At 32.8% G+C, this 72,089-nt stretch overlaps 4 protein-coding genes across 4 annotated transcripts; all 4 read left to right on the forward strand.

The window, feature by feature from the left end:
- The first annotated feature begins 7,413 nt into the window (after positions 1 to 7,413).
- LOC132731751 (uncharacterized) lies at positions 7,414 to 15,953 on the forward strand. The gene is made up of 5 exons (XM_060718001.1): positions 7,414 to 7,475; positions 11,511 to 11,538; positions 12,846 to 12,859; positions 13,945 to 14,051; positions 15,053 to 15,953. The coding sequence occupies exons 1-5, from the start codon at positions 7,414 to 7,416 to the stop codon at positions 15,562 to 15,564; spliced, it is 723 nt and encodes a 240-aa protein (XP_060573984.1). The 3' UTR covers positions 15,565 to 15,953.
- A 15,290-nt stretch (positions 15,954 to 31,243) lies between these two features.
- On the forward strand, positions 31,244 to 43,117 carry LOC132731752 (uncharacterized). The gene is made up of 5 exons (XM_060718002.1): positions 31,244 to 31,407; positions 34,991 to 35,103; positions 37,682 to 38,178; positions 40,429 to 40,558; positions 42,362 to 43,117. The coding sequence occupies exons 1-5, from the start codon at positions 31,313 to 31,315 to the stop codon at positions 42,859 to 42,861; spliced, it is 1,335 nt and encodes a 444-aa protein (XP_060573985.1). The 5' UTR covers positions 31,244 to 31,312; the 3' UTR covers positions 42,862 to 43,117.
- A 1,715-nt stretch (positions 43,118 to 44,832) lies between these two features.
- LOC132731743 (meiosis expressed gene 1 protein homolog) lies at positions 44,833 to 60,151 on the forward strand. The gene is made up of 3 exons (XM_060717994.1): positions 44,833 to 44,983; positions 57,212 to 57,360; positions 58,268 to 60,151. Exons 2-3 carry the CDS (start codon positions 57,214 to 57,216, stop codon positions 58,397 to 58,399), a joined length of 279 nt encoding a protein of 92 aa, XP_060573977.1. The 5' UTR covers positions 44,833 to 44,983; positions 57,212 to 57,213; the 3' UTR covers positions 58,400 to 60,151.
- LOC132731750 (uncharacterized) lies at positions 50,885 to 53,563 on the forward strand. The gene is made up of 5 exons (XM_060718000.1): positions 50,885 to 51,036; positions 51,319 to 51,599; positions 52,069 to 52,292; positions 52,811 to 52,970; positions 53,288 to 53,563. The coding sequence occupies exons 1-5, from the start codon at positions 50,960 to 50,962 to the stop codon at positions 53,482 to 53,484; spliced, it is 939 nt and encodes a 312-aa protein (XP_060573983.1). The 5' UTR covers positions 50,885 to 50,959; the 3' UTR covers positions 53,485 to 53,563.
- Positions 60,152 to 72,089: the final 11,938 nt, after the last annotated feature.

Genomic DNA, 72,089 nt, shown 5'->3' on the forward strand with positions numbered 1-72,089 from the left:
ATGTATGTCACACAATCTTATGTCTCGTGTCCGAGCTATTATGCTTTATATCAGTGTTGGAGTTTCTTATAATTACTTAATACATGTATGTCACACAATCTTCCGTCTTATGTCCGAGCTACTATGCTTTATGTCAGTGTTGAAGTTTCTTAGAATTACTTAATACATGTATGTCACACAATCTTCGGTCTCGGGTCCGAGCTACTATGCTTTATGTCAGTGTTGGAGTTTCTGAGAATAACTTAATACATGTATGTCACACAATTTTCGGTCTCGTGTCCGAGCTTCTATGCTTTATGTCAGTGTTGAAGTTTCTTAGAATTACTTCATACATGTATGTCACACAATCTTCCGTCTTGTGTCCGAGCTACTATGCTTTATGTCAGTGTTGGAGTTTCTTAGAATTACTTAATACATGTATGTCACACAATCTTCGGTCTCGTGTCCGAGCTATTATGCTTTATGTCAGTGTTGGAGTTTCTTAGAATTACTTAATACATGTATGTCACACAATCTTCGGACTCGGGTCCGAGCTACTATGCTTTATGTCAGTGTTGAAGTTTCTTAGAATTACTTTATACATGTATGTTACACAATCTTTCGTCTTGTGTCTGAGCAAGTGTGCTTTATTTCAGTGTTGGAGTTTCTTAGAATTACTTAATACATGTATGTCACACAATCTTCGGATTCGGGTCCGAGCTACTATGCTTTATGTCAGTGTTGGAGTTTCTTAGAATTACTTAATACATGTATGTCACACAATCTTCCGTCTTTCGCCCGAGCTATTATGCTTTATGTTAGTGTTGGAGTTTCTAAGAATAACTTAATACATGTATGTCACACAATCTTCGGTCTCGTGAGCTACTATGCTTTATGTCAGTGTTGGAGTTTCTTAGATTTACTTTAAACATGTATGTCACACAATCTTCGGTCTCGGGTCCGAGCTACTATGCTTTATGTCAGTGTTGGAGTTTCTTAGAATTACTTAATACATGTATGTCACACAATCTTCGGTCTCGGGTATGGGCTTCTATGCTTCATGTAAGTGTTGGTGTTTCTTAGAATTATTGAATACATGTATGTCACACAATCTTCGGTCTCGTGAGCTACTATGCTTTATGTCAGTTTTGGAGTTTTTTAGAACTACTTAACTCAAAAGCCATTTATATTTTGTCGAGCTTTATATCACAAATATGCATTTGATATCTATTCAATACATTGTGTTGCATTATTGTTCTTCAATTGATCTGGGTGGTTGAATATAAAATGCACTATCTCAAGCTTACCATATAATACCAGTCTTACAAATTATTTAAAACTTTAACAGTTTTAGTTTAACGATAGTTAAAGAAATAAATGTATCGAAACATATGATATACACACAATACCAAAATTAGTAAAATAATAGTCATCCTGCAAGTCTTTGATTACTTGCTAAGGCCGTGATTATTAGATAAACCTGATATTTTAGAGTTGCAATATTCAACTTTAAAATAAATTTATACGACAAAAAAATCATCTCTTTTGCACAGTAATTTTACAAAGTAAAGATATTGCCAATTTCGAAGTTCATAAAAATGTTTGCTGATTTTATTACTTATCTTACCTCTTTTCAAGAGCATTAAAGTAAATTAACTACAGGATTGGATGCACAGTTCCGCACTTAGCAATAATAAGTAAATGTATTATGAGTAAGACTGAATGGTATTGATGGATTTAATACCAAAACAAAGTGCGTTTGTTTTGCTAAAACATTGAAGTAAAGGAACAAAATATATATTCAATATTTGTACAGGGAGACCACGTGCAAAAAATGTATACATAATAAAACCAAATTTTGTGATAGAGTTTCTTTTTTGATATGCCAAATTATTGAAACTTATCATATCAATCTTTAAAAAAATGTATGCTTCAATAATGTTTCCTAGGGAGGAGAACGTTCTTTGTACAGATATGTTCATATGTTCTGTTTGAAGCCTTTGGTACATGTAGAATATTTAATCTGCTAAATGAGTTCAATCAAATTTACCGTAATACCATTAATACAATTTTAACCAATTCTGAGAAGATATCATGGTAATAACCATAAAGAAATTATTTGTCTGAGTAATTAATCGTGTAGACTGTATTAAAATAATTTATTTTACAACAACAATAATAACTATTTTAAAAGCATAACAATGAAAATTATGTACATTACCTTGAAAAGAAGAGAATTTTGAATTGACATGTTGTAGCATGTCTTCAACGGCTGTTAAGAAACTTGTCTTGAAGTCATAGATCTCTCTTATGTGTGTAAAGATTGAATCTGAATCAATTCTGCCCGTTGCCGTTCTTTTGATAACACTTTCGATTTCAACGTTCCCATTTATTCCCGATGCAAGTTGTCGTAAAGCCTGCTCAAGTAGCTGTCGATTGCTTGAATAATCGGATGCATTCATAGACAATATCGGAGGATGTCCTTGGAAATCATTTCGATAGGTCTTCAAAGTTGACAAAGAAGCTCTTTCTGAAAGGGAAAGGCCTGACAAAAAAAGTTTCTTCAGCACAACAAAGAGTAGCGACATATCCCATGTATTGGTGTCTGCGTTTACTGTCGTAGGAGTAGGAAAAAGACAATGTTGTTGTTCCTGTAAAACTCCTTTGAACTGAGCTCGTCCTTTCTGCAGAAGATTATCAAGAGTGCGACCGCTCTTAGTTGTTTCTCTCGATACAACACCCCGTAATACAAACAAACCTCCGTCGCCTAGCAGCCATAGGTGTCTCAAATATCTCTCTTCATTTAACGATGCCATTCTGCAAGTTTAATTAAAAATGCTTATGTTTGACATTATGTATGATTTTTGTATTAACGAAATATTAGTGATGCCTAAGATTTAACGGGATTTCACGATCTGGCAGTCTTCATTGTCGAAAACATCGAATAGTTCTTTGGAACTTTTTGCAAATGTGCCACAATGTTATTGAAATAAATATATATTAAACTGAAAATTGTACCGTTTACTTTTATTGAAATAAGATTTATGCAAAAATACACAACACTTACTTATTTATATATTTTTTGAAAATGCGCATTTCTACTATCATTTATATCGAAATGTGATAGAGTTAACACATTAGCAGTGTAAAAGGCCCAAATAGGACTTTGTTACTCCTACTTAATAAGTTAATTAAGAGTTTAAATTAAAACTTTTAAATCATCTTCTATTTAGAATTTTAACAAAGTCATTGATAGGATCTTATTAATCCTAGCTCTTATTTAGGAGTAAAAATGTTGATATAAGGTTTTTACTATAACTGCCAATTGGAAGATACAAAGCCCTAAAAGGCTTTTAATTTTTCTTATAAGGTTTATTCACCTAATGTAACATTTATAAACTCCTATTTAGATTTTTAAAATTCCTAATTATGATTTTCGTGTCCTAATCAGTGTTTTCAAATGTTTAATTATGGGATGTATAGTCTTGATAAAACTTTTATAATTCCTAATTAGGAGTTATTTTTATATAAAGAGTTAGCACCAGGCCGGGTCCGTCGTTAACTGACACAATGCATAAGTGATTAGTCATAAACGGAAATACTATTAAGATATCTCACAAGTCAAAACTTCAGTGCATTTATGCTTTGATTTTATTGATATGTGAAATTCTTTGACGAAGTTCAATTTTGCATATACATTTAAAGGCAAAATGAGGTCAAGGATATCTTTCTCTTCACAAATGTATAACTGCTGTTAATATATTATAATAGACTAAGAGCCAAGGGCAATTCAATCGAAATTTTTACTAAATCTGAAACTTAAACAAAAGTAAGTATAAAGTGTCTCCTTTACAAATATCCAAAGCTTAAAGAAATTTGCTATCACAACGCTTCAGAATCCAAGATGGCGTCCAATATGGCTGCCGATTTTATGGAAAAACAGGTATATTCTTATTATTTTAAATTTTACTGCAAAAATTATGCCGTTTTCGATAAAAAAAAGGTGTTCAAACATTCCAGAAATAACATAGTTATGATAAAATAACAGTGAATGATATAGCGTTTTATGTTTTTGTCAAAATATCAAATAAAAATGCCTATTTTTTGCACGTTTTACTATAATGATTGTCTTAAAATAACAAAAATAATCCGAGTGGCTACTTTGTTTGTCATAAAAACTACGTGCAATTAAGCTGTTGTAATAAAAAATGCAAGGAATTGCAATTTGTTTAATTTTTATACGTTGTTAAAGTTGGTGGGGGTAATTTCACCCAAAAAAATCCGAAAAAAAAATCGCCGAAACATGTTTATTTTATTTCTCTGCTTTTTTATTTTAACCCTCGGCTAGTTTTTTGTAACTTCAATACTGTATTCTCCTGTAAAATGTATGACACAAGAACTGTACTGTTTACGTCAATAAAATGTTATGTCTGTCTATCCCACAATGTATATCTTAGCATGAAAAAGGTCGTTGAATTCGGTAACATTCTTTTATTATCGTGGCTTTAATTATCAGCCCAGTGTATCAGATTTAAACGCCCTTGGATATTTAAGAGTTTGATGTCATAGTAATCATACTTACGTTTTAAACGCAAAAGGGTAATACATCTATATGTATTAAGAAATGTGTTAAACCAAATAATGCATTTAGTTGCACTATTCGTACACCAACTCAGTGTTGATTAATGTTTGGTCTGGGTTTCTGTTAAAATTAATATAGCTTACTGTTTTTTAATTTAGAAAATAAACCAAAACTACTCTCTAAGTACTTCAGAATTGTATTTATTTTCTGTATAGTTTTAAAAGTTAGAGTTTGGTTTTACAACTTGAAAAGGCTTTTATTATTTCATTTCTTAAAGTCATATCCGTGTATTTGTATGCTATACATATAAATGGGTTTAAGTAATTTAATATCCAAATTTTTACGCTTAAATATATTCATATGCATGCCATTTTAATTTAAAACTTAACAAATCGATTAAACCCTATAAATTACAGTAAATAGGATTTAGACATTATTTTATATCTTTCAGTCTTCAGGTGAAATATAAGTATATATAAATGTATATAGATAAAGAACAAAAATGAAATTTTAAGGAAAGTACTCACGGAATCAAAACAATTTAATTATTCCGTCGTCTGTCTTTTTTTATCTATATTCACCATTTTATGCCTTGTACGTCGTATGTGAAACAGCGCATGCGCGCATACCTAAACAATCGTTAAAACTTTCCGTAACAAGATAGTTATTTTGTATTGTTTAAAAAAATAGATTAACTTTAAGTGTAGTAAATACAAGTCTCAGACAATCGATATTTGATCGTATCATGCATCGTATTTGTTGAAAATATCAATTTCGTTTTGACTATTTTCACATTGGCTAGCATGCATGAATTGTAATATAATTTTATGGAAAAAAAATCAACTAAATGAAACATTGAAATTAATTGATGGTATATATGTTACGAACTGGTCGTCATATATATATATATAAGTCTATAAATGAAAGTAGCAACTTTGACATTGGAAAAACAATATTCAAATTGTCGGCGAAGATTATAATACTTAAATACTAGTATAACATTATTGCATTTGCATATTGTAAATCAAGTTTAACGCAATACGTATCGTTTTGGAAGAGCACCAAAACGTTGAAATCCGTAATACATTAAAACTTTTAATGTACGCTGATCTTATATGAAGTGATATTTTAAATAAATCAGTAACAACAGAAATGCAATACCAACCTATAAAGACTGTATCATCCCGGTCCAACAGCACCATCCATCTTATAGAATACATTAATAAGTCTTGCTGTCTGTTATTATTGTTCGTTCTTCGCTATCTTGTAATTTCATTTTTTATTTTAAATGATGCATTCTCATTTACACCTGAGTTTATCTTATATTCCCACATCATATCCCATTTTTATGATTTTGTTTTCAAAGCTGTTTTGATCCAAGGGTTATATACAGAATCGTCATGGAGAGATGGAGAGAAACTCCAATGTTAAGTCAATCCAAGTTCTTGAAGTGAAATCCTTCACTACCCAGTAAGGGAAATGTGCTCCACAGAAATGCCGATACCGTTTTTCTATTATCATGCTCTTTTAATATTTTTTGTGCTTGTACTCAAGAAAATACAGTAAAAACACTCAATTTAGACCACCATTGGGATTTAGTGAAAGCGGTCGTAATTGCGGGGGTGGTCTTAATTTTAAATATTCTCATCATTGTTTACACACTTTATGACCATGGCCTATTTTAGTTATTTTGTTAGAACTAACAATATGTATCATAACATGCAAATACAATATTAAAGTACTATGTTATAATAAAAATCCGATAAGAGGAATGCATATTTTCTGAAGAAATTTAACATTAAATTCTCTTTGGTCTGATTTTTATTTTATTATGCCATTTTATTATATGATGTACATTATTCATCTATCAAAATAGAAATTTAATTTTTACCAAAAAAAATGTGCTGACAGCAACATTACCCCACACTTAGATTTACTTTTTCACCCTTTTTCACCCTTTTTCATACAATAACCTAATAATTAACAGTTCTTGACACCTTGGGGTATTAAGTGTCATACCTTAGAGCATTCAAGCATTCAAGCATATAATAACAACAAATTAAAGATCTAGGTCGGTGTTGACTTTAATATCAGCGGTCTCAATAGTGGGGTCAAATAAGAATAAAAGAAGGAATTGGGACTGAATCTGGTTGTCTTAAAAGTGGATAAGCGGGGTAGTCTTTATTCTGAATCATGTAATCAATGACATAAATAATAGAAAATTCCGTTCTTTTAAACAATGATCTTAATAGCGGGTATGTCTTAAATCGGGGATGGCCTTAAGTAGGGATTCTGCTGTAAATAGATAAAATCCGTTATTATTTCGAATAAACAAATATTTATTAGTATCCTTATATATCTCTCTCTCTCTCTCTCTCTCTCTCTCTCTCTCTCTCTCTCTCTCTCTCTCTCTCTCTCTCTCTCTCTCTCTCTCTCTCTCTCTCTCTCTCTCTCTCTCTCTCTCTCTCTCTCTCTCTCTCTCTCTCTCTCTCTCTCTCTCTCTCTCTCTCTCTCTCTCTCTCTCTTCTCTCTCTCTCTCTCTCTCTCTCTCTCTCTCTCTCTCTCTCTCTCTCTCTCTCTCTCTCTCTATCTTTGGTTTCCTTTAAGGCATGAAATAACACCCAGATGTTTCGAATCATCAGTATTAATTTTAACATAAATATATACAATCACGCATAATTTACAATGTACAATATTATTAATTTGTCTCCAATTAATAAATGGCAGAGTGGTTAACGCGTTGAATTATTACTCTATGGATTGCTGACCGCGTTGATTCATCCCCATTAGGACGGCCTACAACAGTTCTATAAACTTAGACTGCAGTTGTCAAAACACCCTTATTTTCATATATGGTAGTTTCTAAATTCAAATATGAAATTTTCTCTCTTCAAAGAAATCTCAGTGATATTTAGCTAACTGCATAATAAAAACATTAATTCACATTTTTTATATCTTTCATTTTAAAAATTGTGACAAGATAATTTATCGAAAAGAGATGTGTGATAATCAAATATGTCTTATTTTACCAAAATGATTTACAAACCTTTTTACCTTTTGTAGCGTAAGACGATAAAATGGATCTTTTCTATAAGGAAAAAACCACCCCCTTGCAAACAAATTTGATTAGATAGGAATTATATTCTAAATGGCTTGAGATATTTGAATGACTAATACTAATCCAATGTTTGCATAAATCGAGGTAATTCTTGTAGAAAGGGGATTTTGTTCTTAGAAGTTTCAATCACAATCCTAAGCCATATAATTATATTAGTCACTGTCATGCCAATTCAAAGGTTTCACTTTCTGAGTATTCCAGACTGGCATACCTATACCAGCAAACAAATTGACAGACACTTCTTTGCATGTCACCTTACCTGGCAGTGCAAAAATGATCTAGTGCTCATAAGAGCAAACCAGGCTATGAACGTAAATGACTTTTTTGTTTTCATTTTCTACTTTAATAGTAAATTTAGAATTCTGCAAAAAATCGTTAAATTTGGTTCATTAATAAAAAGGTTATAAGTTATATTCGTTGCGCTTTTTATTAAAATCATATCCGTGAAAGACAGAAGGTACCGAATATGACTTACATTTGATAAAGAAAGTGTTTGTTGTTGGTTTTTCTTTGTCTAAATGAGATATTTCGTTACAATGAAATGAAAAAAAAACATGCACAAAATCGTTAAATTTGGTCCATAAATAAGAAAGTTATAAGTTATATTCGTTGCGTTCTTCATAAAAGTCATATCCGTGAAGGACGGAAGATACCGAATATGACATATTTTATAAATTAAGTATTCTTTTTGTAGTTTTTTTGTCTGGATATGATATTTAATTACAATGAAGTGAAATAACATGCACAAATTCGTTAAAATTGGTCCATAAATAAAAAAGTTATAAGTTATGTTTGTTGCGTTTTTAAAACGGGTACCACTTTAGAATATGAAACGTACTTATATAACTTGTAACTGTTTCATTTACGGCCATAATTAAACACATTTGTGCATGTGTTATTATTTTAACTTTATAAATGACCAATAAATTACAAAAAAGGAACAAGTTTGAAAATAATGAGTCATATTCGGTATCTTCAATAAGCCACTGATATGACTTTTATACAGAGCATGCAACATAAGGAACTTAAAAAGTCATAATCGTTATCTTCTTTCCGCAACGGATATGACTTTTACTTAGAACATGCAATAAATATAACTTGTTACTCTTTTATCGATCAAATTTAACCATTTTGGCATGTAAATTTATTTTATTATTATAAAATATCGTGTGAAGTAAGAAAACTGTAAAAAATATAATTCATATTCGGTATATATTGTCATTTAATTTCATTATTATCATACATCACATCCAGACAAAAAGCAACACTAACTTTATAAAATATAAGTCATATTCGATATATTTTGTCCTTCACGGGTGCGATTTTTATAAAAACAAACAAAGCCGAATCTACAAAGACAAAAAGAGTCACATGATCAAAATTGCGGGAAAGCAAGGGAAACAACTCAACAACCAAAAATGTAGCAAGACACCTGAATAATCGACTCTGTTACATACATAACACGCATATAAATGGGTTTAAGTAATTCGATATCTGAATTTCTACGCATGAATGATTTTAAATGAACGCCATTTAAAGTTATATCTTAACAAATCGAATAAACTCTATGATTTAGAGTAAATTTAAATCTATATTTCTATTCTTTCAGACTTCAGGCAGAATATAATTATATATATTAAATGTCTATAGATAACGAACCAAAATGAGATGTGAAGGAAAGTACTCATGGAAACAAAACAATTCATTTATTCCGTCGTCAGTCTTTTTATCTATATTCATATTCTATGTCCATTACGTCGTATGTGAAATAGCACATGCACGCATACCTAAGCAAATATGTAATCTTTAAACATTTCCGTTGGCATTTTTGTTACAAGATAGTTATTTGGTATTTTTTAAACATAGATGTAAACTGAAATTCTTATTAAATACAAGTCTCAGGTAATCGATATTTGATCGTATCATGTATGGTATTTTGTTGAAATTGTTTTCTTTTAACTATTTTCACAGTGTTTATGTACGAGCATTAAATTAATTTCAATTATTGAAAAAATAACTTAATGAAACACAATCTTATTGAAATTATTTGAGGGTTTAAATGTATCGACCTGATCGTTTTATTTCAAGGCTGAAAAGACAAGTCTATAAATTAAACTAGAAATTTTGACATAGGAAAAACAATTATCAAATTATCAACGAAGATTATAATACATAAATATAACATTATTGCTTTCGCATATTTTAAATAATCTTTAACGCAACAAGTATCGTTTTTGAAAAGCATCAAAATGTTTAACTTCTTAATACATTAAAATTCTCAATGTAAGACCAATTTATAAAGTGAATTTTTAAATTGAACAATAATAACAAAAATCAATGTCATATGTTATCGAATATTTGGTTGAAGGACAGGTTTAAGTCTCATGTTTAGCAAGCAAGTTTTACAACGGTTCTTTAAACATATGACTGCCTAATAAATCATGCTTTTACCAAAGTATACTAATATTCACATATTAAGGTAGTTTCTAAATTCAAAAATAGGACATGTTCACTATTCAAAGAGTGCCCAGTGATATTTAGAAAACTGTATCATAAAAACATTAATTAACATTTTGTATAACTCCCATTTTATAGATTGTGACAAGATAATTTTTCGAACAGAGATGTGCAAAATGACTTACACACTAATTTACTTTATAAAAAGTAAGAGGGTATCATGGAACTATTATATAAGGTGAACAGACCATCCCCCTTGCAAACAGGTAGCATTACTATTATTCCTTATAACAGAACACAAACATGCATGCAGCGGACATAATTCGCTCTACTTTAGTTTCCAACGCAAAAAAGGTGTTTTTTTATCAATTCCATTTAAATTTCTGGATCATATTTGAATTAAACCAAATGAAAGTTTGAAGAAAGGTGATTTTGTTCTAAGAATTGTTTTGTCGGAAGTTTGAATCACAATCCTTAGCAATATAATTATATTAGTCACTGTCATGACAATTCAATGGTTTTGCTTTCTGAGTATTCCTGACTGACATACCTATATCAGGAAACAAATTGGCAGACACCTCTTTGTTCGTCACCTTACCTGGCAGTGCAAAATTGATCTAGTGCTCACAAGAGTCAACCGGGCTATGAGCTAAATTACTTATTCTCTATTTTATTGACAATTACTTGAGTATCCTAAATAAACAGGCATACGGTGAGTAAGCATTATTATTTGGTTTAGTGAAATTGAGTCACAGCTCACTTGAGCTAGTTGGTAAGAAATAGACATATCTATACCGCCTCATCACGGTATCACATCTTGTTAACAGAATCTAATCAGATATAGCAGTATATGGGCGTAAATGACTTTTACTTTGAAAATCGGCTAAGAAACAAAAATCCCTAACAATTAACAATTGGGGGCTGTTTTTAAAGTTTCTCTAAATTTTCTTAAAAGTATTTTGGTTGACCTTGTTATACATGTACTAAGTAAAATACTTTTATCCCGTAGTTTTGATTTTATTAGACTTTAAAAATATCAGGTAGATCTACCATTTTTGTTTTTAAAATTTAGCTTTTCAGCCAATGAATAACTATATTAATTATTATTATTATAAGTTAACACTTTTTTCCTTCCAAAAGGTTTATGAGAGGTACATGTACATAAATAAATGTTTAGAAAAAGGTTAAGCCTTCTAAGGTTTGAACCAAATGCCCTTATTTTTTCTTGCCGATTTAAATATTTTTTCAAAGGAAAGGTTATGAATAAGGATTGTCATATCTTAACTGATAAAACTAGATTTACCTTAGAATAACTATTGAACTTAGGTAGGTCCATTGAAATGTACAGGTTATTAACATTAAGTGTCATTAAAGCAGCACAACTCCACCAAAAGGATCAATTGTAAGTTTGTTGAAAATCACGAGGTAAGATAAATCAATAATATTTTGAAATACATTGTACATGTCATTTAGTAGCAAACAAATTATTGCTTTAAAATGTATCAGTCAATCCTTCCGATAACAAACGAAACACAATAACATCAAATACCATAAACATGACTTTTGTATTTATAAATAAAAGAGATGACAAATTTGTCTTCCTTGTTGAAAGAAAAAGATTGAAAGATGAACATAAGCTTTATCTAGGCAGGCTGTTTTCAGTATGAAACAAAAACGAAAAAAAAAAAAAAAAAAAAAAAAACGTGACGCTTCTGTTTCGACATGAAAGTCGTTGTTGAGATGTAATGACACAAACATCAATTGAGTATTGTCAAATTTGCCGTTCTGGACGTTCATTAAGTCAGTATAGTTGCCTTGGCAAAGGAAGTTACTATTTAAACATGGCAAAGTAATATTGGTCATGGCAAATGCAAGCTTTGCATGCAATTTTACAAAAACTATGAAAGACAGAAAACGAAACACATTAATTTTTAAACCTGTCAGTTTGTGTCACAATTTCAGATAATTTAAAGCGCGTAAAAAGAGTTGAATTTGCCAAAAGCCTGCATGGCAAAAAGAAACCGTCAGCTATCTATATTTGTTTGAATAATCGTTTAAAGAATAGTGCAAGTATTTTGCCACTTCACTTGCATAATTATCAATATATATAAGGAAATGTAGCCATTGACTCAAAGAATTGTGCACATTTTAACATATTGCTAAATTACATTCTGCTACTTTGCTAATATGACACTTGTTTTATTTTCGAGAATGATTCATTTTTTCTTAAGAATTTTGTTTTGCATGAAAGACAAAACAAGTATTTATAAGTAATGTATTCAAGATATAAATAGAATAGTTACAAAAGTTATGCTATTACAACGCTAATTCATTACATTGACAGTATAGTTTTTCTCTATGATAAATAGACATGTGAATATGCTTTTGTTATTTAAGCTCGTCCCTATATGATACTATGAATTAGATAATAGTGACAGGACCAAATAGGCGTAATTGTTTTCACCGGGTTTGTTTCAAACTATGACTTTGATTGATACACATATAGTTGATGCGTTTCTAGTGTGTTTTGTCGTATAAATAGTATAAATAAGGGTACAAGCAGACAAATACAACAGGTGTTATACCGACATTTGTTAAGGAAGCGTACATTTACTACACATTCCAAAAATGGTTTCTTTGTGAACTCTGACGGCTTTCCCCACATTGGGCTATACAGGTATCGAATTTGTTCAATAACATCCATTGGAGACATCAGCTGTCAGGTAAAGAATTATCTTAACAATTTCCGAGTTACTCATTTGTTTGCTCGCGCTATTGCTTATTTCAAATTATTGCCATTTTATTTTATTTATCAATCTAATTCTTTCTTATTGTCACTATTTCTTCCGAAAGTAACGTAATATTATGTTATATACGTGTATATACATGTATATTGAAAAGAAAAGATATAAAACACATTCAGTAACAGAGTCGCATACACTAACTTAAAGTTATCCTTATAAAGTTATGCATTGCTTTTAACGCTTATGAACCCTAATCGGGTTAAATAAACTTGTCATTTTTTTCTTAAAAAAGTGATATGTATCGTTCCTATGTTAGGTTTTTTGTGTTTTCAAATATGACTTTTACAGAATGTTATATAGCATTTGTAGTGAAAGGTATCTTACCAAGATCAAAATTGTCTCGGTAAAATATTTGACAATACTCTGTCGTTCACATAACAGTCATTAAAAACAGAAAAGTAAATTGATGTTCCAGTATTCAATTCATGTGCATACCATATCTTTAAAAGTCAATTTATTAAATTAATGAGATAACATTGTTTTAGAACTGTAACATTAAAAGTATTGTTTTATATTGAATCATATTAAAAAAAACCTATAACTGTCTTTATCATTATCATTATATATATATATGTGTGGGTGTGTGTGTGTGTGTGTGTGTGTGTGTGTGTGTATGTGTGTGTGTGAATGCGAAAGAAAATAAAGAGAAATGCTTTAATGTATATTTTTTTTATTTGATTCTATAAACAAAATTTCTTGTCGAATCTGTTCGTCTAAAAATAGCTTAAAAGCCATTTTCTTGTTTGTACAGATATGAAAAGTGAGATAAATAGGGTTTTAATGAACTTTATTTCAAAATAATCATATTAAAAGTAAGTTTAGAAAAAACTAAATGACTCATTAAAATACCACCAACAAATATATAAAGAAATTATCGCATTATGTTTGAAGCGAGCGACCATGATAATGATTTTTTCTTTTATCATGAAAAATGCTAAATCTGTCGGATATCTCCGATATTGACATACATAATTACCCTTTACATATTTACCTTTACAAAACAGTGGTATGAATGTATTGAAGACGGAGGATTTAGAGCAAGATGGTTGGAGGATGGTATTTAGAGGGACATCTGGCAATGGCCATAGTGTTTACCATGCCTGGATTGACGGTACTTTATTCATGTTATTCCTAAAAACATCCTTAACAATTAACTTTTAATTCTTCATTTGTATCGTTCATTTTCACAAAGCTGGCTTCAAATGTTGTGTGTCAGCTGTAATCAGTTGTTATGTACTTCAATTCAGTTTTATAATATTGTTCTAGTCAATAGGTGTCATGGAGTGCAAGAATGTGTTAAAAATCGTATACTTAATCTTATAAATTTACCATTGTCTCTCATGATAATCGCGCTCAATCACAATTGCTTTCATTACTCTTGAGGGATCTTCCTTTTACAAGAGTCTAAGGATTGCAAACAAGTAGACAAAAATATTAGAAATTCAAACAAAATAGCTTGAAATAAAACACGTTAACAAAACAGAAATACTACCCCCTTTCAACAATAAGAATATTTAACACCTTTTCAGTCTTCTGGGTCTGTCTAACCTAAATATTGCCATATCTGATTGAACATATCTCCTCCTAAACATTGTCATATCAATCTGAATATCTTTTTCCCGATATCTTCCTGGTCACGTTTCTTCCTTCTCTACATAAAGGTAATGTCATACCCATATCATAATCAAAAGATTAAACTATCATAAGCTAGTTAAGAAAACCGCTGAATACTTAATTGAAATAAATCAATTTGTAACAAAACGTAACAACAATTTAATGTTTTAAATTGTTTTTAATGCTAGGAATTTACAATTTTAAGCAAATTGTCATTAATTTTCTTTAACACATTCAGTTTCACAAATGTGCATTGATGGATCATTCATTTTGATTCGTGAACACTGTAAATTGAATGGTCAAAATGTATAATGAATAAAAAAGCATTAGTCGCCACGCTATAATTATATGCTTTTCTAATATTGTTATTTAATATAGCTGCTTAATTTCCTTTATGTCTGTTTTTTGTATGTTTACTTAATTAATTAGTTACCAATTTTTCATTTATCATGTTAAAATTAAACAAGTGAGTGTTATTTTATGCTTCGTCATTTTCAGGAAATAATTCAAATCCAGACAAACCAGTTTCTATGAAACGTTCTCATGGTTTACACTATCGGGATAACGTCTTAGACAACTGGTCAAAACTTGATATCAAGCTGGTTAAATTTGCATTCTATGATACTGACAAAGAAGTGTCATACGTGATCTTCAACGGGAAAGATAGCGACATGAACAACTGGTTTGATAAGAGCCGTGTCATTGACTCCAGTTGGCCAGACCTGACTTCCAAAAGTACATTTAACAAATTCTCCATTGAAGGAGATACCATAAATAATCTACATGATCGTCGTTTCTACATTAACAGAAATTATGGTGGATGTGCAAATGACCGTGATCACCTTGTAGTTATAAATTCAGCTGTATCTAAGCCCGGATGTTTGTTTGACAGCCAGCCATCCTATCCAGCGTTCATATATTCAAAATATAATTCGGTCGTCTTCTTCCAGAGGAGAATGTTTGGTACTGCAGATTTCATGGTGGTTTCTATAAAGACAAGCGTTGGCTAACTGTAAACACCACAGTGTCAAAATACCGTAATTTGTTCAAGACTTATAAGAACACAAACCATTTGCAATTGTTATTTTAAGGACATTTTTTTTCTGTACTTTAAACTGTTAAACTTATTTCTATGTTACCTTTATACAAATTGAATGTTTATTTTTCTGATGATATTTAATTGCGTACAAACGTTTGAATTTTAGGACAGTTATGTTACACCAATTGCTCACAATGTCTTCTTGTAATGATCATCAATAAATCTTTAGCAACATCTTTAAATACATTGTAAATAACATTTCCTTATGCAGCAAAATAGTGACCCATTGAAACTTGTTAAGCTATGTTTGTGAACAAAATACACTACAGTAACAAATAAAAACATATGAAACTAAAATTATTTCATAGTTCTTATGATCACTTTTCTCAAACTTTTCTGGTACACGAATCAATGAAAACAATAAGATGTTCCAAAGCACAGTATCCCATATACAATGCAAGGCGTGAAAAACCATATATTTGTTCCTTCACAGAACTTTAACATACATAATTCGTTTCACTGTTATTTTATGATTCCTGTCACGATACAAACAATTATGCTTCGGATTTTAGGGAGCTCAAACAAAGATGTATTATAATATCAATTTATGCATATCATATCATAAAGTTGTAATTAAATACATCACAATTTATATGAAAAATACCAAACTTACCAGTTTGTGGAACTGAATTTACAATTGCAAATTACTAAAAATAATTCACCCACATACGAGGTATATATGAAAATTCTTTGATCAGTAGAGGGGTGTGTCATTTAGACAAAATAAGGAAAGTTGAAATCAGAGCCGTCATGAAATACCTCTGTAAGAAAGGGATGTCCCCGAAGAAAATCCATGAAGACTTCATGGATACACTTGACTACCTCCGAAGAAATTCAAGAGAGTGCCTTCAGCAGGGAAGTTGTTGGATTCAATGTTTTGGGATAGTCAGAGGATAAGCATGCTTGACTTTTATGAGCAAGGTCGTACCATAAACGGTACGTACAATGCAGACGATTTGAGACGTCTGCGTCAAGAAATCGCGCGTAAAAAGGGGGCAACTGACTCAAGGCGTTCTGTTTCTGAACGAAAATGCGCAAGCTAACCAGATTGCGATGGCTGCTGCAAATGATTGCGACCTTGAAATTCTCCCCCCCCCCCCTCGCCCATATTCTCCGGACTTGCCCCCCTCTGACTTTTACCTGTTACCGAAACTGAAAACCAAGCTTCGTGGTAGACGTTTTGGAAGCAATGAAGGTGTCATAGAGGCGGTCAATGAGTTCTTCTTGGACCAAGAAGAGAGTTCTATTTTGAAGGGTTAAACAAGTTGGCAAAGTTTGTTGACGTAGAGAGCGATATTATTGAAAAGTAAGACCATAAGTTTGGTTCTACTACTACCGGAAGTACACCGGGCCAAACACTTTTTTATCAATCCTTGTACAATCTTAAAAACACTGATAACAACCAAAAGCAGCTCAGGATGATACTGGCCAACAATCAATTGGCCATGTTTCCAAATGTCACAGGGTGAGATAAATGTACAACCTGGGCGGGACTTGGGCACCTTGGAAACTGTTCCGTGGCTCTACCGACTTATTCATCTTCTCCCTTAAACAGTTCTGAATCGTGACATATATTCATCTATTACAGAATAAACAAAGACCGCATTAAATAGGGGAAATTCTTTCCTGACATTACTTTAAAAAGTATATTACTTTTAAATAAAGGTAGTAATATTTTATTATTCATTAGCTGTTGGCTTGTTATTTGAGACGGTTTCCTGTGTAAACGTCTCGGTCAATATATTCAGTCACGCTTCTGCTTGCTGCTTAATGTCATGGGGTGAGGAAAATGTGCAGCTTGACCGGGATTTGAACCTGAGACCCTTTGAATACTCTACGGCACTACCGACTGAGCTATCCAGCCGTATACACATTTTGTCCCTTGAATAGTGAACAGTTCTGAATCGTGATACAAGCAATTCATATCTTATAAAAATGCCTGATACTTTTCACAAACAAAAACGAAATTGCCACATGATTTAAATTGCAGGAAACCAAGGGAGACAACTCTAAAAATCTACAATATATTAAGTAATCTGATTGATTGACCCTGATAGATACACAAATATGAACGAATGAGAAGTATAATCGATTTATTTTTTGTCCACAAATAGAAATTACTAAGCAAAGGATAAAATAATCTTGAGTTAAAAGTGTGTCGTGGTGTTTCCAAATTTAGGCGCCTGTAAGATTTTATGATGATTAAATTATTACTATGACGTCATGCCTTTGTTCTGGTTTACTGCACTTTCAAAACAGTATATCAGGTCGTCCAATACTTATGTGAAAGTCCAATATAAATTGTGTTACGCATAAATATTAGACAGCGTGTCGTGTAGACAAAGAAGCTTGTATGACCACTGCACTTTGGAATTAAATCCAAATAGAAAAAATAAGTGACACATAACCTCTTATATCAGAAGATTAAACGAGGAATTCAACGCCTTTCCTCGCCCATTTACGCATTTTACATTTATGTATAGATCAGTAATAGTTTATAAACTTGTAAGTCTGCGCGATACAGAAACACATGTACACACATTTAGCTAACATTCATTCTCGAGTTGCTTGCCTTCATTGTATGTACGTAATGTCTCAGTTCGAGGGGTTAGAGTCGATCACTTCTAATCCAGTTACCTCTCTGGCGTGGGTTCGATCTCCGGGAGATGCTTTGGTAGTTTAGCGTGGAGGAAGGTAGTCTAGTACTGGTGTAACTCTCCTGGAACGATGGTTAGGAAACTACCCGGCCTATATGATTGAAATGCTGTTGGAAAAGGCGTAAATAAAAACAAACAAACAAACAAAATGTCTCAGTTGATTCAACATTTCAAATGCATATAATAGAGAAAATTAATACATCTATTCAATACAAAAGCGGTTATATTTGCTAACATATGTCTTATTTGTAAATAGAAACATTTTAAAATCCAGTGGTATGACAAACATCATATAAACAAAATTTGAAAACATCATTTCTTTGCATATCATCTGAAAACAAAATTTCACATCCGTAATAGGTATATAGAAAAAAATCTCAATTGGGAATCTATACAAAATATTATTTTGACACTAGGTAGTTAGTATGTAAATCCTCCTTAAAAGATATCGTCTCAATCATTCATTCAAAATTTCAGAGACTTATCACAAATTTGAAAACTTATTTATCCTCAGTTTTGTAAAACAAAAATGTATATATCTCGACTCAACTTAACTCAAATAGTTTTATTGGCATAAAACAAATAACAAATTTATAGCCATACACAATATAACCGGTTCAGTGATGATGGAAAGGCATGCATGTTTATATAATTTACAGACGTGTACTGTTAAGACGAATAGTTTTATATATTATATAGTATTTTGTCCTATTCCATCGGATCGTCTGGTATGTACTTTTCTTCCTCAATGAAAAAAGTTTCCAATGAATTTTACGTTTTTATGTTAATCCCTCGCGGCGTTCCATAACTGGATACAGTGGCTTTCGTACCTCCCTGACACTGTTAGGTAGTTGGACTCAAACGCCCTTTTTTTGTGATTTCATAGAGTCGGCGATATCCCTTTCAAAAGACGATTTCCGGACAGCTTCGCGCTCCTCTAAGTAAGGAAATCTGACCACCACATGTCTGGGTTTCGAACCTTTTTTCCTGCCCAATTCTATATGCGTTGTCGAACACAAATTCATTTGCGGAAAAGGTTTTCAATATATTTATGCAGAAGTCTTTTGCTAACTGCTTACGGTTTTTTTATCGGTGCCCTCCTGTGGTATTCCGTAGAATAATAAATTGTTAGTAAACGCATTTATCGAGATTCTATGGCCTCTAACTCTTCGTCTTATTTCTTCGTTTTAACAAATAACTTATCCGAGTTTTTGTCTAAACCTTGAACAGATTTGTGCTTTTTTCAAATCGTCTTTTGTTCTTTTCATATCTAATTGCGACTTATCCGATTCTGACGACATAAAATCACATAATTTCGACTGAGAAAATCGGACTTTGGAGTTTGTAAGTCGATATTTCGAGTCATTAAATCGTAAGTCGATATATCGAAATAGTGGGTCAAACTTTCGAGTTATTCAGTCGAAATTTCGAGTCGAAATTTCGAGTTATGTAACTCAAAATCTCAAATTAGCAAGTCGAAATAAAAAACACACACATGGCACTTATGCTTTTCCGTACTATCGAGATAAACAAAATGTAAAATAAATCAGTAATAGTTCGGATTATATAATTGTGGTTTTGTACATTTAGTAGCATACAAATGTATTCCTTAAAATGTATATAAAGTGTAACTATCAGATAACGTACGAAGCAAACAAACACATAAAAATACAGAAACATCCTTATTGCATTTATTTATAGAGAAGATGATAAATCTGACATCCTGGTTGGAAAGAGAGATTGTGAGAAAGGTTAACTATATTTAAGCAGGATGTTGTCAGTTTTACGAAAAATTGTGAATTCATTATTTTGAAACATCCGACACTTATCTTTTGAACAAATACTCTGATGGTTGATCTCGTGGAATGGGTAACAAGAATTATCTTTGAAAAGATACCCGGCCGAAGTAAAGCTGGCTAATTTGCATATGTAATAACCAATCCACAACATAATAAAACATACATAAAGTTTATTTTAGAACTATCCTTTGCATTTTATTTTATGATGGCAACAACTATCTTTTGCATTTTTTTAGAACTACCCTTATTATTTTAATTTAGAATAACAAGAACTCTCCTTTACATTTAACGTTAGAAAAGCCAATGAAATTCCCAGCTTTCAGTTTGCAATTTTAAAATGACCAATAAAAATTCTTCTTACATTCAGTAGACGGATTTCAATACGACAAGTTGTAGTGACATCATTCTCACTTGCATATTTTGAATTTTGCAATTTTGGGCGTTCATTAAATTTTCATATTATCTGTAATATTAGTTTGAAGAAATGTTAAGAGAGGTTATACAAATTGTAAAGTTATGATCAATATGTAAGGAATTGAAGGCATTGTTTCAATAAATCTGTGATGATTGTCCTTTTAACATATTGCTGAATATCCAATGCTTATAAATATGTTTATAAATATATATAATGGTCCGTGTTTATATTTTCAATAATCGGTCGGCGTTCCCTAAGAATTTTGATTTCAAATTGAATGAAAGAAAAGACAAGACTTTTTATGATTATTGCACAGGATAAATTGATTTGTTGCAGAAGTAATACTCTTTTCAGCTATGAGCCATTGCATTGACAATAACATTGTAAGTGAACTAAATGATTAATATACAGTTGAGTAGGCGTTCGTTTCTTAAACCAGCCCCTTTATGTTATAACGAATCCGATTATGGTAACGAACAAGAGTAACTTACGTCTCCAGTAGGTGGTTACGATTCAAAATATTAGTATTTCATGAGTCATTGATGTGTATCTATTGTTTGAACGTATAAATAAATGTAAAAGCAGTCAAATAAAACAGGTGTTATATCGATATTTGTTAAGGAAACGTAGATTTACTACAAATTCCAAAAATGGTGTCTTTGTGGGCTCTGACGGCTTTCCTCGCGTTGGCTATACTAGTATCCAAATTGTTCAATCGCATCAATTGAAGACATCAGCTGCCAGGTAAAAGAAACTTTTGTTTGCTTGTTTAGATTTGTTTCTAGCCATATCACGTCTGATGCTTACTTTTAATTAATATATACATATATTGGAAATACATGAATATCACACATATACGTACAGTAAAGCTGGATGCACTTTAAAAAAAATATCTTTGTACAAACATATTTATTTAACATTTATGATTAAAAGTCTGACCCTGCATTTTTCGGACGAAGTTCGTCTGAGAAGAGTTTGTTAAATATACAGGAAAGAACTGAATTAGATAGGCTTTCCATTGGTCATTCTAAAAACGATCTGAAATCACGGGATGTCATTAATTATAATATTTATAAAATTTATAAATGAATATAGCGGATCTGGCTGAGAAGTCTAAATACCAAAATAATTTGAAACATTGTCGGATAGTTAATTGTTCGGATATGTTTTACCAGTGTATCGTGCTTCCTCACCTTAAAGATTTTAAATCAGTTAACACTGCTTTTAAAGTTCCTTAATTCTGTAATAAAGAGCTTATTTAACGAGAGAACTAACTGTGATATGACATTTTATAAGTTTTGACTACAACTACGTGATCACAAATTACGATCTCTTAAACTCGTCCGCATATAAAGACCAAACAGAACATTAAATCTCCGAGCTCGTATGTTACTCTTCGTAGATTTAGTTAAGTATTTATGATAGTGTACAATATGATTATTGAACAGATGTGTTTCATTGATTTTAATCTCAGGATTCTCATAATTGTTTGTATAAGGAAACACATATTGATGTGTACATGAATACGAGATTGTAAGGTACAATAACTGAAAGAAGACAGTTACGTTAGAAACATATCTTACGAGATTTCCTAGGTCTAACTATTAAATACTATATCAACTGTTATAGGTATTATAACAAAATCATTTTAAAAGGATAAAATGAATTTGGAATCTTTCGGATTTAAAGTCTTCCGTCTTTGCATCGGTGTCCCAGGTTAACAGACAAAATGTTTGTAATTTTAAAGATACTCCTTTTTTAAAAGTTCGGTGATGTGTTTGATGTCATGCTTATCTGAAATAAATTTTACATCATAAAGAAGATTTTGTATGACAGCTTGTTTACCATAATCAAACTATTTCGGTAGAATTTATTCAGTAATCAATTTCACTTTAATTTTATATTTTACATATCATTGACTTTAAAATCATATATTAAGCACACCAATGCGTGAATACTCAACTCATTTGCATACATTAGAAATAGAGTGCTGTGTTAAATCTATATAATAAATTTCCACTATCGTTGTAGTTTAAATGAATGAGAAGAAAGGAAAAGCAAGAAATGTCGAACGACACATATGGTCCCCTTTCTAGCCTTTCACTCACATTATTGGTGATTTTATTATAGAAAATTACCATAAATGGGTACATGGAAGTGTTCAATTATGGAAAAAAGAAAACAATGAAGACATTGTAATAAATAGCTTTCAAGATAATGAACGGCAACTATACTATCATTCAAGAACCCTGTGACCTTGACCTTTGACCTAGTGACCCAAACATCAATAGGGACCCTCTTCTATTTACTACTCTACTAATCACTATGTGAAATATGACGACTTTGTGATGAACACTTTTCAAGAAAATCAACGTAAACCATTTTGACATTCAAGGCCTCCGTGCCGTGACCTTGACCTTTGACCTAGTGACCCCCAAAATCAATAGGAGTCATCTACTTGTCATGTCCTATCAATATGTGAAATATGAAGACTTTCTGAAAAACAGTTTTTAAGATAATCAGCGGAAACTATGTGGTCTACCGACGGACAGACCAACAGACCGACAAACAGACAGACCGACAGACTGGCATTAGCAAAACAACATACCTTCGAAGGAGGCATAAAATATGCTTTAATTTGACTATTTTGAAAATCTTTATTTTTTTAATTAAATTAAAATGCCAACATACCACCTCTTCTTCAAAGGAGGCATAGAAATATGCTTTAATTTACCTGTTTTGGAAATCTTTATTTTTTTCTTATTTAAATGCCATAGCTTTTTTGTCGATATTTTTAATCTGACAATAGCATAAATGCTATTTTCCTTAAAACTTAGATAGATATATAGGATTTAAATGAATTGTATTTTAAATATTCATACATGTATAACAAGAACTGTCGTTGGAAACAGACAAATTTCCCCAAGCAGGACCAAGTATATTGACTTGCATCAATAGCATGGTTCCTATAAAAAGTGTTACAAAAAGTAGACACATAAACTTTTTTATGTTCTCTATGAGCGCAATTATTTCAAAAATCACCCGTGCATGAATGGAAAAGATATGACCAGACGCAACCACTAATGTTCTGACCTTCCAGAATAATCTTCAACTTTTAAAGGGTTAAACTGGCGTTTAATTGTGATATGTTTACTTAAAATAACACAGTAGTATGTCTAGTTTTTTCAAAATCTATTTATGGATGACTGGATGGCAGTAGCGATGTCTGAATATATAAACATTGATGAACTGATATAAAACAATAATTCTTAGTACTAGTTTGCTCTTGATATTTTAGCTACAAATTTACACAAATTGTTTTAAAGAACCAGGTCATTGTTACCCATATAGTATTATGTCTACAGTACTGCCTAAGCCGGTGGAATTACCCTTCTTTCTTATAATTAAAGTCAATCAATTTCCATTCTCTCTTATGATTGGACCCGATCCATTTTCATTCTCTCTTATGATCGGACTAAATCAATGTCCCTTCTCTCTTATGTTTGGACACAATCAATTTCCATTCTCTCTTATGATCGGACTCAATCAATTTTCCTTCTTTCTTATGATCGGACTCAATCAATTTCCCTTCTCTCTTATGATTTGACTCGATCAAATTCCATTCTCGCTAATGATTAGAGTCAATCGAGTTTCCTTCTTTATTATGATTTAGTTTCTTTCATTTTTATCATGATTGTCAGTAATATAGAGTAAAGTGTTATTTCTGTGTATATATGTATTTTGTAATTTTCAAAAAAGAATTCAAATCCAGACAAACCAATTTCAATGAAACGTTCTCATGGTTTACATTATCGGGATAAAATTTTAAACCACTGGTCTCACCTTGGTATCAAGCTGGTGAAGTTTGCATTCTATGATGCTGACAAGGATGTGACATACGTGGTCTTCAACGGGGTGGACCAGCGGCATACGCAGCTGGTTTGATAGGAAACGTGTGAGTGAATCAAGCTGAGCAGACCTGACGCCTAGAAGTACATTTAACCAATTTTCCATTGCAGGAACTACCATAAATAATCTACATGATCGTCGTTTCGACATCAACAGAAATTATGGTGGATGTGCAAATGACTGTGATTACCTTGCAGTTATAAATTCAACTGTATCTAAGCCTGTATGTTTGTTTGACAGCCAGCCATCCTATCCAGCCTTTATATATTCAAAATATAATTCGCCAACTTCTTCAAGAGAGGAATGTTTAGTATCGCTGAGTTCATGGTGGTTTTACAAGCGTTTAATTGACTAATTGTAAACACCTCAGTGTCAAAATACCGTAATTAGTTCAACACTTACAATAAATGCAAACCATTTGTTATTGTTATTTAAAGGTCATTATTTTCTGTCATTTAAACGGTTAAACTCACTTTTTGTTATGTTACGTGTATGCAATGAATCTTTTTCTGATGACATTTTATAGCGTACAAAAGTTTGAGTTGTTGGACAGCTATGTTACACCAATTATTGACAAAGTCTTCTATGTAATAAACATCAATAAATGTTTGGCAACTTCTTCACAGTACATGATTTTTCCTTACTGAAGGGTGTAAAGCTATGTTTGTGAACAAAATACACTATAACAAATAAAAGCATACATGCACCGGAAATGTTTTCTTAGTTCTGATGATCATTTTGCTCATAATATTCTGGTACATGAATAGAATAAGTGAACACAATAAGTACAATATCCTATACACAATGCAAGGCGTGAAAAGCCATAATTTTGATTCTTCACAAAACTTTTAAAACAAAATTCTTTTCACTTTAATTTTATGATTCCTATTACGATACAAACAATTATGCTACGGATTTTACGCAGCTCAAACATAGTTTTATACCAACTTATGCATATTATATCATAAAGCTATAATAACATACATTACAATTTATATAAAAAAATACCAAACTTACCAGTTTGTGGAACAGAATATACAATTGAAAACATAATCTTCACTTGTGCATACTTCCAAACTATCAGTTAAGTGACAGAAATAAAATGTTAGATTAAGTTTACAGAAAAATAAATATACTGCTTGTTCTGAAACTATTCCCAAAGGTTCTAAAACCCAAAAACTGGTGAAACTTTTAATCAGACCACAATTATTCATTAACTAAAAATAAATCACTCACATACGAGGTATGATCGAAAGGTTCTCGGCTCGATACACTTCCAGCCACAAGACTGACAATTACACACGATACGTCGATACCGATACCTTATTGAAGATTACTGACCGAGTTACATGCAATTTTGCACGGATTAAGTAACATAAACACATTTTGGTCAGTAAAGGGGTGTGTCATTTAGACCAAATGTAGAAAGTTAAAATCATAGCCGCCATTAAGTAGATCTACCTCTGTAAGAAAGAGATGTCCCGAAAGGAAATCCATGAAGACTTCATTGATACACTTGGGAAGGAGTCCCCTTTCTATTGCACTGACGAAAATGGGCTGCAGAATTTAAGAGGCGTAGGGAGAGCATTGGAGATGATGAGCGGCGTGGGCGGCCAAAAGAGGCCTCCAACGATCAAACTGCCGAAGCTGTGCACGATTTGGTCATGTGCGACAGAAGGCGAGACCTGCGAACCATTGCTAGGGAAGTGGGTATAAGCTGTGGTGCAGTTCAGGCCATTCTGACTGATGTCTATGGCATGTCAAAAGTTCCGCTAAATGGGTCCCCAGACAATTGACTGGCGCCCAGAAACGGACCAGGCTTGACATTTCAAGATATTTTCTGTCTCGCTATGAGGATGAACTTGATTGTATCTACCGGATTGTAACTCAGGATGAAACATGTGTCCATCGATTCGATCCAGAATAAAAAAGAGAGCATGCAGTGGAAGCAACCTGGTTCACCCTTCCGAAGAAACATGTGACAAATTAATATTGATTTACAGACATTAATTAGAAATATATAAACAATTCAGTCTTAAAGATGTACTTAAGAATCTAACAGTTGTCTAATACGAAACTATCAGAAATAAATATGACTCAAAGTAACAATTATTAAGCATGAACAATTGACAAAAACAATGTCCACTTGTACAGATTAACCAGGTACGAAAACAAAAGACTAGTCAACTTACAATGAAATTTGTTCCTGCATACTTCTAGTATAAGTTAAAGAGCAATAAGTGAGGGTAGTATTCTATAAACTAACGGCGATAATACAAACTACAGAGGCGGGAACCTATTAGATTAGTACAAGCATCGTCAACTTGATGACAGGAATGGATCACAGTTCATACCAAGATGCACATAGATAGATATGTTTCACAGATTTTTTGTATTATCAAGATATAATTCTCTCTCACGACCATTATTTCTCCGTTCATCAAAACCATTACAGACTCAGTTCATTTTTCTGCATTATAGCTATAGCGACACCGCTTTGAATATTCACTAAATATCTCAAGCAAAGAATTAAGTCCATTCACAGAATAAGACACTAAGAACATATCGTCTGCTACGGCTAACATTACAAACACAGATACCAAACCCACATTTCTCTAACTAATCTATAAGCCCGTTTATTATAGGAGATACAACATCGAGGATGTTTTAACCCCTTGCCTTGTGCCTTGAAGTACTCCGAACCATTCTGAAAGCTTACCCTGACATCTGTCAAAAAACGATAATGACAAAACAGTTTCTTTTGAAACGTAAAATAAAAATATTTTGACCACAGAGAAAATATGTTACATTTTAAACTCTTCACACACTACAGGTTATCACAGTACGACTCCATAGTGTCATTAAAAAACTGGCAGTTTTTATAAGAACAGACCAAATTAATTTGAGAAAAATATAGAATGCACCTTCCAAAACATAGTTTATACATTTGCTTATTCAAATTAGGCATATTCAGGAAGAATTTACTAGATTTCATTTTTTTTTTTTTTTTTTTTTTTGCAAAAAAAAAATCACCTCAAGATGAGCAAAGTATATCTTTAAAATTCATTCAACATATATATAATTAGTTAATTACCTACCTACAAACGCGTATATCTGTCAACGTCAAAGCAGCATTCTATTCATATATGATTAGTAATGCATTAATACATTTTATAAACTATTAAATATGACTATAGAATCAATATTAAATTGTAATAAATTATCATAGTAAATACATTGTAAGTGAGTTGAAAAATTGCTATGAACAATGTCATGATATGATGTATATCCGGCCTGGCTCTTTCAAACCGGACTTAAATAGACAAAAAATAGATCTTATTATTTTTACACGAAGATCTATCTGATCGTTCTCCTTTATCATTCCAATAGGATCTGATAAGCCAATCAATCAATTTTCCGATATAGGCATAATTTAAGGAAATCTTCATCTATAGAAGTCAGATAATATTGCGAGAACGAGTCCTTGGGTACGCAATTTCTCCGCTAGTTTGCCTCAATGTTCAGGATATTTATTAGACAGTGAGCATTCTATGTCAGTTTCTAAACAATCATATACTTTTGATTGAAGATTAAGCTTTGTAAAATTGGTTATTTCCTAAAATCCCGTGCTTATAAAGTACACAACATCCTTGGAAGTACAAGATAAGGTCATTTAAATGATCTGCACTAAATTACATTTTACTCACATCAAATTTTCTCGAATTCAAACAAGCTTACGGGTAAATGACGAAAGCTATATTTACATTGAAATAAAGGTTTAACTCAGTTAGGTCGTTTGAAAAACGACTGGATTATTTACATTTAGTGTTCTTTAAGCAGTATAACTCCCCTAAAGTGACTATTTGTAAAATAATCTGAAAAAAATGTGATCCCTCGGAAGCATTGATCACAACAAAAATTGCAGACTCGGTTTGACTGAGTCTGGTCAATTTGATAAAGAAAAAGTGCAACATTCCTCATGTCCCCATAGCACTGGCTTCAGCGGTATTCAATTTTCAACAAGTGCTGCAAAGATTGTTACTATCGTACGGAAGAGCATAAGTGCCAGGTGTGTGTTGTTTATCAACTCGAAATTTCGACTTATCTATTCAAAATTTCGACTTATTTACTCGAAATTTCGACTCACTAACTCGAAAATTTGACTTATTAACTCAAAATTTCGACTTATTAATTCGTCATTACGAGTAAGTTAGTCGAAAGTTTGACTTATTTACTCGAACTTTTGACTTACTTTATCGAAATATTGACCTACTTACTCGAAATTCGACTTACTTACTCAAAATTCCGACATATTTAATACTCAAAATTACGACTAAATTACTCGAAATATCGACTTATTTACTCGAACTTTTGAGTTTCTCAATTCGCATCTTTTCAATTATTAATTACGACGTGTTGAGAAGCAAGGCATTTCAGAATTTCATTATTGCTGAACCGAGATTGAAATAGCTTTTACACAATCGCTCCAGGTTCTCAAGCTCCTTCTTACAATTGCACTTCCTACTACATCTTATATTATCTAACTCTTGGTAACTCGTAGATTTTTGGCCATTCTAGTAATGTAACTTAGTCGAAATTTTGAGTTACTTTGTCGACATTTTGAGTTAATAAGACGAAATTTTGAGTTAGTAAGTCGAATTTCAAGTTACTAAGTCAAATGTTAAGTATGTAAGTCGAAATTTCGAGATATGTTACTTAAAATTACAAGTTACTAGTAGTAAGTAGAAATTTCAAGTAAATGAAAAACACATCTGGCACTTATGCCCTTCCGTACTATCGACATAAGCACGATGTAAAATTGAACATTAATATTTTGTTGATATAATTGTGGTTTTGTAAATACAGTAGCATTGAAATGTAAATTAGGTGAATCTTTCTGATAAAGTACGAAACATACAAACACATAAAAATACAGAAACATCCTGATTGTATTTATTTATAACAGGGATAACGAATCCGACATCCTGGTTAGAAAGAAAGATTTAAAGAAAGATTAACTATATTAAGGCTGTTGTAAAATTGAAACATCACTTTTTTAATATTCTATTTATCCCATACCAAAAATAAAGACCTTTTAAAGTGAAATAAGAGTCATTTTTCATTGACGCGCCTATAGTTTATAACGCTAACATTAAATTAAAATTCATAGGAAGGCAATTTAACGGCTTCCGATACGTGAAAAATTTATTTCATTTTTTTATTTATAAACAAAACTCATGGCCATTCAGGGCATAAGAGTGAACAAACAAACAATTCAAAAAATAATAAACATGGCATGAATGGAAATAAGTAAATTAGGAAGAAGACTTTAAACATTTTTGTTTTAACAAAAATTGCTAGATTCTGTTATGGCTCCACATTAGAGCCTGAAAAATTAAAATACAATGATACATTGAATAGTAATTACTAAATTAATATACTTGTGTCTTTCATGAGTAAAATATCTACATTTAAAAATGTAGTGAAATTCATCTCCTATTTCCTGCTGGTTACAAAGCGTATCATATTTTCTCTTTTAATACCAAAATAGCGACCTTTCTCTAAAGGAATATCAGAATTGAGAAATCTAAATTTACAAAAAAAGCTTTATTTCTAAATTTCTTGGTAAACATAGTAAATAATGTTCTAACTTAAATTGAGTTTTATATATTCTATAATTCAAATACTTTGCAGAATTGAAAACATCACTAGTCCAAATTTATTACATATTTAAAGTTCATAAAATTTGTAACATTCTAAGTTATCCAAAACTTAGAACAACCAATATTATTCAAAGAAAATTTTACTTTCTCAATCCACTGACAATGTAAACTACCCTTTTCATGAAGAGTGTGCATAGTGCGGTACAAAGAAGCACATATTTTATCATTTTTACCATTAACTAGTTTACTAAGTAAAATCATTTGCAATAGGAAATGCACATAATTCTCTCATGACCATAACCGAAGGATTTGACATCTTAAGTTTAAGTATATATTTATAAAATTCCAATTGAAACAGAGAAATAATAGAATTTTTTTCAATTCCCCAATACAATAATATTGGCTCAACCATCATGTCAAACAACTGAAACTGAATACCGATTGGAAAACACAGTTTCTGAATTTTAGTAAAAATACTAAACATAGCCTTCCTAGCTTGATCTGTCAAGTGCTTTTTTGTTATTCGAGAGTCATTGACAAGCTGTAGTGACGTCATCGTCACTTGCATATTTTTCAATTTTGCAGTTTTGGGCGTTCATTAAGTTTTCATGTTATCTATAATAATTTTTATTTTGAAGAAATGTTAAGAGAGAGTATACAAATCGTAAAGTTATCAATATGTAAGGAATTGTAGGCGGTGTTTTTAATTAATCTGTGGTGCCTGTCCTTTTAACATATTGCTGGATAAGATTCTAATACTTTGTAAATATATATAATGGTCTTTGTTTATATTTTCAAGAATCAGTCGGTGTTCCTTAAAAATTTTGATTTCAAATTGAATGAAAGACAAGACAAGAAATGTTTATGATAATTGCACAGGATAAATTGATTTGTAGCAGAAGTCAAACTCTTTTTCAGCGTTGAGCCATTGCATTAACAATTAAGTGTACTTGATGATAAATTTACAGTTGTGTAGGCGTTCGTTTTATAAACCAGCCCCTTTATGTTAATATAACGAATCAGATTATGGTAACAGGGTGGAACAAGCGTAACTGACATTTCTAGTAGGTGGTTACGCTTGAAAATATTACTATTCCATAAGTCATTGATGCGTTACTATTGTTTGAGCGTATAAATAAACGTAAAAGCAGTCAAATACAACATACGTTATATCGACATTTGTTAAGGAAACGTAGATTTACTACAAACTCCAAAAATGTTATCTTTGAGGGCTCTGACAGCTTTCCTCGTATTGGGCTATACTAGTATCGACTTTGTTCAATCGTGTCAATTGGAGACATCAGCTGACAGGTAAATGGATTTTTTTTATTTTGTTTAGATTTGTTTCTAGCCATATCATGTTTGTTGCTTACTTTTAATTAATATATACATATATTGGCAAGACATGAATATAACACATCCAGTAAAACAGGATTCACTTATCAAAAAATTTGTGTACAAAAATATTTAACATTTAGATTTAAAAAATTAACCCTGCTTTTTTTCGGACGAAGCTCGTCTGAGAAAAGTCCGACTTCCTGTAAAATATACAGGAAAGAACTGAATTTAGATAGGCTTTTCATTGTTTAATCAAACATTACGATCTGAAATCATTGGATGTCATTGGTTATGGCATTGGTAAAATTTATAAACGAATATAAAGGATATATCTGAGACGTCTAAATGCCAAAATAATTTAAAGTGTCGGAAACAAAGTTTAAAGTTAAGTGTTCGGATATGTTTTACCTGTCTGTCGTGCTTCCTCACCTTAAAGATTTTACATCAGTTAACACTGCTTTTAAACATCATTAATTCTGAAATGAATAGGTTTTCAAACGAGAGAATTAACTGTGATATGACATTATAGATCTTTAAATTTGTCTACAATAACGAGCTTACTTATAACGATCCCGGAAATCCACATAAAAAAGACCAAATATACAACATTAAAATCCCCGAGATCGTATGATAATCTCAGAAGATTTGTTAGTATTTATGATCTTAAACTATTATTGGTGTGTTCCATTAATTTTACTCTCAGGATTCTAATAATTGTATATTTCCATATTAAGGAAACACATATTGAAGTGTACATGAATACGAGATTATAAGGTACGAGACCATCAAGACAGTTACATTTAGAAACATATATTTCAGTGTACCTATACCTAACCATAAAATGCTATGTCAACTGTGTTAGGTTTAAATACAAAATAATATAAAAAGGATGGAGGTTACTTTGAATCCTTCGGATTTAAAGAGTCTTCTGGTCTTTGAATTATTGTCCCAGATTCAAGGGTTAAGTATATAGACAAAACGTTTTAAACTTTCTATTCAATTTTGATTTTTCATTACATTTCATTAAAAAGCTAAATATTTCTCGATTATTTATGTTTTAAAAAGAATGGGAATCTAAAATTGCATGCATCATCTATAAAAGATATTCATGATGGGGAAAGAAATTAAATCGAATATTGTTGAGTACGAATCAAATTATTGTCAATGAGAATGTAAATACGCAGACGTAATTATTATCAACATATTTGGACGTATACCGCGGATGTGAAGCTATTTTTACATTCATTTTGGTTAAATCCGCTAAAATTGTCAAACGTATGAAAGACTGTAAATAATAGAATGAAAAAAAAAAGAGACTCTTTCAATGATGGTTTGCGTCATTATTAAACGAGCGATCGGATATCACTCCTTCGCGTATTCAAGTCCGAAATAACATATGCAAGTAAAAGGAGGTTTACTTCGGTCGGATACATCTTTTCAAGTAATATGTATGATATCATGATTATCTGTTTTGAGTTTCTAAAGTTTACATTATATAAACGTATTTGTACTAAAAGCTAATTTTACCATAACCAAACTATTTTCGGTAAACTTCAACCATCAATAAATTTTACATTACTTTATATTCATCATTGTCATTAATATCATATATTAAGCAACTTGATGCGATGTCAATACTCATGTGTATACCATATCTTAATATATCAGAAATAGAGTGTAGAAATGTTGTGATAAATCTTTCACTGTTGTTGCCGTTTGAGTGAATGATAAGAAAAGAAAAAAGATATGCTATAATTTACCTATTTTGAAAATCTTTACTTATTTTAAAAAATGCCATAGCTTTTCTTATTGATGTTGTTTATCTGAAAATAGCCTAAATGCTAATTTCTATAAAACTAAGATAAATATATAGGATTTAAATGAATTGTATTTCAAATATTCATATAACAAGAATTGTCGTTGGAAACAGACAAATTCCCCCAAGCAGGGACAAGGCATGGTTACTCAAAAGAGAGTGTGACCAGAAAATACAGATATAAACAAGTATTTTCGCATGTTCTCTGTGAGCGGACTTACTTAAAAAAACGCACGGGCATGAATGGCAAAGATATGACCAGACACAGCCACTAATGTTTTGACATTCAAGTATAATATTCACCATTTAAAACTGTTACACTGGCGTTTAAGTGTGATACGTTTGCTTTATATAACTCAGAATTATGTATAGTTATTTTAAAAATTTGTTTATGGATGGCAGAACTGATGTTTGAATGTAGCCATCGATGTACTGTTATGAAACTATTTTTCTTAGTCCTAGCTAGATATTTTACGTCAAATTATTACGAAATCTGTCACTGAATGACAAAAAGACATGGACTGGACAATCAACATAATGCTTACGCATTTATGCCAAATTGTTTTAAAATCCATCCAAGGATGACAGAATTGTTGACCCGACATAACCATCAATGCTCTTATATGAAAACAAAATCAAATCATGACTTTGGAATAAAGGTGTGATGTAGGGACCTGATTTATGCAAGCGACACATTGCCATTATGTCCAACACATGTATTCCAAATTATTTTTTCAATCCGTTCATATAAAAATTCATATCATGACTTTTGGTCTTAATGACTACACGTATCATGACATTGACCTTTGTGTTAGGAGCCCGATTCTTGCGCTTGACACGTCGTCATTATGTTCAACACAAATATGCATAAAAAAATTTTATCCATCGAGGAATGACAAAATTGTTGACCGGACACTAACACCAGTGTACCTCTATAAAATTCATATCCTGAAAATTAATCTACAAATGAGACCTTGACCTTTGAGAAATAGAGGATATTTGTTTTGTTCAGTGTAAGATCGGAGTATATTTCACCGAGTGAGCACCAAAAGGTATATTTCACGAGTGGCGCAGCCACGAGTGAAATATGAACTTTTGGTGTTCACAAGGTGAAATATATTTCAATCTTACACTAAACTAAACAAATTTTCTTTTTATTATATGCAAAGAAACGTTTAAAAAAAGACATTTAACCTAATACTGAATGAAAAGCGCGCCAAATAATAATACAACGTGACGTCATTTACGACGTCACGTCATTAAGTTGGTACCCAGTACTGTGCACGCTGGTATTTCACTGAAACAACATAAGGGGCTTAAATTCAAAACAGTGAAATTATCAAAGTGGTAATTTCACTGTTTCAAACAGTGAAATTACCAGTTTTATATCACTGATATATTTCTATAAACGCGAAAAGCATGTAATAAAGGGGCGCAATTTCTGCGACCGACACGTCGTCGTTATGTCCAACACAATTATGCGTAATATTTTTATCCACCCAGGAATGAAAGAATCGTGACCAGAAACGAAAATCCTTTTTCAAAAATCATCTGACTACAGAATGCTTCAAACCTAGATCTTACACATGACACAGTGTCCCAATTTGCTAAACATTTATGGTTGAAAACCAGCGACAGTAGGAATTTTAATTGATATATAAGTTCTTAATCGTTTAAATATGTCCAATATAGACTAAACTTCATATAATATTTTTTTGAATATTTCATTTTACATAACAGTGGTACATGTAGGAATGTACTGAAGACAGAGGATTTAGAGCAAGATGGTTGGAGGATGGTATTTAGAGGGACATCTGGCAATGGTCACAGTGTTTACCATGCTTGGATTGACGGTATTTTATACCTAAAATCAATTTTTACAATAAACATTTTTTCTCGTTAACCTGTCTTTGCAATTTTCATTTTTAAACTTTTCTTTCAATGTTCTCAAAGGATCTTATCTTGATTGTTTTTTATTTTCACAACAGCTGGTTTCAAATGTTGAATGGAAGCTGTAATAAGCTGCTTTGTACTTTACTTCAATATTGATATATTTTTGGACCTTCGGGGTCATTGTTACCCATAGTATTGTGTCGAATATACTGCCTAAGCCGGTGCAATTGCCATTCTCTATTATTATTAAAGTCAATCAATTTCCCTTAATTCTCTCTTTTGATCGGACACGATCCATGTTTATTCTCTCTTATGATTTTCATTCTCTATTATGATCGGACGCAATCAGTTTCCCTTCTCTCTTATGATTGGACTCAATCAATTTCTATTCTCCCTTTTAATTGGACTCAATCAATTTCCATTCTCTCTTTTGATTGGACTGGACTCAATCAATTCCATTCTCTCTTATGATTGGACTCAATCAATTTCCATTCTCTCTTTTGGTTTGACTCAATCAATTTCCATTCTCTCTTTTGGTTTGACTCAATCAATTTTCATTCTCTCTTATAATTGGACTCAATCAATGTTCATCACTCTTATGATCGGACTCAATCAAATTGAGTCTGCAGCTCTTAAGAGATCTCCCTTTTTGAAGCAAACAAGTAAACGGGATAAATTCAAACATAATTTCTTAAGATAAATAAATAGAAATATACTCTCTCCCTTACAACAAAAAGAATATTCAACACACTGACAGTCTTCAGGTCTACCTTAACATTGTAATATCAAGCTAAGTTTCTATTGTCATATGACACTAAACGTCTCTTTTCAGTCTACATTTTATAAATATCTAGCCCTGGTGTACATAAACCTAAATTTTATTATTCCTTACTATCATTAGCTGATTTAAAATACGTTAAATACTTAATTGAAATAAAAAAAAATGGAAAATACATATTAATCATAATCTAAAGATTTAAACTGTTAGGAATTAACAGTGATTGGTTGCAGTTTTGAGTAATTTTTAGCACATAAAATTTAGTTTCATAATTGTGCAATGATAGATATAGTATTTTTGTGACATGTATCAACAAATAAAGCATTAGACACACCGCTTTAACCAAAAGATTATCAAATATTGTTATTTATTGAAAACTCTTTTCTATCTCTTTTTTTATGCTCCCCGAAAAATTTCGGGGGAGCATATAGTCGGCGCCTTGTCCGTCTGTCCGTCTGTCCGTCCGTCCGTCTGTCCGTCCGTTTTCTTGTCCGGAGCATAACTTGAAAACCCTTGGAGATAATTTGTTTAAACTTCATACAGTGGTACAGGGCATTGAGGGGGAGTGCAGTGTCAAAGAACCATAACTCTATTTTGCCCGGTTTTTGAATTATCTCCCCTTATAGAAAAATCTTGTCCGGGGCATAACTCTAAAACTATAAGAGATATCAACATGAAACTTTGTAGGTGAATAGATCTCAATGGGTAGATGTGCAGTGCATAAGAACAATAACTCTTTTTGTCCTAATTTTGGAGTTATTGCCCTTTGTTATTTCGGCACTTTGAACTTTGTCCGGAACATAACTCGAAAACTATAAGAGATATCAAGATGAATCATTGTAGGTAGATAGATCTCATTGAGTAGAAGTGCAGTGCAAAAGAACCATAACTCTGTTAAGCGTCATTTTTGAATTATCTCCCCTTATAGAAAAATCTTGTCCGGGGCATAACTCTAAAACTATAAGAGATATCAACATGAAACTTTGTAGGTGAATAGATCTCAATGGGTAGATGTGCAATGCATAAGAACAATAACTCTTTTTGTCCTAATTTTGGAGTTATTGCCCTTTGTTAATTTTAACACTGAACTTTGTCCGGAACATAACTCTAAAATTATAAGAGATATCAAGATGAAACATTGTAGGTAGATATATCTCATTGAGTAGAAGTGCAATGCAAAAAAAAACATAACTCTGTTAAGCCTCATTTTTGAATTATCTCCCCTTTTAGAAAAATCTTGTACTGGACATAGCTGTAAAACTATAAGAGATATCAACATGAAACTTTGTAGGTAGATGTATCTCAATGGGTAGATGTGCAGTGCACGAGAATCATAACTCTGCCTTGCCTAATTCTGGAGTTATTGTCATTTGTTTATTTTTACTTTTTGAAGTTGTCCGGAACATAACTCGGAAACCATAAGAAATATCAACAAGAAACTTTGTAAGTTGATAGATAACAGTGATTAGAAGTGCAGTGGAAAGAACAGTAACTCTGCTTTTCCTAATTTTGGAATTATTGCACTTTGAACTTTTTCCAGGGACATAACTCTGAAACTACAAGAGGTGTACTTTCCTGTGTCCAAAACCTATTCGGGGAGCATCACCCGGCTCAAACCGGGCTCTTGTTTATTTTGTTGCTATTGATTTAATTTTGCTACATTGATATCCTTATTTACCTATCTTTCATTTGTATCATAATTGTCAGTATTATGCAGTAAAGTGTTATTTCTGTGTATACATATATTTTGTAATTTTCAGGAAAGAATTCAAATCCAGACAAACCAATTTCAATGAAACGTTCTCATGGTTTACATTATCGGGATAACATCTTAAACCACTGGTCCCACCTTGGTATCAAGCTGGTGAAGTTTGCATTCTATAATGCTGACAAAGAAGTGGCATACGTGATCTTCAACGGGTGGGACAGCGACATACGCAGCTGGTTTGATAAGAAACGTGTGATCGATTCAAGCTGGGGAGACCTGACGTCAAAAAGTGCCTTCAACTATTTCTCTATACCAGGTCACTATCGCAATGACCTTGATCGTCGTTTCTTCATCAACAAAAGTTATGGCGGATGTCCAAATGACCGTGGCTACCTTGCAGTTATCAATTCAGCTGTTGCCTCCCCTGCATGTTTGTTTGATGACCACCCATCCTACCCAGCGTTCATATATTCAAAATTTAATTCGGCCGACTTCTTTCAGAGGAGAATGTTTGGTACTGCAGATTTCATGGTGGTTTTAATAAAGACATGAATGTTGCGTATCAATTCCTAAAAATCCAACGGCATCATATATTTGCTTCTTCTTTTCTTATACTTATTAACTTCTTTCAACATATCAAGTTCACAATTTATGTGATATAAACTGTAATATGTAGTTTTAAGATTCTTCTCTGGTTTATTTTTTTCTTCTGATATATCTAAAAAATATGTGGCATATAAAACCTGATTAGTACTGTGATCATGTACATGTACATCTTCAAATAAAGTGGAGCAAGCAATTCTTTAACAATGTCCATTTTATCTATCTTATACAGAAATAAAGTTTTAAAATGTACAATACATATAAGTTTACACTTCGCCGATCCTGAAAACGACCATGTCACATGGTCATTTTGAAATATTTTTACTTCACTTACTAGGCTGATATTCCATTTTGCCAAAATTATGGCCGGCACATTCTGCTTCACTCCACAAAATGGCCGCCAAAGCTATAAATAAAGTATTGTCTGGCGTTCACAAGTCAAACTCATCGAATATATCCAGTAACGCAGGATTGTACAAATAACTCAGGAATTGTGCAGAGGTAACGCAGAATTGTGCAAATTAGTGGCTAAAATGAGCACCGAGATATGTAAATTGACCTGTATTTTTTTTTATAATTTGTACACCAAATTGGAAGAAATGAATAAGTGCATACGGTTGATGAGACATTATACTTTAAACCTCATCAAAAATATTTCCATAAAAATGTTTATTTTTCAAGATAATTCGTGAAAATGACGACCTGACTAGCGTATTGATGGCAATTTTTAGTTCCGTTGATATCTTCAGATACAATAACGTACATACAACTTTATGATTTTTTATATTCGGTGTACCTGAGACATTTTCCAATCTTCTCGTGTCATATTACACTTAATTTAGCAGATAAAACGTAACTGAGACCATTTTTACGAGGTATCGCCGAATTTGTGAATGAAGCACTGAAACAACCGCGGTTTTCTCATTAACAGTAGCTAAATCCTATTTTACCAACTTCTTTCTATTGTTGTATCATAGTTTGGAGACCTTTATGTTGAAAATGTGTCAGGGTTAAATCGTATACATATAAATGCACAGTGCGTTAACTGGAGTGCGGGTATTAGTTACCCGCACTCCAGAGCATGCCCATTGATTGGCTCATTTTTGCTGGGGTTTACATGTTGTGACGGCAGAAAAAGGGTAAGCGACAGAAATGTCATATTAAGATGTTCGTTCATTGGTTCATTTTTGCCGGGGTTTCAAATTGTGACAACAGGGAACGTGCTTTTATGTTTGACTATGATACAAAAGAGAAAGAACACCAAAACACTCGGCAATCTGATTAATACTCGGGGGCTACGCCCCCTCGTACAAATCAGATAGCTTCGTGTGTCGGTGCTCTTTCTATTACTTATACGACACTTGTAGTTTGACAAATGTCATAGGTATATAGAATATAAAAATAAATAATGTTTTAAATGTGTAAAATGTACATATTTACGTGACGAAATACAAAAGTCACCTTCAAAACTCAGGTTGATTTCTCACGAATGATCTAAAAAAGTAAACATATATTCCTCCCCCCCCCCCCCCCCCTCACCACAAACTTTATCTTTTTTTATATGAGTATTCTTGTTATTCGTGAATAAGACTAGAGTAATCGTTCTTCAATTTAACAAATGAACACAGCAAACAAACATGAATGTTTAATTTATTAACATAAAATACAATGAATATTATCATAATTAATAGAAAATATTTGCCATTTTTCAACATATGCATGTAATGCATTCAATTAAATCTGTTGTCTGAAAACGACGGGAAAATTTCCTAAAATTGAATTAACAATTTAAGATTTGTAAGCATTGGATTTAAATCATCAAACAGAACATATTATATTGTATTATAATATTTGGACTCGTACACAGCTTGAAAAGTCATATTGGACGAGCCGATAGCCAAATATAGACCGTATTGTACAGTAAAATGTATAATAACCTTTTTATTCTATATCTTTCGTTTAATTTGAAATATCATCATCATCATCAACAAAACCATCACCAATATCATAACCCAAACCACCACCATTATCATCAACAAAACCACTACCACTATCATCAACACCATCAATATAATCACCAAAACCACCACCACTACCACCATTATCAATAATAGCCCCGTGACCCCTGTCAATTTTTTTTAGAGCAAAAGGTAATAATTCATGAAGGATTTTGTTGTATACATACATAAGTTTTAGGATTTGACTGATACAACGAATACTCTTTACAAGTTATTGAAGACGGAGGATTTAGAGCAAGATGGTTGGAGGATGGTATTTAGAGGGACATCTGGCAATGGTCATAGTGTTTACCATGCTTGGATTGACGGTATTTTATACCTAAAACAATTTTTACAATAAACATTTTTTTCGTTAACATGTCTTTGCAATTTTTCATTTTTAAACTATTCTTTCAAGGTTCTCAAAGGATCTTATCTAGATTTTTATTTATTTTCACAACAGCTGGTTTCAAATGTTGTATGGAAGCTGTAATAAGCTGCTTTGTACTTTACTTCAATATTGATATAGTTTTTGGACCCTCGGGTCATTGTTACCCATAGTATTGTGTAGAATATACTGCCTAGGCCGGTGCAATTGCCATTCTCTATTATTATTAAAGTCAATCAATTTCACTTCTCTCTTTTGATCGAACACGATCCATGTTTATTCTCTCTAATGATTTTCATTCTCTATTATGATTGGACGCAATCAGTTTCCCTTCTCTCTTATGATTGGACTCAATCAATTTCTATTCTCCCTTTTGATTGGACTTAAAATCAATTCCATTCTCTCTTATGATTGGACTCAATCAATTTCCATTCACTCTTTTGGTTTGACTCAATCAATTTTTATTCTCTCTTATGATTGGACTCAATCAATTTCTATTCTCTCTTTTGGTTTGACTCAATCCATTTCCATTCTCTCTTATAATTGGACTCAATCAATTTCCATTCTCTCTTATGATTGGACTCAATCAATTTCCATTCTCTCTTATGATTGGACTCAATCAATTTCCATTCTCTCTTATGATTGGACTCAATCAATTTCCATTCTCTCTTATGATTGGACTCAATCAATTTCCATTCTCTCTTATGATTGGACTCAATCAATTTCTATTCTCTCTTTTGGTTTGACTCAATCAATTTCCATTCTCTCTTATAATTGGACTCAATCAATTTCCATTCTCTCTTATAATTGGACTCAATCATTTTTTATTCTCTCTTATGATTGGACTCAATCAATTTCTATTCTCTCTTTTGATTTGACTCAATCAATTTCCATTCTCTCTTATGATTGGACTCAATCAATTTCCATTCTCTCTTATGATTGGACTCAATCAATTTCCATTCTCTCTTTTGGTTTGACTCAATCAATTTCCATTCTCTCTTATAATTGGACTCAATCAATGCTCATCTCTCTTATGATCGGACTCAATCAAATTGAGTCTGCAGCTCTTAAGAGATCTCCCTTTTTGAAGCAAACAAGTAAACGGGATAAATTCAAACATAATTTCTTAAGATAAATAAATAGAAATATACTCTCTCCCTTACAACAAAAAGAATATTCAACACACTGACAGTCTTCAGGTCTACCTTAACATTGTAATATCAAGCTTAATTTCAATTGTCATATGACACTAAACGTCTCTTTTCAGTCTACATTTTATAAATATCTAGCCCTGGTGTACATAAACCTAAACTTTATTATTCCTTACTATCATTAGCTGATTTAAAATACGTTCAATACTTTTTGAAATAAATAAAAGTTGAGAAAAAAAAAACATAATCATAATCTAAAGATATAAACTGTTAGGAAATTACAGTGATTGATTGCAGTTTTGAGTAATTTTAGCACATTAAATTTAGTTTCATAATTGTGCAATGATAGATACAGTATTTTTGTGACATGTATCAACAAATAAAGCATTAGACACACCGCTTTAACCAAAAGATTATCAAATATTGTTATTTATTGAAAACTCTTTTCTATCTCTTTTTTTTTATTTTCTTGCTATTGATTTAATTTTGCTACATTGATATCCTTATTTACCTATCTTTCATTTGTATCATAATTGTCAGTATTATACAGTAAAGTGTTATTTCTGTGTATACATATATTTTGTAATTTTCAGGAAAGAATTCAAATCCAGACAAACCAATTTCAATGAAACGTTCTCATGGTTTACATTATCGGGATAACATCTTAAACCACTGGTCCCACCTTGGTATCAAGCTGGTGAAGTTTGCATTCTATAATGCTGACAAAGAAGTGGCATACGTGATCTTCAACGGGTGGGACAGCGACATACGCAGCTGGTTTGATAAGAAACGTGTGATCGATTCAAGCTGGGGAGACCTGACGTCAAAAAGTGCCTTCAACTATTTCTCTATTACAGGTCACTATGCCAAGGACCTTGATCGTCGTTTCTTCATCAACAAAAGTTATGGGGGATGTCCAAATGACCGAGGCTACCTTGCAGTTATCAATTCAGCTGTTGCCTCTCCTGCATGTTTGTTTGATGACCAACCATCCTACCCAGCGTTTATATATTCAAAATATAATTCGGCCGACTTCTTCCAGAGGAGAATGTTTGGTATTGCAGATTTCATGGTGGTTTTAATAAAGACATGAATGTTGCGTATCAATTCCTAACAATCCAACGGCATCATATATTTGCTTATTCTTTTCTTATAATATAGGCCTACTTATTAACTTTTTTCATTATATCAAGTTAACAATGTATCTGATATAAACTGTAAATTGTAGTTTTAAGACTCTTCTCTGGTTTATTTTTCTGACATATCTAAACAAATCTGTGGCATATATACAACCTGAATAGTGTGGTTATGTACATGTACATCTTAAAATAAAGTGGAGCAAAAAATTTCTTTAACAATGTCCATTTTATCTATCTTATACAGAAATAAAGTTTTAAAATGTACGATACATATAAGTTTCCTGAAAACGTCTCATTGTCATTTTGAAATAATTATACTTCATTTACTAGGCTGATATTCCTTTTCCCAAAATAATGGCCAGCACATTCTGCTTCATTGCACAAAATGGCCGCCAGAGCTATGAATAAAATATTGTCTGGCTTTCACATGTCAAACTCACCGAGTATATCCAGTTCTTAACGCAGGAGTGTACAAATAACGCAGGAATTGTGCAGAAGTAACACAGAATTGTGCAATTTAGTGGCTAAAACAAGCAATGTAAATGGACCTGTATTTTTTTTTACAATTGTACACCAAATTGGAAGAAATGAATTAGTGCATAGGGTTGATAAGACATTATACTTTAAACCTCATCAAAAATATTTCCATAAAAATGTAGTTTTTTTTTCTCAATATCATTCGTAAAAATGACGACCTAGCTGACAAGCGTATTGATGGCGATTTTTAGTTCCGTTGGTAACTACATATAACTTTATGATTTTTTTATTCGGTGTACCTGAGACATTTTCCAATCTACTCGTGTCATATTACACTTAATTTAGCAAATAAAACGTAACGTACTGAGGCCATTTTTACGAGGTAACGCCGAATTTGTTAATGAAACACTGAAACAACGGCGATTTTCTCATTAAAAGTAGCTAAATTCTATTTTACCAACTTCCTTCTATTGTTATACGACACTTGTAGTTTGATAAATGTCATAGGTATACAGAATATAAAATGTTTTAAATGTGTGAAATGTACATATTTACTTGACGAAATACAAAAGTCACCTTCAAATCTTAGGTTGATTTCTCACAAACGATTTAAAGAAGTAGACATAATATCCTCCATCCCCCCCCCCCCCTCACCCCCAACTTTATCTTTTTATATAAGTATTCTTGTTATTCGTGAATAAGACTAGAGTAATCGTACTTCAAATTAACAAATGGACACAGCAAACAAACATGAATGATAAATTTGATTTAACATAAAATTCAATGAATATTATCATAATTAATAGAAAATATTTGCCATTTTTCAACATATGCATGAAATGCATTCAATTAAATCTGTTATCTGAAAACGACGGGAAAATTTCCTAAAATTTAATTAACAATTTAACATTTGTAAGCATAAAATTTAAATCATCACACAAAACATATTATATTATATCATTTGGACTCGTACACAGCTTGAAGTCATATTGCGTGAGCCGATAGCCAAATATAGACCGTATTGTACAGTAAAATGTATAATAACCTTTTTATTCTATATCTTTCGTTTAATTTGAACAGTTAACATAATAATTTTTGTCTAAACAAATTATACATATAACAACTTACATTTATTATTAATATTTGTTTAATAAATATCATAATCATACATTGTATAACTGTAAATCAGAAAAATATCACATTTATCTCATCCATCACATTGACAATAGTATAACACTAACATTTGGCGCGTCTTAACGCAGCCGTAGCCTTGGCGTTTAAATGTCGTTATGAAACTTATTTTGTTTGTTTTATTTGTTTGTTTTAACTATTTAACACTGTTAATTTACATAATATAGGCGCGAATATAAGAATAATATTATACTGATTGAGAATAAAATATTTTTAGTGGTGTAAATCCGGTATTTTGAACGACATCAATAAATCAATAGCATGCGCTACCTATAAGTTTAATTTTCACAACGTGAAAATATTCTGGTTAACCGTCGTAGGTTGTTAGGCAACAAGGTAAACAAGTAAGAGAGAAGCTGTGAAAAATCAAAGCAAACAATAAATAAACATTGAAGAGATAAACAAGAGGTAAAGCTTTTAAGTTTATTTTCATGTTATTTTAAAAGACTGAAAAATAAATATTTAGATCAGTTTTTAGGCTACAGTAGAATTAACAATAAACAATAAATTTGAATAATTTTCTTTCCCAATGGCAATGACGCGCCATTTCAGGCATAACAATTCCGATGTATGATAAGTGTGTATGAATATAAACATTATTTCTAAGTCAAAGTCCCTGCTTTTCACTAAGTTTTAATGGTAGGGTGGTATGGTTAAATTTGACTGTTCTATTTAATTTCAAGGGACACTGAGTTCATCCAAAAGTTAAATTATGATGAAGAAGCTTATAACTTCTTGCCTTGGTCACATTTACATTGTGTGTAATATGCATGTAATGTTGTGACTCAAATGTCTTCATCAGGTTCATGTATATACATGTATGAACATGTATGTAATATGCAAATAATTTTGCATTGACTGCCGGGTATCTATGTGTCAACCCAGCAAACATTCCCATATCGGGCCGATATCGGCTAAATGTCGGAATATAGATGTCGGTTTCCGATATCGGGCCGATATCGGGCCGATATATATAATTGCACTGTTAAGTATTTTTTCCAATTATTGAGTATTCTATGGATTATTAATGTTAATCCATTTAGTATTTCATATTGTAAACATATTACAAAGTGTGCCAGTCGATTGATCAAAATTTAATCGATTCGTTTGCGATTTGCACAATAGCGTATTTTACCGCCGCACCGTTCATCCGGGTCTTTTACATTCTCGGCGCGATTTTGGAATCCAAGGGCGAAACAAGAGATCTGAGAAAAATCAACCTTTTATCTGGTGATTTCATGTATTTATTAAATACACTTATTTGGTTGTATTAAAGAAATGAGTGCTGTTGATATTTAAATATAATCCTGACAATATCGTAACAAAAACGTGATTTAACTTTTTGTAATGTATTTTCGCGACTAGCCTTCTTCTTCCGATTTTGTACATAATCCCACTCTTTTGGCATTGTCGTACATAGCCTGTTTTGCTATTTTGAAGTAACTATATCGTCTTATAAATGAACAGTGGTGTCAAAACATTATAACTATAACTAACCACAAACTAGTTAAGAAAATCAACAGAAACTAAGTGAAACTTTACTTAGTTTTGTTCACATTTTTTCAGGTGATCTATTTCATTCAAACAAGGATGCTTGGTTTCAAAAAGAAATGTAAAATTTATTAATTCTTGGTAAAGATGCACACAACTTGTTAACTAGACTATTACTGTGCATTGATTTATTTTGTTAAACATTAAATGTTAACATTTTTTCTTCACTCTGGAGCAACAATTCCCTAGAAACCTTCTCTGTTTTAACCTGTTTTTAACAATACACCCTGTATATTTCCGTTCTTTTATTCTTTTATCTTTTACCTTTTTTGTCGTTGACGCGCTACAGATATTTATATAATTGCACTGTTAAGTATTTTTTCAATTAATGAGTATTCAATGGATTATTAATTTTAATCCATTTAGTATTTCATATTGCTAAAATATTGCACAAGTGTACCAGTTGATTGATCAAAATTAAATCGATTTCGTTTGCGATTTGCACAATAGCGTATTCAACCTGTTTTTAACAATACACCCTGTATATTTCCGTTCTTTTCTTTTTTCTTTTTCCTCTGTTGTCGTTGAAAGATATAAAGATAGATAAAGATATTCCATTGGCCAGCGTAAAAATGCCATATCACACAAGTGTGCCTGTCGATTGATCAAAATGAAATTGATTTTGTTTGCATTTTGCACAATAGCGTATTTAACCTGTTTTTAACAATACACCCTGTATATTTCTGTTCTTTTTGTATCTCTTTTGTCGTTGACGCGTGACAGTCTAAGTCCCTACCAAGGGTTTGACTTATTGGAAGATATATAGATAGATAAAGATATTCCATTTGCCTGTGTAAAAAAACGCCATATCACATAATGTGCCAGTCGATTGATAAAAATTAAATCGCTTTCGTTTGCGATTTGGACAATAGTGTATTAACCTGTTTGTAACAATACACCCTGTATATTTCCGTTCTTTTATTCTTTTATCTTTTCCCTTTTTTGTCGTTGACGCTTGACAGTCTAAGTCCCTACCAAGGGTTTGTCTTATTGGAAGATAGATAGATAGATAAAGAAATTCCATTTGCCTGTGTAAAAAACGCCTTTTTAAGTGTTTTAAACTGATGTTCTTGATTACTTGACATCATTGTAGACATACAGCAAATACAATACCTGTGAACAGTGCACATGCAAAAATCTGCCATTATTTCTAGCATCATATAGCCACTTATAGTTTTCCATTTTGGAAACCCCTTTGAAAAGGTTTTCTTGAGTAAGGAAATTCTAGAACTGCAGCAATGCACAAGGCAAAAGATAAAAGTTATTATAAGACTTATAGATATGTTAGGTCAAAAGTAGCTCAACACATGTCTTCCGTTTATCAGGAAGTTGCACACAATGAAATGGACCCTCACATGCAAAGCAATTCAAGTATGGGAGGTGAAAGTGTAATTGATTTGTCAGAACAAAATCAAGAAACAAATGCAGTTAGTGATGACTTTGTATCTTCTGACGTTGCTCATTTTCAAGTAGGAACATCTTCCCAATCAGTTAAGATTGGTCCCCTAAGTTTTTCTGATGATTCAGACTCTTTAAGTTCAGATGATGATGATGATTATGATAGGGAAGAAACATTTCAAGATTTTTCATCATCAGATGATTGTGATGATGATTTTGAACTGGAAGACAGACTTTCTGAATGGGCAAGAAAATTTGGTGTTACCCACAATGCATTGCGAGAGCTATTGACAATATTGATTCCGCTTCACCCAAGTTTACCGAAAGATCCCAGAACATTGTTACGAACTTCTAATCACACCCAAATAAAACAGATATGCGGTGGGGTGTATCATCATTTTGGTGTAGAGAACGGGTTAAGAAGCCTGTTGCAACAGTTACCATGTGATCTGTTTCAACAGTCAAGAATGAAAATTGAGATTCAAATCAATATTGATGGATTGCCATTGTTCAAAAGTTCCAATGCTCAGTTCTGGCCGATTCTTGACGTGCAACAAAAACCAATTACGTCGAAACCTTTTGTTATTGGTCTTTACCTTGGAGAAAAAAAGCCTGTTGATGTTAATGAATTCTTAAAGGATTTCATTGAGGAAATGGTACAGATTCAAGAAAGCACCATTGCGGGTGCCTGATCTTGACACTGAGTTTGATGTTTCTATTTCATGTGTAATATGCGACACAACCTGCTCGCGCTTATGTTAAAAAGGTCAAAGGTCATTCTGGCTATTATGGATGTGACAAGTGGTTGTCAAAAAGGTCTGCGTATAGAAAATCGGATCACTTTTCCTGAGACAAAAGCAACGGAAAGAACGGATCTTCAGTTTGATGAGATGCAGGACACATTGCATATTTTGGGTGATTCCACATTGAAAGTTCTTGGCATAGGAATGGTCTCAAAGTTTCCACTTGATTACATGCATCTTGTATGTCTTGGCGTTGTTAAACGCTTGCTTGGCATATGGGTCAAAGGTCCAATTTGCAGCCGTCGACTTGCGCCATCTGCAATTCGTCGGATTTCTGATCATTTGCTGAATCTTGGTAAACATCTTCCTCGTGAATTTCTTCGCAAAGGCAGGTCACTGTTTGATGTAGATAGAAGGCTGCGGAATTTAGACAATTTTTACTGTACACTGGGCCAGTGTGTTTAGTTGATGTTGTTTCATCAGATGTTTATAACCATTTTATGATGTTGTCCGTAGCAATATATTGCTTATCTAGCCCCCTGTTTCATGAACGATATAATTTGTACCAGATTCTTGAGATTTTTGTCAAAGATTTTGGTAAACTCTACGGTGGCTACAATTTGGTTTACAATGTACATGGACTTGTACATATAGCAAAAGATGTCAGATCATTTGGACCACTTGAGCACTTCTCTGCATTTGTGTTTGAGAGCTTTTTGGGCAGACTAAAGCGGCTTGTGAGGAAACCAAATTTTCCACTTCAGCAAGTGATTAAGCGATTTTCAGAAAACTGTGTTGGAACTGAGGCTAAAAGTATACCTGTCTTGGGGGCAGTAAAAGGAGAACATTGTCATGGCCCTTTATCAATTGATGTTAATAAATTCTCACCGTTCTCTCAAATCCAGTTGCCATTAGCTTTTTTCTCTGTTCATAAAGGTAATAACTGTGTTCTCATTGGAAATAAAGTTGCCCTTATAGTGAATATTGTTTTGTGAAAGTCCAGAGCATCAGAAATTCCTTGTCGTAAAAGAATTTCTGCAAAAAACAAATTTCTTTGATATTCCTCTCCCATCTTCTGATTTAATGATTTATACAGTAAATAATTTGTCTACAGAATGCAAGGTTTATAGTATTGAAGATGTTGTGTGCAAATTTGTTCTCATTCCTTTTCGCGACAGATTTGTCTCCATGCCTTTGGTACATACATTATAGCGTTTCAGTCTAGTGAAAAAAATTAATGCCTCACAGGACATGCGGCAGATAATTTCTAAATGTTAACCAGTCATGGCCAATTTTTAGCTGTCGCACAATTGAATATTGAGCAAATTTTGACAAGTTACCCAGAGCTCCAGATAGCGTACGTATAAACGTAAAATACGCATGTAAAATCTAAAATACGCATCACTTTCAAAATTCGTGCGTCAAAATTACACACAACAAAATGAAAATACGCTTGTATGTCAAAATTTAAGCATGAAAGAATAGAAGTGTAAACATTTGATATTCAGATTGAGGATGTTTTGAGCATAAAAATACAATATATTTCCATTTTATTGCATTGAAAACTAAAAGTTCTGTTATCAACAACGCGTGTTAAAAACGAAAGTAGCAGGAAGTACAGAAGAGTGTAACGCCCGTAGATCAACCTGTGAAATTATTGATATAAATTTTTGCCAGATAATCATCGTAGTCGTTAACATAGTATTAAGTTTGTTTAGGCATCTATTAACATGCTTATGTCTCAATATAAACAAAAATATATTTTAATTTCTTTCACTTTTGATGTTGAAACACATGCACATGTTCTGCGGGCTGATAACTAGTTCTCGGCCTCGGGCCGCAAACTCATAATAGGTCACGTGACACTCATAATCAGTTGAAATCATAGGCAATTTTGTTACTATATATAGTAACAAGTGTATTAAAGAAACATTAGGCCTTTTTCCTATTTTTACCCTTTTATTAATATGCTCAACAGCACTCATACAAATAATATAACTGAAAAGTGTGAAATAAAATATTGAACAATTACATTCTTATATACAATAGGTCAATATGTACATCCTTGTGGAGTTTTTGGATGACCATGAAGTCGCCATTATCCCGGACAACTGGTTGAGTGGGACAAAGTGCGCTGTTTGGCCTGTCCACTTTAAAGACACCCGGAAGGTTGAATCAGCTGTTAAAAATAAACTGGCGCCAGGAGATTCATGGCCAGCATTGCCAATCCGAGAGATGTATAGAAACAATGAGTTAATATACACATGGAAACATTCAACTTTCTTTGAAATGTAGATAATGCTCTATTTTATGAATCCTTTTCTTTTATAAATTATGTTGTATATGTGCAAATTAATTCAATGGATTTGTCAAGATGATGTTCATGATATACAGAGAAGCAAACATAGGGATGTGACCTAATATTGTAGTGGCCTGTTTAAATTCTTATGGCAATAGTCTCCTGCTAGCCTTAACACCTAATTAAATATATAAATATGTTTTTGTTCTCTTCCACAACATGAATGAATGTACATCTGTATTGATTTTAAGAGAAAAAATAGGCATTTTAAAATTAAAAACAGTTTAAATAAATAAAATGAGTTGTAGCAATTAACGATTAAGCATTAAATGTTTTACAAATCTTTTACAGTGTCCTACAGCAGTGTGAGAAAAAATTTAAAAAAAATCAGAAATGGAGTCCGATTTGGCGACACAAAGCCCAAACAGTGACTCGGAAGAGGACAGCAGGCGACCCAAACGCAAAAAACAGTAAGTTCCATTATATGGCATTGTAGCATGCAATCTGTTTTTTATTCACTTTCAGTTTTTTAAAAATCATTTGAATAATGTTCTATCAAACTTCTTATAATCCCAATGTGATTTTATAAGCCCCATGCTTCAGGCTTTATGTATTAGTGTGAAGACTGAGGATCCTGGATGCTGTAATTGTTAAAAGTAAATGTTAAAAATAATAAAAATATATTTCAGACTTTACTTTGTTTTTGACACATGAATAAATAACTTATAGATTGGCATTTATTAATAATTCAGGCTTCCTGCACGACTGTACTTGTCATCCGAGGATGAGCGAGAGTTGCCAATATCCCCAGCATCCCCGTGTCAGGATAACATGTGCAGCCTTCCACAGAGGCCATCCCCATTGAAGACTGGTTGCTATGAAACAAGTCTGGCTAGATCCCACTCCCAGCAACCTGTTCCTGCCACTGTACATACAAGTACAACGCCTGCCAGGAGTACAAGTACCCCTTCTGTGAGAGACTGTGCGTCAGCTACCAGTACCAGTGTTACCGGGACTCCACGTTCTGAAGCGGGTATGTGTATTTTCTTATGCTGAAAACTGAAACAAGCTATTTATACTATTTGTTTGCTGGTTGATATTACAGAAACGCCATGTACCAAGACTATACTGTATATTGCTAAGAATTTCACTTTTCCCATGAAGAGTTATTTATTAATAAAATATATACTGGTCCATAAGTAAAAGATATGATGAAGGTATAATTTTTAGTTTCTTGAAAATGTAAAACTCTAATACGCAGTGAATAAAAAACTGAATATATAATGACAAATATTTTAATTATCAAATTTCAGTGAATAATGACAAATATTTTATATTATTTTCATTATAAGATTGTTAACATCCTTAATAACTGAAACACTGTTGAAAACTAGCTAATCTAAAAAAATATTTGCGTAAACTATTTAAATAAACTAATCCTTACAATTATGGTGCTATCAAATGTATATGCTATTCAGTGTCCTACATTTTTTACTTTTTAGCTCGGGATATCAGAATGTTTACACTAATGGAAGCCATGTCCAGACGTCAAGTTGAGCTCCTGGAAACCATGAACCAGGTGCTGGGCATTGTTTCGAAGATGGCCAAGGTGGAGGGTGTAAGGTCGTCGGAGAAACCCGAAAACCTCAACTTACCTGCATCCACCAGCGAGGAGCTAGAGGCCCTTGAGGCGGCACTAGAGGAGGGAGAATGTTTTAATGGCTTGGTGAGTTATTATTTTAAAGGACTAAAGGAATCCAGATTAGCAGATATTCAGTAGCTATTGATGCATGTTTCTTAGCTGTGTTGAAGAAGTGTATTTGTGTACATAAATCATAGTTTTTGCTTTAGAGTGCTCGATGATTGATATTGCCTCGATTCAAACTATAAAAAAGTTTTTTTCTTGTGACATTTATTTTGTTAATAAAAGATATCCTTTCAAATGCAACTTTAAGTAAGTTTCCATACATGCTGTACAGCACTTTTAATAAGAACTGGTATAAAGGACATATTTTTATATCTTGTCAAAATAAAAGCTTAAATCTAAGACACTGAGTTTAATTCCTGATTATATATGATGAAGGATGTTTGTTACTTACAAAGTATGCAATCACCAAAGTCAAATACTAAGACTAAATTTAAGAAAAACTCTATTTTTATTGAGTTGAAAATGTTAAATATGGCTAGAGTGAATAAATGATAAATTGCTATCGATTAAATATTTTGTTGGAAATTTTATTGCAGGTTTCGTATCTATCAGTGCAAGGCGGGGTCTCTACGGCAGACATGGTGAGGCGGGTAATGAGGCAATGCTTGACAAACCAGTTGGCAGTCCAGTTCAACTGGTTTGGAAAGAAGGGCAAAAGAGCCTTTGGAAAACTCAAGCTGGCCCAGGCAGTGACAAGTAAGCAAATGCTCCTTGATTAAATGGTCAATTAGTAGAACATGTGTTTATAACAGTACTTAAGTCGCATACAGTGGGACAGACCATATACACACACTCTAGATAGTACATATATAAAACTGAACGTTTTTAATGTAGAATAGAAGTTTATAATTTATCACTGCGGAAAATTTAAGTAATTTAATAGGCATATTATAGTCAAAATTTTGTGTTAGAATGCAGACATGATGCATAGCACCCTGCCCACCCCATAAAAACGTGGAGGCATGCGTTAAATGATTAACTCGTTGTTTTATTTGCTCTCATTTTTATTTCAGAAGCAGTTATGAAGTGCAAGAAGTGCACAGCAGTCGAGGTGGAACTTGGTTGCAGAGAATGGTTTAGGATGGCGAGTGACAGGGACGGGGGCGTAAGAAGCGCAAAAGACCATCATCATCCATGGGTGAAAGTTTTCAGGATTAGTCCTGAATTGACGCATAGAAAATTCCATATTTTCCTTATTAGTTTCTTTTGAAACTGCTTGTCTAAGTGCTGTTTAGGATTTTCAAAATTTTCAAAATTTCATCCATCTTTCACACATCTGAAATGACGCAAAAATAAACTACTCTCTAAATGACTTTGGGGATTAACATTTGCAATCACCTTGTTTTTGTTTTTTTGCTAGCAGAATACTCTTCTATGGTTTATCAATATTGAATGCATGCATAAATCTTATATGATTTTTACTGTACCTCAATCATTATATTTTATTTTATTATTATCAGTAATATATTATTCAAATACTCTAGCCATTTACATAAATTGTTGTTTTCTAACCATGCATAATTGCTAAACTAAATAGCCTTAGTTCTGTGATTTTACATATTTAATGATGTGTTTTACATGTTGTACATTTTCATTTACTTTTGTTTAAACTTTTATTGACTGTATTGTTTTTGTTGTCAGATATGTATTAATCTATTAAACATTTAATGATAGCTAATAGTCTGGAAAGAGATTTGCATATCTTTATTTCAATTTAAAAACTGCAGGTTATTATAAGGTTGTTTATTGCTATTGTGATTTTTAAATATGTGAATTTAATATGGTTGTGATGTGCTGCAATCCAAGTCGTTTTTGTAGAAAGTTGTTACAGTATTACCTAGTCACAGTATTACCTAGTCACAGTATTACCTAGTCATTTTTATGTTGGTAAAGATGTATATCTGCATTTATATTTTTTGTGTTGTTTTTAACAGAAACATGAATTCCTTCTAGTCAGAAACAATGTGTGTTGCAAAATAAGCCCTATTATAGTTCTCTTATATTTTGTTAATTTTTTTTTTATTGTGACTTGGGACATTGGTATTTTAATAGTAATTATGACTGAGTTATATAACATTTTACATGTATGTGAGTTCTAGTCGTTTTCACATAAAGTAACTGTATATATTATTTGTTTGTATAGTTCCTGAACATTTAAGGACAACTAATATTTAATAACATTGCTGTAGTAAAGCGATGCAAGTTCTTACAACACTCTGTATTCTACAATTTCCAGTAAATTTGATTAGTTTACTACAATCTTTTTATATCTTAACCATACATTATGGGTTACTTTTTTTAATTACATCCTCTTAAGAAGAAATTGTTTAGCAACAGATGAATATGAATTTCCTCATATATTCTATTAATTGTGCATTTGAATGAACAGAACATTGTGTTTTATATAAGTAATCTAGATTTTACCATGTAAATTGTTTACTGACAGTGAAATAGAGAATACAGCGATCGTGTATGTAAATTCCATAGTCTCTATAATTCTTTATAGAATGATCTCATGAGCTCAAAAGTAGCCTTAAATTTATTGGTTTAAATAAATTTGTTGAAATCGATGCATTCTTCTGTTTTTCTTTTGCCCCTATCTTATTTGCATTGGGGTTTAACTATCAAGAAAAGGGAGTTTTAGCGAGAAAAAGCGATAACCTGTGAATGTCGGCACAATATCGGCTGTATGTCGGCAGCTGATATCGGTTGCCGATATCGGCCCGATGTGTAGCCGAGTTGCACATCCGACATCGGGCCGATATCGGCAGCCGATGTCGGGCCGATATAGAACCCAATATCGGGCCGATGTCGGGCCGATATAAAATGTTTGCTGGGAAAGAAACCACTATTGTGTGGGTTTGTAATTATGTTTACCTGGGATGAATAGTATTATTACATAATACCGTTATTAGGGTTTTTAAATACAAGCAAAATTAAATATCGACCTGGTAAAACTTCTATTCCAGCTAATATTGTAAATCATCAAATATCCCCGCCACTTTGGCGACTCAGTAAAATCTATATTGCGCAAACAAGCATATATGTTGATGTGATCTATTCACGTTATAGTATCAAACATTATAAACATAAAGATGCAGGGAATGTCAGCACTACACTATAAGGGTGTCATTGAAAAAGTGATTCTTTTTACTGGAAGCAGTTCATATTTTTGATAGGCAATAAACTGACAATATTATATTGGTGTAGCTATTGAATTCATTACTAAATTTATTGAACATGATTAATAAAATTATATTTTGCTTACCAGAGGCAAGCATAATATAATTTTATTCAACAAGACCGAATGAACAAATTCAGTATTGAACCTATATTGTTCAATATACTTAAAACATAACACTTAAGTATATGTTAATGTTCATCCGTGCTGTTCTACAGAAATTAGAAACTTCGACAGGAGCGATAGCGACAGGAGAATGTTTCTAATTTCTGTAGAACAGCTACGGATGAATACTAACATATTAAGTGTCAAACTTTATTTGGCCTCATAATCACTCACTTTATTACTTCACTATGCGGTTCTATGAAGTACTATGAAAAATAGAAGTCGAATATGAACGGAATTTGATATAGTATCAACTATTGTTCTTCTATGAAAATTAACGCACAGAATTTTTAAGAAATACAGTGTTTTCATTGGATGACAAATAAAGTTGGACACTAAATGAGTTTAGATACCTAAAAGCTTTCATGTAAGTTAGTGTAATAAAACATGACTTATGTATGAGTTATGCCTTGGCAAATGTGCACTGAATAGAGAATACATGATTTGCAATGAAGTTAAGTGTTTATAATGGTTGCATAATTTATAAAATATTACACTAAGTAAACTGTATGATATATGTTTTGCGTAAGAAATTTATTATGTTACTGTTACGTACATTAAATTATTCTATCATTATTCAAAGTACTTAAAGTCACAAATTTTGCATATTCAATTATGATATTATTCAATAATGAATAATTGCCAATTATAAAGAAGTTAAGCTTGGTTTTTGAAAATAAAGATGAAAAAAGGTGAAATAATTTACAAACCTCAAGTGTACATGATCTTTTAAACTTACAACTTGAGTTCAGTATACAACACTTTGTGTTTGTATAACAGAACAGTGTACTGTTTAACAGTGGTTAATTTCACACTGTTACCATTATTTTCTTCACTTTCTTTCTTCATTCAAGTACACTGTACTTGTAGACCTCTTTTTCATAAAGGTAAAATAATCCCTGGTTGAATTTCAAACAATTTAAAAGGTTACATAAACTTGAATAAACCAGATAGAAATTTAAAGTTCAATGATTTAAATCCCTGCTGAGACAGTTTTTTTTTACTTGCATATTAAATGTTTTATTACTTAGAGATACATTAAGTGCTAATTAAGTATTCAGAAAAGATTCAAAGGGGACTTAACAATATATAAATAAAAGGTATCAACTTGATTATATAAAAGTAAGATAAATTTATCTTCAATCTAATATTTTCATTCATCTATGTTATTTATTCATAGATTGTTCTTTCCACTATTATGCTAGCTTATAGACAAAATAATATATAAAGTATGAATTGTAAATCTGAATCATTATTTGAAATTGCAACAAACATTCCTTGAATTATTTTACTTTTGATTTTTCACTAACTATAATATCTTGCTTAAATGTAATTTTGGGCAATATATTTCATTAGGCTAACTAGAGATTTTTTTAAAATGCGAAATATGTTTAACCTTCAAAGTTTGTCTGACTGTCTTTTAAATATTATAGCTGTCTTTATAGAGTTGCTTATATTTAAGGTTCAAGTTTGCTATTTTATACAATATTCCATCTTTTATATTTTGCAGTTTCAAAGACCTGATTTTTATTGTGGGTCAAATGTTATATAAGCTTTTATAATATTGTGGTATTTTTTATTCTTTTTTCAGAAATGGCTGCAGTCACTGCCCAAAGTCCCACCAGTATGAGTCGTGCAAAGGAATGGAGCCCGGAGGCCGAGGAGGCCTGGAGATTCCAGGTAGCTGGTTATAGAGATGAACTTGACTACAAAAATAACAAGAAGAATAATTATGACAAGGTATCAGGAATAGACATTACATTTTTGCTTGCTATATCAATTTTCCCACTTAAATTACCAGCTGATGTAATTTTCCAATTTGATCTTGAAAGATTTTGCCAAAAAATGTCAATTAACATTTGGTGCTACAACTTTTGAAATGAAAATCAATAAATGCATAAATTATGCATTTTAAGGCACTTTTAATTTTTTTTTTTTTTTAATATTTTTTTTAATCAACTTTGAGAAAAATGTACTAAGTCAAGATTTATTGAAAGGTAAAAAAAAGATTATTCACAATTCAAGAAAATATATTTACATCTTATATGCAATTAATGACTGATTTGCAGTACTTATCACCATATTAATTCTACTGCATGACTAAACACAATTAGGGCTCTTTTTGCATAACAACTACAGAACATGCAAATGGACAAAATATTAATTACCATCTAAACATGTAATTTCCTTAAAATAATAACTCATTTTGTAATATTCAATATCTGAATTATCAAAGTGATTGCTAAATTCATATACTTTTCACAACACTCAATAATTTGCTTACAAACAATTTTACATTATATTCATTCATTCATTCATACATTCATTCATTCATTCATTCATTCATTTATTCATCCATTCATTCATTCATTCATCCATCCAATTCCATCCATCCATCGTAGTTCTTTGTAACTATTTATAATGGTTAGTAAGCTCTAACAAGTTTTCGCATTTAAAGATGACATATAGTTTTGCAGCACACTCTGATGCAACATGTGAATTTCCAGTTTGACTATCAGAATTAAGCCTCTAATTAATGTTTGATTTTGTAAATGTTGGGTGTACAGAAATCATAAAAGTTTTCAATATAAACCTAAATCTGCATTTCTTTTCAAGGCATCATGTTGTTTTTTTTTTCCTTTTGGAGCAGGTAGATAGATGGCCACACAACGGCTATGTGAAGAAGTTGCAACGAAAAGATGGGTGCTGGTATTACTACAGTAAAGGGAGAGAACTCTTGGACAAAGATATACCAAAATGCAAACTCTATGTCTACTGAATCCCGTACAATATAGCACCATTGTTCATAAAATCATTTTGCCATTTAGTTTATGTTTGTTTGTTTTATTTCTGTCAAATGAATATACACAGTTAAGCAGCCTACCTTTGTTTTTTGTAAACAGAAAGGGGGAAAATCAAAAAATATATATAATATACAGTATGCTTTATAGAGGTGGAAAGAAAGAACAATCTGTTATATTTATTTGCCTTATTCATTGATGAATGATTGATGTGTATGGAAAATTTAATCAACAAACTGTGCTAAGTTTAAAAGGTTTTAACTGTTAGAAAGGGACTCTACAGTGAATATTTTTTTGTATATGTACAGTAAACATTTGTGCCTCATAACTGTAAAAATGGTTACCATGATAACAATTCATCTATTTTTTGGGAGACAAGATATTTTAACAAAATTTATTGAAAACCAGTATATAAGTAAAATGTAATGTCTGCTTTCTTTTTCAAATCTTTCTTTTTTATTTTTTTTTGTTTAAATTAACAAGTCAGATGGTTTTTAATTTAGGCTTACACATATATTTCATATTGTCTGGGACTGAGACATAAAATGAACATTCGTTTGTGTCCGGTGGCAGTTATTATGTTTGGAATTCATAACTTTGTATAAATTTGCTTGAATGGTTACAACATTATTTTCCATAGTCACCCTTCATTTTTTTATGCATTATTTCCCTTACATTTATATTATAATCAAATGTGTTATTTTTGTGTTCACTGTTTTTAGATGGTACATGTATTTAACAGGTTGTTTTAAGGTACATGTGTCCTGTATCCAGATCTAATCTGCTGTTAAAACTACCCTTAACTTATATATTCAAATGGCTGCAAAATATTTTTTTTATAAATTTTAATTATATACTAATGTGAATAAACTAGCCATGTAGTAAAATGTATGATTAGAATAATTAAGTATTTAGGGCCTGCAGGGCCGGCAGAATTTGATATTGTCCGTTTATGTCTGAAGCATTTCTTCTTAATAGCCTATGATATTTTATGAAAACTTCTTCTGAAAACCTAAGCAAAACGGACTTTTGATTTTGCCGCCCTAAAGAAATGTCGATCTGTGTCACAGTCTGCAATCTTGCCATTGGTCAGTTTTCAAATTTGAGCACTTTGGGGCAGCCAATCAGATTGTTTAGCTTAAAAACCGGATCTCAGTGTCGTTTGCATCTTGTATAATCAAGGTTAAATCGTTACTTTAGTGCAGGAACGGGTTAACTCTTATTAAATTTTATAAGAAGTTAACCCGTTACTGAAATAACGAATGCATGAAGGTCCTAATAACTTTTTTTCCGATTCTTGTGTAACTCTATGGTGGTGATAACATTAATTTTCCATATATTTCTGTTGAATGAATGTGAATAAGTAACTGGTAATTATCAGTGGGTGTCACTTATTTCCATAACAGCGATAAAGAAGTATATTTTCTATTTACATTTTTCTTTACTATCTTATAGAAAGGGAGAGAAGTTAGACTCGATTGTTGTCTTAGTGTGGGTTAAATTTCATTTAGAAATAACTGCACGTACTAAATTTGTGATAAATTATATATTTGTATATTCCTGAGTGCTGGATGCACTGCCACGAAAATTGTGCACATTTTGATTTTCGTATTTATTCTCCAATCTAACTGCAATGTGTTTTAATTCCTTGTATTTTTTCCAGAATTTTGCCAGAGGAAAATATGCACGAAATTATATTTTTGACTTAATAAATGTCAGTTTAAAATGGTTTTGTTATTTTTGTTGTGTCTTTTATTTAAGTTAATTATCTTTTCGTTGCTTTATCAGGGTTTGAAGAGCCATTCCGAAATCAAGGTACATTCATGCCAACTGGAAATCCTGCGCGCGGATGTGTGGTTAAACTCAACATGTTGATGATGGGAAAGCCTTTGCCCTTGGGCCCTCTATCACAGATATCTATATTTAGCTCCATGCCCCTATTAACTAGCCCTAGTCTACAATGTTGATAGTCTTAAACCCTTGCCACGCTAAAAATAATAAATGGTCTTGACCATCTTTCAATTTGAACCTAACTGTTCATCATTTTAGGGAAAATTTCTAGATATGTATTTACTGAATAACACACTTTGCAGACCATGATAAGGAAGTATGGATGTGACAGCTGATCTTTGGTCTTCACGTGTCGCACGGGTAGATTCATTCGAGGCCAGCAGGCTAAATGGAAGACACGGCAAATAGGAAAAAAATATCAATTTGGAGAGCATAATAATTGGCATTGTGGAAAAATGCACGGTCCGAGTCCAGACGCGTAGGAATAACTCTTACACGACTGGAACCAAAGAGTATAGAGCTGGCCAGCCTGCACATGTGTTCCGTATTACAGGTTCGATTCTAAAATGTTGACTAACTTTGATTTTTATCTTGATGTCCCAAAATAGGCAATGGACCGTTCTTAAAATAATGGAAGTTGGACAATTTCATTTAACGCTCCTTCACAAAATAATGCTGGTGAAGTAAAGCTTACATATCTACATGTTTGCATACCAAAAATCAAGATCTGAGATGTTAAATGTAGGTAGGAAAGTAGCGAGCTACCTTAATATACTCGCATGTGTTGAAAAACGAATTTTGTCACGTAGAACTTCCGGGTTTACTCGCATATGAACCCCACTTTTGCTTTAAATTTCATTTGCAATTTAAAACGCAGAAATCATGGCAGACGTACGTTCAGATTTCGCGCGAGTTGTAGCAGACGTGCGTTGCATTCGGCACGTGCTATGACATACGCTCGTACAGGTGTCGCGAGTGATGATGATGTATCTCTTGTACATGAATAGAATTAAATATCTTTAGGTTCCAAGCTTTTTGCATGCGGTCGTAAATTGGACCATAATGTAATGAACAAGACAAATCTGAATGTACATGTAAAAAAACTGACGCTCATACCCGATACCGAACAATACCCAAAGGACATTTGTGCAAAGGGAATGTACTCCGGTTTTACTATAAAATCTGCAGAAATGAGTTAGCCTCCCTTTTTAAATTCTGAACGTTGTATGACCTTTTTCCGTGAGCTGATAACTAGAGATTCATCTTGATAAAAAAAACAGGTATCGAGTTTAAACCTTCACTTGTTGCTTTCGTGTAATGCAATTAATTCTTGAATAGTCTAATTATAAAGGCACATTATGCTTCAGATATTCATGTTGTTTTTTTCAAATTCTTTAGAAATGTGAAACGTGTTTAATAATGTTTAAATGAAGGATTAAAAGCATGTTAGATGTTTAACCGCTGAAAATTAGCGCTTAATATGCAGTTATATGTCCTAACGGTAACAAAGAAGTATTTTGACTAAATACTATTTATAGCGATTGTCGACAGAACAAAAGACATAGCTTAGGTAATTAGCAAATTAGTTTATTATCTGATAACTGCAACAAGATACCAAAAATAAACAGATAAAGGGAGGACATCTCTTTGTCATATGAGAACGGGAATTCTGTGATGCGTGTATGTGGTCGCATGGTCACTTTTCTTCCATCATTTCATCGATACGTGCATGTGGTCGCACGATCACTATGCTTCCATCATGTCCTCGATGCGACTCTCGGTCAGGCGGTTCATTTTTTCCCACTCTGTGACTGTGACCATTTTTAAACCCTTATGTTAAATTATTACATTTATTTATTTTTATAAAAGAACAAGTAATAATCCACCCATCCATTCGTCTGTCTAACTAACCAAACGTCCGTCCGTCCAACCATCCACCCATCCGTCCGTCAATTCATTTATCAAATCATCAATCCGTCAATCCATCCATCCGTCAATTCAACAATAAGGCAATCCATCCACCCATCCACCCATCCATCTAATCAACCATCAATCCGTAAATTTAACAAACACAAAAAAAAACAAAGCCCCAGAAAACATGTAGGACAGAGCTATAATTTGACAAGTAACAGGCAACTGTCTGATTCATTGAAGAGAAACTTGTTAATTTGTTTCCGTCGAACATTTTCTCAGTAAGATCAATCCCTTGGGATTTTCAGTTTGTGTTCTTTGAAATCACTTGCCGGAAAGTTTCCTTCAACTCTTTCTTCTTGGTTGAAAGTTTGTGTTTTTATTTTGCCATAATAACATAAAAAACTTACAATACATGCATGGTTTTATCGGTATGTGAGAAGTTAGCAGTGAACAGTGAGCTAAGCAAAAAGGCATTTCAATTTATATAGGGAAGGTAATGATCTGCTGTAATGCTCAGCTGTTTTGGGCATCTAGCAGGGCATTCCTAAATATAGTATAAAAATGCTCTGCTGCAATACTCAGCTGTCTTGGCAATCTAGCAGAGCATTCCTAGCTTTAGTGAAAAAATGCTCTGCTGGAACGCTCAGCTGGCTAGGCAATCTAGCAGTGCATTACTAAATATAGTGTTAAAATGCTCTGCTGGAATGCTAAGCTGGCTAGGCAATCTAGCAGGACATTACTAAATATAGTGTACAAATGCTATTCTGGAATGCTAAGCTGGCTAGGCAATCTAGCAGGACATTACTAAATATAGTGTACAAATGCTATTCTGGAATGCTAAGCTGGCTAGGCAATCTAGCAGGGCATTCCTAAATATAGTGTAAAAATGCTCTGCTGGAATGCTAAGCTGGCTAGGCAATCTAGCAGGGCATTCCTAAATATCGTGAAAAAAAATGCTCTGCTGGAATGCTAAGCTGGCTAGGCAATCTAGCAGAGCATTACTAAATACAGTGTAAAAATGCTCTGCTGGAATGCTAAGCTGGCTAGGCAATCTAGCAGGGCATTACTAAATATAGTGTAAAAATGCTCTGCTGGGATGCTCAGCTGGCTAGGCAATCTAGCAGGGCATTACTAAATATAGTGTAAAAATGCTCTGCTGGAATGCTAAGCTGGCTAGGCAATCTAGCAGGGCATTGCTAAATATAGTGTAAAAATGCTCTGCTGGAATGCTAAGCTGCTAGGCAATCTAGCAGAGCATTACAAAATATAGTGTAAAAATGCTCTGCTGGAATGCTAAGCTGGCTAGGCAATCTAGCAGAGCATTCCTAAATATAGTGAAAAAAAATGCTCTGCTGGAATGCTAAGCTGGCTAGGCAATCTAGCAGGGCATTCCTAAATATAGTGAAAAAAATGCTCTGCTGGAATGCTAAGCTGGCTAGGCAATCTAGCAGAGCATTACTAAATACAGTGTAAAAATGCTCTGCTGGAATGCTAAGCTGGCTAGGCAAACTAGCAGAGCATAACTTAATATAGTGAACAAATGCTTTTCTGGAATGCTAAGCTGGCTAGGCAATCTAGCAGGGCATTACTAAATATAGTGTAAAAATGCTCTGCTTGAATGCTAAGCTGGCTAAGCAATCTAGCAGGGCATTACTAAATATAGTGTAAAAATGCTCTGCTGGAATGCTAAGCTGGCTAGGCAATCTAGCAGGGCATTCCGAAATATAGTGTAAAAATGCTCTGCTGGAATGCTAAGCTGCTAGGCAATCTAGCAGAGCATTACGAAATATAGTGTATAAATGCTCTGCTGGAATGCTAAGCTGGGTAGGCAATCTAGCAGAGCATTACGAAATATAGTGTAAAAATGCTCTGCAGGAATGCTCAGCTGGCTAGGCACTATAGCAGAGCATTCCTTAATATAGTGAAAAAATGCTCTGGTGGAATGCTCAGCTGGCTAGGCAATCTAGCAGAGAATTACTAGATAAAGAGTAAAAATGCTCTGCTGGAATGCTCAGCTGGCTAGGAACTATAGTAGAGCATTCCTTAATATAGTGAAAAAATGCTCTGGTGGAATGCTCAGCTGGCTAGGCAATCTAGCAGGGCATTCCGAAATATAGTTAAAAAATTCTGTGGTGGAATGCTCAGTTGGCAGACTAATTCTGAGTTCCAGGATTTATTGTTGCCAAACTTTTATTGACATGTTCGACTTCTAGGCAATTCTGAGGCACTCGCAGACTTTCAGGTATTTTCGGTGCCAATAGAAATAATGATATTTTTGACTTCTAAGGACCTTTAAGAGACTATTTCATTGTCCTGCGACTTTTTGAAGGACACTCGCAGACTTTCAGGAATTTTGGTGCCAATGCTGATATTGACAATTAAGACTTCTAGGGACCTTCAAGAGTCCATTTTGGTCGTCTGCGACTGATTCTTGGACACTCGCAGACTTTCAGGAATTGATGGTGCAAATGGAAATAATCATATTTTTGACTTCTAGGGACATTTAAGAGTCCATTTCATTGGCCTGCAGCGTATTGTTGGACACTCGCAGACTTTCAGGAAAGTTTGGTGCCAATAGAGATGATGGCACTTTTTTTACTTCAAGGGACCCGCCAGAGTCCATTTTTATGGTCTGCGACTGATTCTGGGACATTCGCAGACTTTCAGGATTCTCTGGTGCCAATGGAGATAATGACATTTTTGACTTCTAGTGACCCGCCAGAGTACATTTCTTGGGTCTGCGACTGATTCCTTGAGACTCGCAGACTTTCAGGATGTTTAGTGCCATTGCAGATCATGACTTTTTTACTTTTAAGGACCCCTTAGTCATAAGCAGAGCATTTTTACCCTAAAATGTCATTATCTGAATTAGCACCAAAAATTCCTGAAAGTCTGCATGTGCCCAATAATCAGTCGCCGACCAACGAAATAGACTCTGGCTGGTCAAAAATGTCATAAATTGTAATTATCTCTATTGGCACCAACAATTCCTGAAAGTCTGTGTCTGTCAAAGATTAAGTCGCAGACCAAAAAAATGGACCCTGGATGGCCCCTAGAAGTAAAAAAAATTATTATCTGCCTTGACATCAAAAATTCCTGAAAGTCTGTGAGTGCCTCAGAATCAGTCGCAGACCAAAAAAAATGGATTCAGAAAGGTCCCAATAAGTCAGAAATATCATTTTCTGCATTGACACCAAAATTCCTGAAAGTCTGCCAATGACTCAGAATCAGTCGCAGACCAACGAAATAGACTCAGGAGGGTCCTTTTGAAGTAAAAATGTCATTATCTCCATTGGCACCGAAAATTTCTGAAAGTCTGCGAGTGTTCCAGAAACATTCGCAGACCAACGAAATGGACTCTGGATGGTCCTAAAAATTCACAAATGTCATTATCTGCATTAACACCAAAAATTCCTGAAAGTCTGCGATCGTCCCAGAATCAGTCGGAGACCAAAGAAATAGACACTTAAGGGTCCCGTAGAAGTAAAAAATGTCATTATCTGCATTGGCACTAAATATTTTAGAAAGTCTACGAGTGCCAAATAATCTGTTGCAGACCAACGAAATTTATACTTTATTTAAGAATGCCCTGCTAGTTTGCCTAGACAGCTCAGCATTCCGGCAGAACATTTTTACACTAATTTTCAGAATGCTTTGCTGGATTGCCTAGCCAGCTGAGCATTTTTAACACTATATTTAGGAATGCCCTGCTAGATTGCTTAGCTAGCTGAGCATACCAGCAGAGCATTTTTCGCACTATATTTTGGAACGCTCTGCTAGATTGCTTAGCCAGCTGAGCTTGCCAGCAGAGCATTTTTACACTATATTTAGGAATTCTCTGCTGGATTGCCTAGCCAGCTGAGCATTTTTAACACTATATTTAGGAATGCCCTTCTAGATTGCCTAGCCAGCTGAGCAAATCAGCAGAGCATTTTAACACTACATTTTGGAATGTCCCGCTAGATTGCTTAGCCAGCTGAGCATAACAGCTAAGCATTTTTACACTATATTTAGGAATGCCCTGCTAAATTGCCTAGCCAGCTGAGCATACGAGCAGATCATGTTTACACTATATTTTGGAATGCCCCGCTAGATTGCTTACCAAGCTGAGCATAACAGCAGAGCATTTTTACACTATATTTTGGAATGTCCCGATAGATTGCTTAGCCTGCTGAGCATAACAGCAGAGCATTTTTACACTATATTTTGGAATGCCCTGCTTGATTGCTTAGCCAGCTGAGCGTAACATCAGAGCATTTTTACACTATATTTTGGAATGCCCCGCTAGATTGCTTAGCCAGCTGAGCTTAACAGCAGAGCATTTTTACACTATATTTTGGAATGCCCCACTAGATTGCTTAGCCAGCTGAGCATAAGAGCAGAGCTTTTTACGCTATATTTAGGAATGTCCCGCTAGATTGCTTAGCCAGCTGAGTATAACAGCAGAGTATTTTTTACACTATATTTAGGAATGCCCTGCTAGATTGCCTAGCCAGCTGAGCATACCAGCAGATCATTTTTACACTATATTTGGGAATGCCCCGCTAGATTGCTTAGCCAGCTGAGCATAACAGCAGAGCTTTTTACGCTATATTTAGGAATGTCCCGCTAGATTGCTTAGCCAGCTGAGTATAACAGCAGAGTATTTTTTACACTATATTTAGGAATGCCCTGCTAGATTGCCTAGCCAGCTGAGTATACCAGCAGAGCATTTTTACACTATATTTTGGAACGCCCCGCTAGATTGCCTAGCCAGCTGAGCATACCAGCAGAGCATTTTTACACTATATTTAGTAATGGCCTGCTAGATTGCTTACCCAGCTGAGCATACCAGCAAAGCATTTCTACACTTTATTTTGGAATGCTCTGCTAGATTGCTTACCCAGCTGAGCATAACAGCAGATCATTGATTTCCCTATATAAATCGTAATGCCTTTTTGCTTAGCTCACTGTTAACTGCTAACTTCTCACATACGTTTTATCGACGATTTTCATTTGATAATATTACAATTGATATAACCTTTATTGGCGTATCTAGCAAATTTCTTTTTTGCATTTTTCTGTCGATGTTAAAAGAGAATGTGCAGTTTTATAAAATCCTTAAAAAGACTTTTCAAATTCGTGTCTGTCATAGTTGGTTTGAAAATTGATTAAGTTTTGTTCTGTTGGATTCCAAGTCATATTTATGAAAATGGAAACGCTGCTTCAAAAGTATTGTTATTACTTCTGGATGATTACTGAGTACTAAATGTAAAATGTATATTTTTTAACAAAATGGCATATTTCATTATGCATTTTTATAATCTTTATTCATTTATGACTACAACGCGGGTGAATGCGTCAATATAGTAGATCAGTTTGCAGAGAGGACGTGTGTCCATAAAGTTTACTGCCTAGGTGTCAAAAAAAGCCTTAAGTTGGCAGCTGCCTACAAAACAAAAGATAGTGACAAACACATATATATTAGAATATCATCCAGTTAGGTCAGTAGGTAGGGTTATGGACAGTGAATGGGGCGACTTGATTCGCGGGCGGTGTATGTCACTTTCGTTGTGATTGATCATAAAACCCTTTCTACGGTCATTCGCACTGTACCTCAGCTCTGGCGTTTACAGAAATGATTAGATCTTTGCGAAAGTGAAGGTAACTAGTACTGGTAAACTGACTGATAGCCTGCCAACAATGTGGTGGCTGAACTGTGCTCTGGTTAATTCAATGTGGGTTTTTGCCGTGACCCGAAAGGTAACCACTGATATTGTCGAAATTGCATTATCGGCTTTACAAGGAAATGTTATCTAAAGAATACTTTTCCTCCAGGCTGCTGAAACGAAAAAAGCTCCGTTAGTACCCTGGCAGTCTAAAGTTGGCAATCTAGAAACAGCCTAGCAGATTTATATAGTGTAAAAACGGAAACAGTTGAAAATGTTAACCCTAACCATGTCAATGTCATAGACAGGAGCAGATGTTGTCAGTGTGTTAATTTTAATCAACAACGACTTAATAAGATAAGCTTAACAATTTAAGAGAACTTTTTGAATCTACTGACATGATTTTATCTTCTTTTTTTTTTGCTATCATTGAGATAACTGTCATATTTTTCATATAAAAATCACTTTTCTTTATATCAATCCTTTCCCTGTTCTTAAACTATTGTATCACTTGGCTTTAAATAAAATGAATTTTCCGGATGGTGTGACAAAAACATACTTATTTATGGTGGGTCTTATTTTTCCGAGTTTATAGAAAAAAAAAAACAACTTTGTCGCATCTTATTTCAATTTCGGCCAGCGTCATGTTTTTTGGCTGACTTGGTCCCTATAATACAATTCAGGCTTCAGTAAGGTGACTATTTCTAAATTAAGAAGTCTGAAACCATGAATGAATTAATCCTAATCGTTCAACGGAAAGAAATAAGAATATAGAGTGATTTCTCGTATTTGACACATAATTGACACCTGTCTCCAACTTTATTGTAAACAGTTTCCAATTTGTTTTCAACAAGTACTATATGTAGTTTCTACATAAAATTAACGTTCTAGGGGATGTCGTTTGTGAAGAAATGAGTTGTGGTATGTGGTGATATGAGATTAATTAAGTATGAGACGATAAGAGATTAAGTATGTGGAGATATAAGATGTGGTAAGAGATATAAGATGTGGTATGTGGAGATGTGATATGGGTGTATTTTGGATGTTGATATGTGAGATGTGGAGATGTGATATTTGGAGATGTTAGATGTGGAAAGGTGACAAATGGAGATGCTAGATGTGGAGATATGAATGTGTGGAGAGTTGATATGTGGAGATGTGAGACATTTTTTTTTTATTTTTATTTTTTTTTTTGAAAATATAAATCATAAAAGTAGGAAAGTGTGATACATAGCTCTTAGTTTGTAGAATTGAAAAGAAAAAGAAAAGAAAAAAAGGCTTTCGATCTCAGTCGTTTTTTCCTTTGTGTTTCGTTTACTGTTTCTAAGAAGGCCTACTGCAAATTTGCCTCACAGTACAAAATACCTATAATCTATAGATTCGGGTTGTTTTCTTCACCAAACATAGAACTGTTATTATAAGAGTTGATTTTTCCCGGAAAGGTCATCTTGTAACACCGCATATTAATACGATTTTTTCGCCTAAATATTATGTTACTGACCAACCTAATAAGATTTGCTTTTTCCGGGAACAAGATGTGTTTCTCCTTTGATCTAGTTAAGAAATCGTCTGCGTGGTTTGTTTATTCTATTATTCTAGAACCTAAACTTGATACATTCTAAGACAAAAACAAGAGAATCATATTAACATCGGCATATCGAATGAAGAATTAATAAAGCAAAATAATAGAGAAATGGTAACCTTTAAAGGGACTCCCCTGATGTATTTTGACATTTAGGGACATGAAATAATTTAATAGCATTAATATTTCATTTTACGCAGATCTACATCAGTATTTTTTTTTTGGTGCAAAATTCCAGGTCATTAGGTTTCATCGTTTTTCGAGAATAAACTTTTAATAAAGAAATATTATCTGATATTGGAAAAATGATTAACGCCCTTCTCTCAAATTGAGTTAAGACGAATTTCAGTTTATTTCTGAAAATATTTTTTAATTATACATGTACTTTGTATATCGTTCTGTTTTAGTGCCCAAGTTGATATATGTAAGAAATACAAAATTTATGTTTTTATGGGTTTGGACCTCGATGTGGCGCCGTTACATGCGCTATATCTCGCAACGATGCTAAATGGCCGACTATATCACGCTAAGACATGTTCCGATTGTACCAATGTGTAGCAATGAGCGTTACACGAGAGCATATTCATTTTTCGTCCTTAGCTTGTTTCGTCAATGAAATTTGTCCGTATTTCGCCGGATTTTCCCGAGTTTCACTGATTTCTTGTGTGTCCTGGTAAGTGAGAAAAATAATCAATCATTGGGTTAGATAAAGGATTTGGAAAATCCCAACCTTCGGGCAATCGGTTCTATCGGGAAGTTGCCAAGTCTCGTGCACAGTTGAACCGATCACCTTCGGTTTAGGATTTCCCTATCCCCTATCCAACCCAATAATAGATTCTTTTAATCTTAAATAGGTTAAGTTTGTCATTGTATCAAAAAAGGTATAAACGTGGCTGGCTCGATTTGAAGTGATACATATGTGAAAGTATGTCCTCGATATCTCGATACCTCGATATCTCGATACCTCGATATCTCGATACCTCGATATCTCGATTTTTGTGTAGACTGAACCGGCTCTGTACTTAATGCTAATCTCTATATCATTTCTATATATGGTAATTGATATTACCAGAATGATAGACAGTTCTAAAAATAAGAAGCTTGAAATTACCTTTTCTGTTGCAAGTAGGATAAAAATCTGAGAAAGCCGAATGCACAATTTGGCAAAAATGTGAATATTTGCAAACTAAGTGTGTATTATATCTTCCATATTTAATACATATAAAACGTTTTTGAAACGTTTATGTTTTACAAAAATATGAAAATTCTTCTAGATTCTTAGAATTTTTTAACTCAAGATTTTCAAAAAACTTATACATGTATGATCTTTTTAAAATGTCATGGCTAACTTAAAAGGACAAAAGCTGATTACCCGCTTGGTTTGCGTTATTAGTGTTGTATATAAACCAATTCAAGACATATTTGTGAAAATAAGCCTCCTTTACAATAACGGTGAGGGAATGGCATTTTTTAAAGTTTCATTAGTCCCTGGTGGGTTCGAACTCATAGCGGTTAAGGGCAAGAAGATGGGCACTAGACTGGTTATAAATTTGCAAATGTTCGCGAAGCAATAGTATCATGTATACGCGCCTAAAATGTAGCCTAGTTGCATTTTTGTACTCAATCAATCAACCAATCAATCAATCCAACAAAGGTACATTTCTTTCCTAAATGCATCAGCTATTACAGTCCACTTTACATATAAACATATATATTATTTTCAATTTATACTTCGTCATAGTTGAATTTTCCCCGGACATTGATTTCATCGAGGTCAGTTTTGCACTACAAGCATTTGCAGCTACAAGAAACGACACCTAAATCTTTTTTAAAAGGCACATTATTCCTCAGAAATGAATATATTTTTTTTACCTTTTTAAAGGCAAACATGAATGTTAGAATATAATGATGAAAAGATAATGGTTTTAGAGCATGTTAGATACGTATCATCTCAGGAAAAGTAGCACACTAAATGTGAAATTATTTGTCATAAAAGTAGCAATATGTATATACAAAATAGTATTTTGACTTTCATACAAAATATCAAATAATAATTTTGAGGAATAAAATATTTCTGGGGCATAATGGGCCTTTAAGACACACAAAAATTTTAAGAAATAAGATTCAAAAATATTTATGGGGCATAATGGGGCTTTAAGACACACAAATAATTTTTTTTTTTTACTGCAAATCTTAAAAAAAAAGTCGCGCATTAAAATTGAATCCAAATAATCTATAGATGGATCAGGTTACATTTATGTCTTTGAATGCATATTTTGCGTGTTAATTCTTGCATTACATATATTTTCGGATGTTTACCGGAAGTTTATCACGCGCTCACCACGCGCTCATTCAGCTCTTAATTTCCGTTATGCATGTTAATAAGAACATTACATGGTAGATTTCTGTAACTAGTATTCGTTCACTGGTTAATTTTAATGAAACAGATTATTGCAGTTATAGAACTGGTAACGGATCATTTATTTCGAAAAAAATGTTTTATTTATTTGTTTGTTTGTCCGTTCGTACGTCCGTCCGTTCGTTCGTGCGTTCGTCAGTCCGTCCGTCCGTCCGTCCGTTCGTTCGTCATTTATTCATTCATTCATTCATTCATTCATTCATTCATTCATTCATTCATTCTTAATTGTTGGAAATAATTATTATTAAGTTATATGGTGTTTGTATGCTCTTGTATTAAAGATGCCTGGCTTTGCTATATACTGTTCAATATTT

This window comes from Ruditapes philippinarum, unplaced genomic scaffold (assembly GCF_026571515.1).
Source record: "Ruditapes philippinarum isolate M1 unplaced genomic scaffold, ASM2657151v2 ctg816_1_1_1_1, whole genome shotgun sequence".
Classification (NCBI taxonomy): domain Eukaryota; kingdom Metazoa; phylum Mollusca; class Bivalvia; order Venerida; family Veneridae; genus Ruditapes; species Ruditapes philippinarum.

Bases quoted from the DNA above. Each gene is read 5' to 3' on its own strand.
- LOC132731751 (XM_060718001.1), top strand. From the start codon at position 7,414: ATGGTAGTTTCTAAATTCAAATATGAAATTTTCTCTCTTCAAAGAAAT. The intron at 7,476-11,510 runs GCTAACTGCATA...GTGTCATTAAAG, and splicing joins AGAAATCTCAGTGATATTTA to CAGCACAACTCCACCAAAAG. The intron at 14,052-15,052 runs GTACTTTATTCA...CGTCATTTTCAG, and splicing joins TTACCATGCCTGGATTGACG to GAAATAATTCAAATCCAGAC.
- LOC132731752 (XM_060718002.1), top strand. From the start codon at position 31,313: ATGTTATCTTTGAGGGCTCTGACAGCTTTCCTCGTATTGGGCTATACT. The intron at 31,408-34,990 runs GTAAATGGATTT...TTTACATAACAG, and splicing joins TTGGAGACATCAGCTGACAG to TGGTACATGTAGGAATGTAC. The intron at 40,559-42,361 runs GTATTTTATACC...TGTAATTTTCAG, and splicing joins TTACCATGCTTGGATTGACG to GAAAGAATTCAAATCCAGAC.
- LOC132731750 (XM_060718000.1), top strand. From the start codon at position 50,960: ATGGAGTCCGATTTGGCGACACAAAGCCCAAACAGTGACTCGGAAGAG. The intron at 51,037-51,318 runs GTAAGTTCCATT...TTAATAATTCAG, and splicing joins CGACCCAAACGCAAAAAACA to GCTTCCTGCACGACTGTACT. The intron at 51,600-52,068 runs GTATGTGTATTT...TTTACTTTTTAG, and splicing joins GACTCCACGTTCTGAAGCGG to CTCGGGATATCAGAATGTTT.
- LOC132731743 (XM_060717994.1), top strand. From the start codon at position 57,214: ATGGCTGCAGTCACTGCCCAAAGTCCCACCAGTATGAGTCGTGCAAAG. The intron at 57,361-58,267 runs GTATCAGGAATA...TTCCTTTTGGAG, and splicing joins AGAAGAATAATTATGACAAG to CAGGTAGATAGATGGCCACA.